We start from the raw sequence: 61,028 nt of genomic DNA, 5'->3' as shown, positions 1-61,028 counted from the left end.
TGCCAGGGAAATCAGGGCTACAGGCAGAGCAGTGGCAGGACACAAGGCTCCCAGCAGCTCTGCATCATAAGCAGCTTCTCCACCTTGATGGGGCTGTGGTCCTCCTATGCACATCCCCAAGCAAGGAGGGGGCCCACCAGCAGCAGGGGTGGTGAGAACTGTGAAGGGTAAAGGAGCTTAAGGTGTTTCCTAAAAGGCTTGGTAGCCCTTAGCTTAACAGCAGTGGAGAATCGCATCGTTAGTGCAGGATGCATCTGTGTTGACAACGCTGGCAGCGGACGCCGAACTATTTCCCATGCTGCAGAGCACCATGCTGCTCTGTGGATGCTGGGGTGACTGCAGGATCGGTGTAAAACCAGCAATGCCTTTTCTCTCAGGCTTGCAGCAGAAGCTGTTTATTGAGCTCTGCTGCTGCTCTCCTGATCTTGCCTTGCGGTTCTCCTGCTGTCCAACCCTCCCAGCCCTATTCTCTGCCATGAAAAACCTGGTGGGTGCCCACAGAATAGAAATAATCCTGTTGCTTTTCTCTCTCTCTCTCTTTTCCCTCTTGACGACTGCACAAAAAGGGCTCGAATGCCAGAGACCGAAGCGCCAGAACTCGAGCGATGACATTGAGGTCCTCTCCACCGGGACCCCTCTCCAACAAGAGAGCCCCGAGTTGTACCGCAAAGGGACCACCCCATCCGACCTGACTCCGGATGACAGCCCGCTGCAGAGCTTCCCTGCCAGCCCCTCCTCCACGCCGCCCCTGGGTCCTTCCTGCAGGAACAAGAGTGCTCACTTCTCCAGGCAGGTCTCGGTGGATGAAGAGAGGGGTGGGGAGATCCAGATGTTGCTGGAGGGCCGCGGCGGGGATTACTTGCGACCCAACAGCTGGAGCGAAGAGAAGGTCGGTGGGACTCGCGGCATGAGAAGCGGGACGCTGCGCAGTGGGCAGATGGGGTCAGCCTCTGTCCCTGAAGACTACAGAGGTCGGAGTGGAGGACACAAACATTCAGCCTCCAACCACAAGCAAAGAGAGAGGTGGACAGATTCCCCAGCCACAGTTTCATGGACTTCCCACCACAGGTCCCACAACCACAGCTCAGGGAGCTCCAAACTGCTTGAGCTAGAAGAGGAGAAGATGAGCAATTACGAGATGGAGATGAAGCCCCTTATGAGGATGGATTCTTATATGCAAGAGATTCACACCCAAAAAAGACACTATAGCAAAGGAGGACCCTGCAGGAGCATGGCTGATGACCACCGTGGGGAAGACCGGGGCTACGGGGTCCAGAGACTGAGGTCTAAGTCCCAGAACAAAGAGAATTTCAGGCCAGCTTCCTCTGCCGAGCCCACGGTGCAGAAACTGGAAAACCTGAGATTCGGGGACAAAGCTGAACCTCGGCTATTAAGGTGGGACTTAACCTTCTCCCCACCACAGAAATCTTTACCTGTTGCACTAGAATCTGAAGAAGACAATGGGGATGCGCTCAAATCCAGTACGGTAAGTAGCTGAAACTGTGTGTTGACATCAACCTGATGCAGAGCTGTTGTGGTGGTGGACCCCAAAGTCGTAGTGGGTTTGTGCCTTGACTCCCTGCTCATCCCTTCTCCCATCCTGCATAATGGTGTGTGCTGGAAGGGTTTTCTCTGCAGAACATCTTGGTGGGAGCTGCAGGAAAGGTGTTGGTGATGCTTCCTGGTGGTTTGGTTATGGCAACAGAACTTCTTGCTGGCCCAAGAGCGTGGCATGACCCTGTTGCCACATCAGTGCTTAAATCCTGGTATCTGGGCATTGTGTGAACCTCCCATGGCTCTCAGTCATTTTGCTGCTACATGATGGCACTGCCTACTGAAGCAGAGGCCTTGTCACTGTGTTGTACTAGAGGCCTGACCCAGGTGAAGAAGAGAGCCATGGCCACAGAGCAGGGGACATTGCAAAGTGGTTGTGCTCCTGAGCTGATGGCTGCTTGCTCTTCCTGTACTGATCTGTGTGGTGCAACACAGCTCAGGGGTTTGTGGTGTGTGGATGTGAGCCAGGAGGAGGGGTGCAATGCAAAAAGGTCTTGGCAAACTGAAGACAAGAGGATGCAATTTAGGAAGGACACCAAGGCAGGTGAAAGCAATGCACAAGCACAGCAAGAGTAGTGAGCTATTAGAGCTCTGCAGATCAGGGTGATAGAGGAGCTTACAGCCAAACATCAGTCTATATTATCTATACCTGTATCTATCTATCTAGCTAGCTCGCTATACTATTTACATCTACACCTCTACAGTCTATATACTATATTATCACTCCACTGTGAGGAGCACAAGCACACTTTCTAAACAGGGGCACAACTTGTGGGACTCAGAGGATAACCTCTGTGAGAAATCCAGTCCTGAGCTCCTTGCTTTGGGATAGACAAGGACATGTTGAAGGACATGTTGGGCATTACCAACTGCCTGCTGGAGGTGTGCAGTGTAGGGAAGAGGAGACAGAGCAATCTTCAAATACATGAAGCAGCTGCTGAAAAGTGGAAGGGAATAAACCATTTTCAATGAACAGTATTGATGGGCTTACATGCAAGCATTAGAGGCAGTGGTTACCCGTTAGCCATTACTAGTGAGCTGAGACCTCACTTGGAGTATTGTGTGCAGTTCTGGTGTCCTCAACATAAAAAGGACACGGAACTGTTGGAGCAAGTCCAGAGGAGGGCCATGAGGATGATCAGGGACTGGAGCACCTCCCATATGGAGACAGGCTGAGAAAGTTGGGGCTGTTCAGCCTGGAGAAGAGAAGGCTGCATGGAAACCTCACAGCAGCCTTCCAGTATCTGAAGGGGGCCTATAGGGATGCTGGGGATGGACTCTACATTAGGGACTGTAGTGACAGGACAAGGGGTAATGGGTTAAAACTTAAACAGGGGAAGTTTAGACTGGATATAAGGAGGAAATTCTTTCCTGTTAGGGTGGTGAGGCACTGGAATGGGTTGCCCAGGGAGGTTGTGAATGCTCCATCCCTGGCAGTGTTCAAGGCTAGGTTAGACGAAGCCTTGGGTGACATGGTTTAGAGTGAGGTGTCCTTGCCCATGGCAGGGGGATTGGAACTTGATGACCTTAAGGTCCTTTTCAACCCTAACTATTCTATGAGTCTATGACAATAAATTGCCAGGGGAGGCCATGGTGGCAGGGAGGGAGGAGGTGGTCTAAGACCTGCTTGGACATCTGCAGCTCAAATATAACTTGGTTATAGCTGAACCTGCCTTGGGAGAAGGCTGAGCTGTGTGATTTTTCAGACCCTTTGCAGGCCTGGTTTTTGATGATTCCTAGACTGACATTGAGAGCACTTGTGCTCCCCATTGGTTTGGTGTTGCTAATTAGGTGATGGGGATCTGATGGGAGCAATGGGGAAGCCACCACCGTACCAAACTGCCTCTTGTTAAGTGTCCAACACAGGAGGGATCCCATGGTGCTGGATTTCCCCCAGCCCAGGCCATACCTACACAGGCAAAAGAGAAAGTCTGTAACTCTCAGATGGTGACATGTCAGGCTCTGGCAGAAGATAGGAGCTAAATCTCCTTGTCAGGGCAGCAGAAGATGATGCTTGGTTGGTTGGGAGACAGGGATCACGAAACTGAAACTACATTTATCAGTTATGCTGAAATTTTGGGGTAGAAAGCATCATGTTCTGTAATGTATCATCACCGCTGACATCCCTAAAGCATCCCTGCTCCTCCAGACGCTGGCAGAGCAAAGGTACCAGCACCTGCAGATGAGGAATGAAAGCAAATGGGTGGGGAAAAGGAGGGAGTGGGAACATCCGCATCCACCAGCAACCAGGATGCAGGAAGGACTAAACTACAGATCCGCTGTGGTTTCCCTGATGTGGCTGTGGATAAATCACCCCCACACAGAGCCCTGTAGCTTTCCAGCTTCCTATTCATCCTGCAGGCTTCAGCGCAGGCTCGGAAGCACCCACACAGCATTAGGGAAGAGCTGAACACGGTGTGTTTGTTGGTGGACTGCACCGTAGGACACACAGTGAAGCCAGCCCTGAGCACACACCACTGAGCAAACCAGCGGGTGCTGAGGCCAGACCAGGCTGTCCTTCCCTGATAGAGCAGATGCCTGTGAAACACTAGAGAAATGACAGGCAGCATTAGGAGCCTGACAGGCTTCCAGAGGGGAAAAGCAGCAGCCGTAATTGCACAGACATCAACCCCGGTGAAGCCTGTGGGACTCACAGATGGTCCAGCACCTCTCATAATGTGACCTTGCGTGGCAGCAGGGAGCTGGGGCAGACACAGGTCCCAGGGGAGGGATGGAGTCACCATTTCTCCTCGCTGAGAGCCACACATCCCTTGGGGAGATCACTGGCATGAGTGGCATTGATGTCTCTCCCCACCCAGCCAAAGGCAAGCAGACCCCAGCCTGCACATACACAAACCTCCCACCCAATGAGGTGGGTTTGAGCTGGAGGTAAATAGCCCCTAATGCAACATAACATTAATGGCTCTTCCAAGTGAATCCCAGGCAGTAATGAAGGGGCACAGCCTGCATGGAAAGGCACACAGAAAAGCCATTAGGATGCACATCATACTTTTAAAGTGCTATAGCTGTGAAGCAGCATGTTCAGTTTTCTCACATTCATAACCGAGGGTGGAACAGATGGCGAAGGTTTGGGAGGAAGCTAATGTAATACAGAGGAAGAGATAATATGTGGATTTAAATAACCTACAATGCCAGCAACAATTTGTTCTAGCAAGAATTGCACTGTGCTAAGGGGGTTTTGTTCCAGTGGCCTGTCAGAGAGGGGTGGTTGGGCAGGAGCAGGGGAAAGAGGTGTAGGAGAGCAATGGGGGATGCAGTGATTTGTGTTCCAACCTCCTGCCTAGCACTGTGAACCTGCCTGCACCCACCAGCAAGGACCTCAAGGCATTTCAAACTTCAATGAGCGTGAGTCCCTAAGGAAGAGGAGGGGAAGGCTAAAGGGAAGGATTTACCCCACAGCCCCCACATCCACCTCCCTTGGTGTGCACTCAGTGACACTGCACACACAGATGCTTAGTCCAGGGACAAAACCACTGGATCCCCATGCTCTGGGTCTTTTCACACAGAATTAAGTCTCTCCAGCTTCCCCAAATCCCTATTTCTTACTCTATCCCCAGACAGCCCTCCTCTTTGGACTGCCTGCAGCTCCCTGGAAGGGCTGGCTGTGTGCACGCGTGTGTGTGCACATGTGTGTGCCCACGCTGCTTCAGCTTGCATGACAGCCTGCTTCCCTGTGATCCACAGCACTGCCATCTGCGACAATGCTCCCTGGAAAGGGCATTTCTCACCTCCCATACAGCTGGGCTGCTTCAGAAAGGTGCTGTCAAAGGAACGGGAAGGATGCTCTTAGCTGGGTAGGGCTGGTTTTGCCCTACCTGGAGTATCCCTACGCAGGGCTGAGGTCACCCTCACAGCTTAAGCTTGGTTTAAAAGTAATCTGCCAAAAACCAGCTCTACACACAGCATCAGTGAGGCCGGTGGGCTGGCTCTGCACTGCAGTGCCAGCTCCATCTCTGAGAGCAAGCATACCTCTGGCACAGCTGGTGGGAGCAGGATGGGGATGCTGGCCTTGCAGAAACACAGTCTTGAAATGGTCACTGGCCTTGATTTGTACCTTAGAAGCAAGGCTGGATGGGCTGCGGGGTCCCTTGGAGCCCAGCCCCTTGTAACATGTGCCCCAGTGGGGATGCAGACCTCTGCAGAGGAGCCAGATGTTGCTCTAGGTTGCTGTATGAGCTATGATGCAACCTCTTGGTTGCTATACAAGCTATGGGAACTTTGTTCTTCTGAGCCATTTTTCACCAGCCCCTTAAAGAGATGCTCCCAGAACCCTTCTTCATCAGGGCTGCACATCAGTAATTGAAAATTGCTCTTATAAAGGTCACTTCGTGAGCCCAGCGCTCAATAGCATTGATGAAATTCCGCACTGCTTGGTGTTCTCTGTCAGGGGACTTTGGGGTTTCAGGGTCATCAAGCTCACACTACAGTCATACAAGCTCTTTAAAATCACATTTAAAGCCACCTGATCTTTCTGTGCCTCTGTGTGCACTGACCCCTGCATCCACAGAACAAACTCACATCAATTGTCACCATTCAGGCAGATGAAAATGGAAGCCAACACACAAGGACCAGCATCGGTGTTGTTGGATTAAAGGACTTACAGGAACATCACCACCCTTTCTGGCCTTGAATGCCCACGAGGTGCAAAGCTCAGCCTGTGCCTGCATGCTTCACAGGTTCCTAGAGCCTTTGAGAAGACCTTTTTAGATTGGGAAAGGAAAAGAGGAATTGTTGAGGCACTGGAAAAGGAAATAGGCTTTCTAAAATGCCAGCAACCCTTTAACCCACAAGCACAAAACACATCACATTCTTGGGGGGGGAAGATATATATATCCTTTCCTGCAGGTGCTGAACATCTGCAGCTTCTAAAAGGGAAAAGACGTGTTTTAGGCACAGAGGTCCTCAGCGTGCCTGCAAGAAGGGCTAGTGTTCAGGCATTCAGGCACGAATGGTTCATCTGCTGTCCTCATTTGGCAGGAGCAATCATGGACATTCAGGTGAAGACTTATAGGGACGCATTGTGGCCTCAATAAAGGCACCCTTGGAGATGTGAGTAGGCTCGAGACTTGGCCCTTTAAAATCCCCATCTCGTCTCATTGAGAAGGCCTGATGGAAGGGCAGTAGGCAGAAAAAACGCACTGCAGCCACCCCTGTCATTTGCTTCCATTGTCACAAGCTGTTGGATAAGATCTCCGTGCTCTCGGCTGTTTGCTAACGGTCCTGCCTCTTACTGCAAACAAACCAGGGCAAACAGTGGTGGCAAATGGAGCTTGCAAGCATCTGCTGGGTTAGGGATGTCGGAGAGAACCCCTTGTCGGTGCCAGCTACCCGTTGGGGAGGCAGGGAGGGATTCCAGCAGCTGCAGCATCCTCCCTGCTCAATCCCTGCGTGAGGGGCGTATTCTCCATCAAGATATTCCGAGCAGGTTTCGCTGTCGCTGGGGAAAGTGAGGAGGAAGCAGCCAATCTGCATCCAGCACAGGCTCTGCTGGAGCGTGCTGTGCAGCCAGAGCCAGGCCAACGGTGGGTGCCCAGGCAGGGGACTCAGTCCAGACATTGATGGAGCAGGGTGGGAGGGATGGAGCGTGGCACTTAGCTCATCCTTACGGATGCAGGTGTGGATGCTGCCTTTTCTAGCAGGTGCGGGGCTATTCTTGAAGAGATTTACCTTAGTGTGGAGTGCTCTCTTCAGAGAAGTTAGGGATCTTTATCTCTGAAGAGTGCAAAATGAGATTAAAAACACAGCTAGCTGTTCCCTCTGTCCTGAACAGGCACCCACTGAACTGTGAAGCTTTGCCTGCATCTCAGACTCGGCTCAATGCTGTGAACAGAGATGCTCCATCTATCTGCCTTTGGACCAGTGTGTTGGGAAAGCAGCCTGGGGTCTTTATTGGTGTCAGCCTCCTTGGGACTAAACCCCGTGTCTTATCTCTGTGGTCCTCTTAGTCTTCCTGCTTCAGGTTTTTCCACCTTTATTTTTCCCCCATCAGAAGGGAGCCTTCCCCAGGTCTCCTCACACAGGCACGACTGGCTTTTTCTTACATCTCTTATCTCAGACAGGTTCAAACCCCAATCCCAAATGGCCATAGCACATACATGTGTCCATGCAAGTATAAATGTATAAATGTAATTACCTGGGAATAAGGAGGAAGATGGTCCTGCAGACACCCATTTGCCATCATACACCTCTAGGGATGAGCCAGGTACAAGCATCACCACAGGGACCGTGGCATGCACAGGAAAAGCTGTGCACAAAGCAAACAGTTCAGGGATTGCCTCTTTTTAAAACGTAATAATCAGAAACTGTTCTTTTCTCTAATCCCTTTCATGTACAGACATCGCAGGCATTACCAGCAAAAACACAAAGTAAACAATGTTCAGAGAGAAGTGCAATGTTTAACTTGATAGGGTCCTTTAACACCCGTTTTAATCATAGGACCCCTTTGATGTACCTAAAGAGAGCACCTCTCTGACTTTGCTCCGGTCATCCTGGATTCATACTAGGTTTTGAGCCCAGCTCCACACCTTCCAGCTTTGAAGAAGTTGGGGTCGGAAACCAGCTTTTGACCACAGCAGAACCAAAAGTCTTAAAACCTGGGTACAGGTCCAAACAGAGAGCTCACTCCGGCACCTGTAATGTGAGGACTGAACCAGGGGTGACACTAAGAGCCCCCAGCTCAGGATAAACCCTCACATTCACTGCAGCCACTTCTTTTCTGCAGAAGCAGGTTTCTCCATGCCTCAGTTGCACACTGCTATCAAGTGCCCATTCCCCTTACATTGGCACATTCAGCATCTCCTGGGCTGCTTTCCTCAAGTCACGGGAGACGCTGTAATACGCTGGAGGAAGCAAGTGAATCCCTTCTGTTTCTTTTACTAAACGCTCTTTAACCGTTTCACAGCAGCCTGTTCCTGGCAATTACGTGACAAATCAGCACAAATGTCATGGAGCTGCTAAGTTTTCAGCACTTTCCGCAGTGCTGAGGCTGGGAAACAATGCATATATATTTTTTGCTGATCCAAATCCTCAGCAATTACACTTAAAGGATCCCAGAGGGATTCCTAGGTAACCTGCACTATGGTTTCCATGGTAAGAAAGGCAGAGCTTGTACCCTGCGATAACAGATAATAATGGATCGTTAATGCTTAAATTAATTATGCTGCAATTGTATTTGTGAACCAGCTGTCCCTTGTATCCCCAGTAAGACTCCTGAGTTGCTACACAACCCAAAAGGATAAAAACAAACAAGAAGGAGGGGCAGGAACCGTGGTGCCCTGCTGCAGCCACCACCGGAGCTGCAGAACTCCGGAAACCACAGACGGGAGGAAACCTTCACTCATTACTTCTATAGCTCCAATTGCTGTTATTACCTCTGTGCCATAACAAAGCTTTATTCACATTTTAGTGTTTACATGGGTGTATGTTCCAACTCTCTAATCTGTGGAGGAAAAGTAGAAAGTCCTTGGAGGCTTATCCCTGCTGATACAGAAGGATGCTTTCACCTCGCTGATACTGGTGTATCATCACTGGGCCCATCTGGGCAGATGTTTTTCTCCTCCCAGGAAGGATCTCATTATAAAAAGCCAAAATAACAAATCTCAGCCCCAGAGCCACCTCGTTTTGCTGATGAAATTTGCCATCACCCACTATGCTGGATGATGTTTCGGCACACCAGAGCTTGATTTAATTTTCCCTTTCCTGGAGCCAGGCTGGTAACCGTTCTGGGTGGAATTCATCTCACGTCACTTGATCTACAGACAGCCTAGATGGTTAGCACAGACTAGATGTCTAACATTTAGACAGCTAAAATTGGGTGAGAGGACGCTGCCAACTGGCGTCTGCTTCCCAGTGGAGCGGGTTCTGGACTTGCGGGCACGGTGCTGGGAGGCAGAGCAGCGTTCCGCAGCGGAGCCCCGTCTCCAGGATGACAGGCAGGGTGGTTTAAACAAATCTCTGCAGCTCCTGACGGCCTGCTTTAGCACCACTATTTTAGGGCTAAAAAAGATATAAAAAAGCAAAGCTTTGCAGGCTGCTCGCTGTGTTTGACACACAAACCCCAGGCTCTGAAAATCAGCTCGACCTCTGGCTTTCTAGCACCGCAGATCCTGAGATACCACTGTCCTCAGGGTTTTCTTTGGGCTTCTCTATGTCTCAAGGAGGCCACAGATGAGATAAAGCACCACTGAACTACTAAAGCGACATGTAAAGTCACAAATGAAGAGTTGTGGTTCTTTCTGCATGGGGGTGGCTCACATTAGAGGACTAGCATGTGGCGTGACGAGTTGTAAAAGCTGCTAGCTCTAAAATGCTGGCTGTAGCTGCAGTAAAAGGGAGTTCACTGACCTAATGCCAGGCTGGGCTCAGCAAAACATCTCTTCCGAAGCACAGACCCAGAAGTGATTCATTTTCCACCTGGGCACTGAGCAGGAATCGCTTCCTAGAAACAGATGACACGTATCTCAGGACATCAGTGCTGCCAAAGGGGAAAAGGACAAGCGTTTCCTCTGGGCAGAGGCTAGGGCACAAAGACCTTACAAGTTAGAAATAAGCCAGCCATAAGCATTCAGGAGTGCAGCAGGATTCATAACTGGAGCTAAACCAGAAGCTTCAGAGTCACAAAGCTGCTTATCTACCAGATGCCACAGGCAGGACTCCAGCCCATGCCAGTATATGCTGGGGGGAGCAGCCATACCTGCAATTGCTGAGTGAAGAGTTAGTGCAGGGAAGAGCAGGTTAAAAAGAGTTAACTGTGAAAAGGAAGCAGAATGTGTAGGTCGTCAGACAGCTGGATTTGAGCTGTTCAGTTTGCAAAGACCAATCCCCTCCCTGGTCATCCTATTTCTGAGATGCTTTTGCTGGCAAATACGGAAAACCCCACGTGTGCAGTGGCAAAGCAAACGTTTTCTCCTGCCTCTGCATTGAACTGGGGGTGTGAGATACAAATAAGTGCAGGCTGGATCAGGGACCTGAGCAAAACATTTGTGCATGGGGATCCAATGGCTGCTGATGCAGGCAGGTTCATATGTGTTGATTCCCCAGCTTTGTTGGATGAGGGCACGACTTTGATGTACTGGTGTATAAAGGAAGGGCACGCTCTCTCCCTGGACACCATCACATCAGTATCCTCTGAACATAGGTACCAAAGGGTTGTGATCTCTGATCCATCCCAAAACATCCATGCCTGTGAGGGCAGAGCGTAAGAGGGAATTAAGAGGCGGCCAGTCCTGCTCTATGCTTTTTGTCATCCCCCAGATTATATATATACAGTTTTATTTGCTCCATGGTATTGAAGTGATCTAGTAACCTGGGCAGAGCAGAGGCAGAACTGGTCAGCACTGCTTTGGCAGGGGACATAAGATGGTGAGTGGACCAAGGCTAATGCCAGCACAAGGGAGAACAGTTAAGTCCTCCCCGGGCTGCGAGGTGGAGAGAACCAAATGCATTGTGTGCTTCTGCGGTGCCCTGCCAACAGAAACAATGACAGTGATGATAATCACTTGCAATCTGTTATTACATTAACACGAGCTCAAAAATGGTAAAACCCAATAATCTTCTGAAACGAAGCTAATCCCCCCCCAGTGTAAATAACACACCGCGTCGCAGTGCTTGGCGGCAGCAAGGCTGGGAGTGTGGGGGGGAAGGTTCTGCTTTTGAAAGCCTTGGCGTGGTGCAGGCGGAGGGATTTGCTGGAAGCAGCCAGGCATGGATACCTGCTTGCCAGGAGAGGCTCTCTGCAATCCTTCCATTTGGTTGGCTTCCTTTGACCCTGTTGCTAAGCTACAAATATGCCTTTCCAGCAAGCTCCAGCATCCTTGCTCCCACCCACTCCCAAACGCAAACTGAATCAGCCTGCTCAGAAGAGAAACCATCTCTGGCCAGCAAAGAGCCTTTTTTAACTCATTTTCCACCCCCCCAGTATCTCTGCAAAGTGGTACTTGGTTATAAAGAACACTCACTCTGCCCCATGCCAACCCAACAGCCTCAGGAGCTTTGTTAGGAGGAGTATGGAGAAAAGCATATTATACCATGCCAGGTGATGAAACCTGGCACTGCTCCGTTGCAGCAAGAATAGATGAGGATACCAGCGACTCAGAGAAATAGCTACCACCTACCTGCACACACGCTTGCTCACCCTGATGCTATCCACGTTAACACTTCAGGACAGCAAACGTTTTATGGCTTGGTGGATGCTTTCTGACTGTGTCCTGGTGTTCTGCAGAACAGTGCGCTGGAGGGTTGTTTGCAGTCCCCATGCTCAGTGGTCTCTTCTGTCATCCCTGGGATGTTAATAGGGTCCAAGTCTCATCCTCACCAGGACCATCACAGGTTGTCAGGGCTGCCTTTTTGGCTCAGTGGAAGGTAGTGGATGCTCCTCGAGTTCACTTCGAGCCAGCCTAGGGAGGGTGTCTGACATGAGCCAGCTGCAGTGCAGGTTGCTGCAAAGGTTTCTGTGTAGTCCTCGGGAGCTTAATTTGGTCCATATAAACCTCAGGAAAGGTTAATAAAGCTTTCCCAAAACGCTGGCTTAATATAGACAACAACATACCAGCCTGACTTTCGCTGTTATCAGGATACCTGTATAAGCAGTCATGTTTACAGGGAAATGTCCTCTGAAGACTCCTCCAAACCATCCCCAAACAACTATATGACCCAGTATAATTGTTTACTTGCTTTTAATTGACTATCAACCAATTCTAGTTATTAAGGCCAGATTTCTGATCTGCACAACATGGGGGAGCCCATAAGCAACTGCTGTCTTAACTGATGGATCTGGTGGTTCTGCATCCAAGTGTTTCCTTGGCAGATACTAAGTCTGAAGCTCGCATTAACACTTACATGTCATATGTGTTAATGTATGACAGTAAACAAAGTGGGCCCCCAGACTTGCAGGTATGCATGTCCATGGAGGCAAATGGATGGAAATAAGTGTTGAAGTGGCTCAGAAAAGCAGGAGTGCAGTAGCTCTGCTGTCACACAGGGATAAGAGGAACAGAGCTGCCAAAGATGATGCAGGCCCCAAGAACACCTTGCGCTATGGGTCAGAGTGAGGAGGGAGCAAAGTGCTCCTGGCAGGGGCTGATTCCTTTCTGCTGAACCGGGAGAGGGATTTGTCTGCCTTTGCAGAAGCAGAGGCTGCCTTAGGAGGATGCTGTCCTTGGATGAAGAAGCTAGATGCAACCTGTTTATTGTCCCAGGATAGGCAATGGAGCTGCGTTCAGTCCCTGATTTTGCTCTTTGCTCACCTCCAAGGGGGAGATCTTTACTCACACCTTCCTAATACAGTAGTTCAGTGGGGGTGCCCATTTAAGGGTATAAATGGGCAGTTTGGGGTCTACCTGCCCTGCAGTATCCAAGACCCAGGTCATCTCCCATCCCTGCTCCAATGCAGCCTTAGACAGACTTTGAACATACCTTCTAACTCCTCTCCTTCTCTTTCTCTTCCAGGGCTCAGCTCCCATCCTGGTAGTCATGGTGATCTTACTTAATATTGGAGTCGCCATTTTGTTTATTAACTTTTTCATCTAATTCAAGACTGTCTTGTTTGCAAAAATAACAGTTCCATGTATGAATGGGGAAAAAAAAAATCTCGAACAACAACGACAAAAGGGGAAAAAAAAATCATAAGTTGAACTGTCCTACGACAATTTCCAAGTCTTTTCACAGAAGAACAACAAATGATCGAGTCTCACTCACAGTTTGCCTTTTTTCCTGGGTAATGTTTTTTGGATTTTAGCCAAAATTCTTTGCTTGTATAACACTATGCTGTGTGGCATGGCAAAATGCTATCAACACTCTGCCCCCCCAACACTGGAAAGGATGAGAAGGAATCCCAACAAAATAAAAACCTCATTTCCCTTCCCCTCACCCCGCAAAAAAATATATTCAGAACAACAGCAATGAACCCCAAAATGGAGACCAGATAATGCAGGGGGGATCATGGGGAGATTTTGTTTGATGTACGGGTCCTGGGATGCTCCAGGCTGAGCTTCCCAGGGAAATCCACAACAGCTTTAATGACAAATGGGAGAGAAAAGCAAAATCAGGCTTTTCTTCCTTCTCCCCTCGCAAATGGAGAAGCGTTGCTGTAAGAAGGAGGAGAGAAGGAACACAGGGAAGGCATGAACCCTGTCTGGATGTGAAAGATGAGAGAAGGGCAATGGGCCCCATTTTATTACTTGTTTTTAAAACAAAGCAGCAATTGGTGTTTTGTTAAATTTCTTGGGGTGGGGGGGGAATAGGGGACACAAGGTGTGAGCAGCAGCCCCACCACCCTCCTGCCTTCACTCCTCCTCCTCCCCAGGCTGCTCCCCACCATGGCAGGGCTGGAAAACCACCCAGTGCTACTTTTAATTCAAGCAGGTTTTACATGGGTAAAACCCAGATTCCCCTCAAAAAACAGAGGCACCTTCAGCAACACAAATTGAGTAGCTGCTGGTCATTGTGCTATGCTCGCCACCACGCGAGGAGCAGCGTTAACTTGAGCATCCCACCCCAAACACAAGCATGAACAGAGATGCTGGGGAGCAGACTGGTGGGGAGGGACTGGGGAAAGAGGGCTTGATTCTGATCCACTTCAGATAACAATAAATCATAATACAGCAAAATAAGGTAAAACTGCTCTTCAAAGGCATCTGGGGAGGAGCACTGGAGCATGCCCCAGAGAGGAGGGCGAGGGTGGTGGGTTTGTCTCTTTACATCTTGCTGTGGACTGTTTCAGACATCATGCTTGGGCTCTAAGCATGTGGTATTTTGCACTTTGTAATGCAGGATGTATATTCCAGCTTCCAACATGTCCCTGTTAAAAAAAAAAAAAAAAAGAAAAAAAAAGAAAAAAAAGAAAAAAAAAAGAAAAACAAAAAACCAAACATCATTGGCAATGGCAGCCTCTAAAGATGTATTATTTTATTTTTTTCTATGTCACTTAATTTGTTCGTTTATACCATCTTTGTAATATGCCTGCCTTGATTTTCTCCCCTCCCCTGTTCCCACTTATAATATGCATACTCATTAAAGATGCCGTATCCCTGTTCTGAGCTGTTATGGTCCCCATCACACAAGTGCAGCCTTAGCTCAATAGCTTGGAAGTGGGCAATGGCCCCTTGCTTCTCAAAACTGACTCTACTGGTACCTTGTCCCCACCATGGAGATCGGCTCTGCCGGTGATCCTCCACCACCACCAGGTATGGTCCAAATGGCTTCAGTTTGGGATTTGGTACGTCCAGGGACCAAATTCCACCCTCAGTTCTACCCACTGCAGCGCCAGTCAGCAGGAGAAGGGGTGCGAGCATAGCAGCAACCCGAGGGTGGGATGAATCCCTTTCCACAGCTACAGTTGGGGGGAGGAAGGAGGGAACAAATCCTCCTCGACATTTCACATACAGAGGTGTTGGGTACAGCCCTGACTTGCGGACTCAGCTTTGCTTTGCTTCTGTTTTAGCTGTTTCTCTGCTACCTTTTCAGCAGATTTCTTATTACATTGCACTGGATTGCTATATTTTTAACCAGAAATAAACTAAGGATTAGAGCATGTGCCAGTTAAATTCAGTTCTTTCCCTTACATGGTCTTACTCCCTCCTGTCGCAGTTTCTCTTCCTCTATTCCTTCCTTTCCCTTTTCAGGCAGAAGGGCTATGGGTGGACAGGGTAAATGAGAACTGAGGGCAGCGAGACCCGCTGTAACTTTGATTTCATTTTCCACAGTAACTGTCATCTTCATACCTTTTTTGTTTACATTTGGTTTGGTTTTAGGTCTTTAGTATAATCTTTTTTACTCTTGAATGGTTGCTGCATACTTGAACCAAATAGCAACATGTTGTGGTTGCAGCCCTAGGAACTCATCCGTGTGTTTTGTAACTCTTTGTAAAGACTGTCAAAGGATTTTTTTTGTACATTCAGGTGCATGACACAAAGGTCCCACCAGGAGCAGGTTCAACAGTTACATACAAACACGGTACTATATTTAGATATATATAAAACAGCAAAAAAATGCCTCTTGTTATTAATCAAATAAAAGTACTAGTGATTTCATGAGTAGCTTTTCCATGCTGGTGACTGACTGATTACTGCTCTTACCCCTGTACCAGCAGTTATGTACAAACACAAGTGCAAATCGCGTTTTTCATTGCTTTGTTCCACAAAATAAAGCTCCACGGAGCTGAGGTTTGTCCAATACGAAAGATAGCCAAAGACTAATATTAATTGGGCCCCAAACCATGTGCTTAAAAATAATGATTTATTAACCATGGGGAGCTGAGCAATCTGTCTTCGTTCTGGGCTTTTCACATTTGCCCAAGGCCAGAAATATTCTTGAGAAATAGCCCAGAAAGAGAGTTAATTCAGTGTATTTCCCTGTCTTATGAGCCCTAGATTCATGCATCTCTACCCAAAGCACATTAAAATGTCTACCATCATGGCATATAAATCTATGTAAATTGTCCATACCTGCTGTTTTATGTCCACACTGACAGATGCATGCGAGCAGTTGAAGGTTTACACCATTTTTTTTTGGCTGCAGTGGTATTTTTATGTTCCTACAGTGGAACACGCAGCACCTGAAACACAAGGAGGGGCTGACGGAACCAGCCCACCTCCTACCATGGCAGTAAAGACATTGGGAAGAGGGTGTCTAGCCCTCCCCAGGGACCCCTGGCTGGACCCTACCTGTGTGAGCACTGTGCTGATTTGATGCAGCATCTTCAGGGAAGGCAAGAAGGAAGGAACACAAAAATCCTCTGCCTGCTCACGCACATCAGCTTCTCATCAGCCCATCTGGTGTCTGGGTTGCTTGTACCCAAGACCTAGATTCTCTGAGCACGCTGGGACTCTCCAGGGCCTGATCTTTCAGAGATCTTGAGTTGTTGCAGCATCTATTTACCTTGTGTGGAGTTACGAAGCACTGCTGGGGAAAAATAATCCAGACTGCAACAGAATGGGAGGGGCAAGAGGAGAAATACTGTCTTATGATGATGAAGGTCTTAATTGAAACCCAAGGACTAACTATTTGTCCTGACAGGCTTTGGCAAGATAAGGGAGGATAGAAAAGCAGCAATTTCTTATACCTGTCACAGGGTGAGGATGGCTGCAGGCATTTGCGCTAAAGCAGAACAGAGCAGAAGCCGGACTGGATCCTGCCTGACAGCACAGCTTCACTGCATGTGAGTAAATTGTCTGCCCAGAAGATGGGCCATGCAGTCTCTTGACATGGTGGTAAGTTTTCCTGATGTAGGGAAACTGGTCAGCTCCTTGCACAGCCCCTAAATTAACTGCATCAGTCCTGTTGTTGCCTATTCCCAACCTTCACAGCAAGGCTTCCTGAGCAGCTCGGCAGCCCAAGGCTTGAACCATTGCTGAAGGCAACCCTGAGCACAGCAAGCACTAGAGATACCATGCCTTTGAGTAGCAGATCCACCAGGACTATGCTTCCCTCAGAGGCATTTTAAGCTCTTGAGTTCCTTTTATAGGTCTGTTTTAACTAATATTAACCCACAGGCACTTAGCTACAGAACTACCACCAACCTGTTTATCCAGGGTATGTGTATCACTTCATTACCATGCCCAGTGAAGGAATTTCAACCCCAAGAGCTACTAATCAGTGCCCAAAGGTCTGAATACAATACTCAGATACTTCATGAGCTCTGTCCCTTCACTCAAAGCATCTAAGGGATCATACTCCATATCGTTAAAGGAAACCTCACTTTGTAGATGTTGGAAGATGCTGAGTGTTGCCCAACAGTCTTCGTAGAATGGATGGCTTAGAACTGCCATGGTGAGTTGCACATTCCCAATTGGAAACGTCAGTGGGAGATAAACATCCGAGAGACTCCCATCCATACATGGGTGTCATTTGCGCAACCACACTGCTACCTAGTAGACTCACATATCATTTGCCTGTTTCCTTTTTATCCCCAATTTCGGAATAACAGCACTGAGCCTAGTAAGGCTCAGGCTTTGTTACAAACACACTTTAACATGGTTAAGAACACCAACATCCAGCCCCTTACCTCCTCTACAATAGCAAACATCCCCACCCCAGCAGCAGCTGCATTTTGGTATAGGTGTTCGGTCCTGTTAGAAGAGAGAGGTGAAGAATTACTCCTGCAAGCAGCAGAAGCACTGCTCCCCAACCCCTTCAGCATGAAGAGTGTTTCAAAGCCCTTTTCATGTTCATCTGCAGCTGTGGGTTAGTGGCTTATCCTGGCTCATCCAACACCCCAGCTCTGGGAAGAACTGAAAGAAGCTGCATGCCCAGGTCAGCTCGACTTCACGGCAGCAGAGCAATGACAGCCCTGGGAAGCCAACATCTCCCAAACCTTCCTCTCCCTTAGCAGTGATGTGCTTCCCACGTGGAGCTGCTGTGATGCATCCTATCCTGACTCAGGTTCCTTGGAAGCATGTCTCTTCTAGTCAATGCTTTCTCCAGTCATCCTTAGCTTGGCACAGAACATAACTAGGACTATGTTCCAGAGCCCTAAAGGAAAAGATAAAAGGAAATACTTCAGATTATCACTGCACACACTAGCTCATCTGATGTATCTAGTTCCCTCATCCAACAGTTTCTTCCAGATAAGGGGGATGGAGAATCTTTTCCTGCAGATGTACAAAACTGTTCTTCATCCTTGGCACTGCTGTAACCTGGCTCTAGCTCAGGGAACAAAATCATTCAAGGTGTACATCTGTATTTGAAAAGGCAAAAAATGATGAAGTGTATCTAAGTGTGGTTTCCAGTGTCTGGAATAGGCCTTTGCAATGGAGTCCTTTGCAGAGATGTTGTGATTTTAAACCCACTGTTTTTCAGACAAAAACATAATAATCATCACCATAATCTTGAAAATGCAACTCAGCAACAGATACCCCAATTTTTGCACAGAAAGTTATGGACATCATACACAAAGGATCAGAATTCAATGAGATCAAGGTATAAACTAACCCAAGTGACAGGACAAGGATGTCCTTAGCCAAGCAAACACTACGGGTTCTTTCCTAGGCTATGAATAAATGGTATGTTTTCACCTCTCATCTGTTATTCTACATGGAAGGTACCTCCCTATCAAACATGTTTTTACCTTGACAATTGGCAGCCTGCTGTATTTAATCTTTGTTACCTTTCAATTAGCCCTGAACCTAGCACTGCTCTCTCGAGAGCTGGCTCCCCTGTAATGCCTCTGCCAATACCCATAGCACCCTTGATCTCCCTGCACAAGGACAGCCTTCTGGTGTCAACTCAAGCCATCACTTGTTTGCTGCAACAGACACACTTTGATCCATCTGTTGTCCCTGTGGATCACAGTGCTGCTCCATCACTGCTGGAAAGTGATGACTTGAGGAGAAGGGCTGAGTCAGGAAGCAGGGGTGAAAAAAAAACACCACCCTTTGAGAGTGCCAGCTCATTCCCTCCCATCCTCAACATGCCAGCAGCTACCAAGGTAGGACATTTCACTGGTCATAAATACAAATAAATAGTTCATAAAAATAAACAGTTCACACAAATAAACAGCTCACTTTTAAGACAACTGCTTTCTTGTCAAACAAGTGAGAAACAGAACTGGGGGATTCCACAAGCAAAGGCAAAATCTGCTACAGCTGATTAAAAAGGAAGATATTTCTACTGTTATGTGTATCAGGGGTTACAGTGGATCTCAAACAGGTAAGGTATGAGAGGATTCCCAGGATTCTCCAGGCAGCGCAGCCGTATCTCAGGGGTGCTGGTGCATCTTACAACCACTAGCTATGTATTTCACATTGGGAACAGTGATTCCTCTTCCACAGCAGGAGAAAAAGAAGTAGAAAAGCTATGAAAGGATGGAGAAAAACAGAATGATGTAACCAAATAGATTTATTGTAGAAACCCTCGGAGACACGTTCTGGCCCCTGTCAGGGTAGGGCTTTTGGGACCAGTGAACCATTGTGATGTACAGTTTGTCTTGACAGATTCAAACCAATTTTGAACAAAAATATAGCAGTATTGTAGAGGCTAGCCTCAGCAGAACAAGTGCTCAAACAGCAATCCTGTTCCTCAAGACCCTTCCACAACCTGCCCAAGAACAACAGCACATCCAGAGCATTAACCAAAGAGGCATATTGAGACTGGTCAGCCCAAAGGCACCCAGGGGAGGCAAAAGCTAGAGTACGCCTTCCGACATGCTGACTACCTGGTACATCAGGATGAGTTCCATGGGGCTAACCACTGCTCCCAGCATGTGTTTTCACTCATAGAACAGTCTCAAGAACATCTAGACTGAATCTTCATAAATAGTCTTTGCCATGGCATGTGCCACTTTTACCACCTTCTTCTCCTTGGCATCCGGGCCCATGTTGCTGCGAGCTAGTTTAATCCAATACTGCTCTGTCCTGGACAGGTAGTCTGCATAGCTCTCATCAAGCTCAACAGATGGGTGCTGCTCCTCTTCTAGTACACAGCGGGAAGAAGAGAAAAAGAGAGGTGACAAACAGTGAATGAAGGTATTGCTTTTCAACTCAGCCAAGACTACTCTTCAGCTAATGTGTTTATACGTAACAGCCTAAAATCCTATCAGTAACCAGTAGACTTTCTCTTCTAACCAGAGAGCAGTGTACTATGAAAACTGCTTTTGCTACAAAACTCACCTGGATGCCAAAGCCCTCCATGCTGGCAGCAGAACCAGCATGTACTGTATTTTATATCAGTATGAAGAAAACATTCATCTTAGTTATTACCTCCCTCATCTTCACTCTCCTCTTCAGAGCTCTCCTCTTCCTCTTCTCCTCCCTCTGCACCTTCCTTATCATCCTCTTCTTCATCTGACTCAGACTCCTCCAGCCATTCTTGTGCTTCTTTGATGAGAAAGAAAATAAAATAAATAAGTAACAAGCTGTTTCCCACTCCTACACCCAGAACTATCATGGAAGATCTGGGCAAGGTCAGAAAAATGTGCTTCTTAAAACCCCTGCTCTATTCACTGCCTCAAAGATCCATTCACTGTACAGTGCCTGTATCTGATGGGAACAATGGGAAGAGACGAAACAGGAAGAAGTGAGCAGCACAGAACAGACGTGGAAGAGAAGCTGGTTAGTGTCAATGCTGACAACAGTCAGCTCTCCTCCCTAGCACTTCACAGTTCAATGATCATGAGCAAGACACCTTCCTTTATGCCTTTTGCCAATTACCACATGTAGACTGTGAGCTTCCAGGGCAAGGTCACCTTCTTTCGTGATCACAAAGCTCTGGACCAGACTGGTTTCCATAGTGATTGTGACCATAAGACACTGCATAGCACATAATTCCAAACTTTCTCCTGTCCAGGAAAAAACACTACTCAAAGGCTCACCACCACCCTTGAGGAAGCTCCACAGTTGCTGTTTTGTTGGTTAGTTTTCTTCTTCCCTAGTGTAGTGCTGCTACACTAAAAGCAGAGAGAGCAATCCCACCATCAGAACTTACTTGGATCCATCTCCACCAGCACCTTCCATTCTTCCATCTTGTGTAGGTCGATGCTGTAGAGGTCACTGAGGGTGAACTGGCGATCACCCACCTCAAACATTCCCCCATACACGTAGAGAACCCCATGTTTCACTGCCAACATGGCATTCGAACGTGGGCATGGCTCCACTTGATGGCCCAAGGCTCCGTCTTCCTCCTCCTCCGATTCAGACCTCTCCTTTTCTTCTGCGGGTCCAGAGATCACCTGCTTGATTGTCATGACAGTCCCATCTTCTGCCACCACCTCTTTGACTATTTCCACTGGGCCTTGTGGAGGTTGCTTCTCCATCTCCTCATCTCCAGCACCCTCTGCCTCAGCTTTTCTGCCACGTCTCCGCTTCCTCTTCTCTGATTTTGGTCCCTGTTAACAGGAAAAAGGAACAGAAAGAGACTGCGTGTGAACTGCCTGCACCTAATAGCATGTACAGCAGTTAATCTAAGTACTATGGATGCTGCTGGGAGGGAGGAGAGGGAGAATTCAATCGCTTTTCACTACAAGTCTCAAGTAATAGGTGCAGCCTCCCACTCAGCATGAACTTCTACCAGCCATAAAACAATGAACAGTGAAACTCCTGGAGTACCCACAGCATGAAGTTGCTTCCTCTATTAATGGCAGCATGTGCTGAAGAAGCAGAAAGCAGCTCTTTTGCTCTCTGTCTTGTAGGTACACACAGACATGCAAGCAGTCCAATAGTCTGATGGGAGCAAGAGAAAGTAACCCACATTTTGTGAAATCACAACAATTACTGGGTGCTAAATTACAGTGCATGACCAGGAAGCACTCCAGGTCTTCAAAGAACTGTGTGAAAAAGCTGGGAAACAGCGAGGAAAGCAGAAGCAAAGATATAAGTGCCTGTTTGCCTGTTATTATGTGATTGACTTCTGTTTGACAGCAAAGCCAGAAACAGTGGGGAAGAAGGAACTTCTTTGCTTGCACCTCATTTGCCCTTGAGAGTGGTTCAAACAAAATCACAGATCAGAGGGCCACGTCTGTGAAGTTTTTATGAGCCAAGGTTAATATTTCATCTCTTTAGTAACTCATCAACACTGGGGAAAAGAGAGGAGTTTTTTTGATCCCAATGCAACACAAGATCTTTTCACAGTAGCTTTTACTGAACTGTCTGATGTCAGATTTATACATCTGACCTAGAGCCAGCCTCCAGTAAAACACCGTAATGATGTTTTCATGCTGCTTTGTTTCATTTTGCATTACACAACAATGGGGCACATTCAGCCTGACTCCTGAGAAGGGAGACTGCTCCCGAACCACTCTCACTTTGTGCCCAACCATCAGGGCTCACAGGCTTCCTGCCTCCACAGAAGGGTCCAGTCTACATCCCACTGTGGAAGCAGGGCATGGAGAGCACAAGGAGCTATGTGGCAGAGAAGGAGAGGGGCAGCATGAAGTAAGAGAATTCAATTCATCTGGTACCAAAAATCTGCTAGAGTTGCACATCACCAGCTTCATTTGTACAGCCTCACCACCTCGTCAAAATCAGTGGGTCACAGATCAGTGCAGCAGCCACACCTAATGGATCACCTCTTGGAGCACCCCAAGTTATTACAAATAGAGGCTTGCTCCACACTACAAGAACACTCTTTCAGGCCAAAAAAGGCCCAAAGAACACGCATCACCATCAGGGAGAATGAACTGAATGTATCTGTGTTAATTTTAAAATCAAACCTTCAGCTGTCCAGGAAACCAGCGATTTTTCCCGAGGTCATAGAAATAAATATCATTGAAGAAGTCCCCTTCAATGCTTTCTTCCTCTTCTTCATCATGCACACCTCCGAACAGAAGGGAACGGTTATTGGGACCAATTGCCACAGAGAAGCCAGATCTGGGAGTGGGTTTCACTCCAGAAGGGTTGAGCCGACTCCATGCCCACTTGTCTGGTAATGGATAAAAGCAAATACAAGCATCAGGAAAGGAGAATCCTGGTTGCTTTTATATCTCCTATGCCCTTCAGTACTCCAGTGAGTAAGTCTATGACCCATTTTGGATTTCTCAGAACTGCACAGTACAATGTTAATCAGAACCACTTATATTTCCACTTTATGCACACAGCTAATAGCACATCCATTCTACCCTTAGAAAACTATTGTGTCTCCAGTAAAAGCAATTGCAGAGGGCTGTCTTCACGGCATACTTTCTGGGGTAAGGAGCTTCTTGAAACATGCATACACATTTATAAGAGGGTGGAGTTCAAGCAAGGATTACATATATATAGCCTTCACGTACCAAGGAAATGTGCCTCAGTTAACCCAGGAATCCCACTCCATATTCATTCCTCTACAGCACTCTTCTACTACAGTACTTTACCTGCCGGTTTGAATCACTGCCTTAACTCCCAAAATAATTACAGTTCTTTGTAAGGAGACCCAACCACACTCAAAAAAAAAAGGCTCAGGAGCAGGAGAAGGCTTGTGCTCTAAACCCTTTGCTTTTGCTCCAATCCTTTCTACTCTGGATTTAGAGCAAATCCTTAAAACATAGGCTGGGAGAAGCACATGCACTGGCTAGGCACTCTTGTTTCTGAAGAAACCACGATTTCAGTAAGATAAACTATAAATAGTGCATAATGGAAACAGGGTCTGGAATCCAGGCAACATATGTGACCCAAACCTCCTTCCCAAATCCTACTTTAAGACAATCAGGTTTAAAGAAATCAATCACAATTTTCAGATTTTAGAAATTCAGCTCAAAGAAGCTTGTCCCATTCCCTGAACCAAGGACTCTCTTCTAAGGAAAGCGATGGAATTCCTATTTCAGAGACATTCACAGATAAAACAACCAAACTAACCTATAATATCTAGGTTACGTTTGGGTTTTTTTGTAATATCCCTGCTCCAGGTAATCTAATGAGATCACAACCCAATCTTCTCTCTTAAGAGTCTGTAAGACACCACTATCAAACAGTTTGTTAAAACAGGAATTTCCTGTGTGGAGATGTACTGGGTTTGCATAGTGAGGTTTTGGTAGCAGGGAGGCTATTGGGATGGCTTCGAAGAGAAGATGCTAGAAGCAGTGCCTGACAGAGCCAATGCAGCTGGATCCAAGACGGACCTGCCACTGGCCAAGGCTGAGCCCATCACTGACGGTGGAAGCAGTTCTGGGATAACATAGTTAAGAGACGGAAAAAAGCAAACCAAACTGCACAACTGCAGCCAGAGAGAGGAGTGAGACTGTGTGAGAGCAACAGCTCTGCAGACATCAAGGTCAGTGATGAAGGAAGGAGGAGGTACTCCAGACACCAGAGCAGAGGTTCCCCTGCAGCCCATGATGCAGACCATGGTGGTCCTATGGAGGCCCACAGTGGAGCAAATATCCACCTGCACCCTGTGCAGGACCCCACACTGGAGCAAGTTTGATGGCAGGACTTGTGACCCTCTGAGGAGCCCATGCTGGAGCAGCCTGCTCCTGAAAGAGTGCAGCCTGAGGAAAGAACCTACGCTGGAGCAGTTCGTAAAGAACTGCAGCCTGTGGGAGTGACTCACACTGGAGCAGGAGAACAGTGTGAGGAGTCAGTCCTCTGCCTGCAGAGGAAGAGGTGGCAGAGGTGTGTGGTGACCTGACCACAACCCCCACAAGCCACTGAGGGGGAGGAGGTAGAGAAATAGGGAGCGAAGTTGAAGGTAGGAAGAAGGGAGGGGTGGGGGGGGAAAGTGTTTGTAAGATTGAGTTGTTATTTCTCATTAACCTTCTCTGATTTGATTGGTAATAAATTAGGCTAGTTTTTCCAAGACAAGCCTGTTTTGCCCATGATGGTAACTGATCTCTCCCTGTCCTTATCTTGACCCACAAGCCTTCAGTTATATTTTCTCTCCCCTGTCCAAATGAAGTGATAGAGCAGCTTTGGTGGGCACCTGGTGTCCAGCCAGGGCCAACCCACCACCTGAGAATTCCAAAACCGCAAAGATTTTCTGTTGTGAAACAGAAGAGCAGTGATCAAAATGTCCCACAGACCAGGAACTTTCAACATGTTGCTTTAATTCCCTCCCACATACAAACCAAAAAAATTCCTAAAATATCTTTCCTTGTAGTTTTTCCTGAAGCTGCCTGTGCAGGCCAGAGCTTGTCACATAGTTATGCAAGGAGCCTGGAGACCCTCCACTCCATCTCAGACTATTCCAGGACCAGCTGGGAGGTGTCAACATAAATGATGCTGTGAGCTAGAAATGATTCTCTGACAAAAAGTATATCCCAACCTTCCTCCAGAGCTCTGCCAGTTTCTCAACCAGCTCCAATTCCCCCAGGGTTTTGCTGTGTCAGAGCTACCATTTACATCAGCTTTGAAATCAAGTCACCTAAAGCTGAGAACTATGACTCCTTAAAGCCTTCAGCTGAGAGCTTTGCTCAGTCAACCCTACTCCCCATTTCCCTTTGCAGAGCTCAGCAGTGAGGAATTCTGCCCATCTTCATTCTCCAGCACACAGAAGCAAAGAGAACACAATTCCTCCAATATCCCCCTGTAATTGCTGTTTCCTTCACCTTAGCCCCCTTTGCTTTTAAGCTAGTCACAGTATACAAATGCACTTCGCTACTTCTGGGAGTAAGAAGAAATACTTAAGCCACCTCATCTTCTGTGTTTAGCCCCAGAGCAAACACCGGGGCATAGTGCTTTCAAAAGGGAAATTTTGTTCTAAGCTTGGTTTTTTTTTGCCTGTTATTCAAAGGAAAAGAAAGGATGTGCATTTACAGTCCTGCAGCATCACTTCCAGCACAGCCTTCCTAGCTGCAGCAGTAGCTTACCTTCCTCCTTGCCTGCACCTTCAAACTTCAGCAGGAACATATCTGTATGCAGGGTGCCTTTGTCAACATCTTTCTTAATTCTCTGCAGAGAAAGGAAAGACAGGGATGCTCAGCAAAACAATTTCAGTGGCCCAACTCTTCAAAGCATAGGAAGTGATCCATGCCAGAACAGCAGTATGTGCCAATCTGATCTCCTCCCATCCCCCCAGAAAACCCTGATCACAGCCCAAACCTGTATATTCCCATGCTGGAAATGTAAACACTGTGACTGGGCAAGGAGAAGCCATGCTATATTCTCTGTAATCACACTGTAGCTCTGGAACATCAGGCAGCTCACAACCATAGCATTCAAATCAGGGCTACATCCTGTGATGAGCCACAACAAACTTATGCCTGTGACAACTGGGAAGAGAACAGGAGACTCAAGGTCCTGTCTTTTACTCTGCCACAGACAGTATCAGGTGCTCTCAATGGTCTAATTTAATATCTGTGACTCTGCTTTTCTAGCTGTAGAAGAGAACAGATACCTACTACACTCAAGTGGTACAAAACTTTCCACGGGATTTGCAAGATGCACTGGGATTTTCATCCTTTAATGTTGAGCAGAAGCTCAAAGCATCTGTGTTCTATCATTTGGAAGGCCTAAGTTTAAGTACAGATCTGTGACTAGCACACAGACTCTCAGTCCCTGCCACCCGCTCATCTCCATCCCACTACAGGAGCAGCAGAGGTGACATCTCACTCTCTGCACCACAGCCCAACTGCAGCTGTCAGTTTTTGGATCTGGGGCCCCATAGCGCCTTGAGCAACAGTCTTTTCTCCTAAACAGAAGCTCCATGACCACTCCTGCTAAAGGAAACAGCAGGAGCAGAAATCAAGCCTCAGCTGAGGCAGTTAAAAGCATCATTTTAAATGTGATTTTCTCTTGTTCCTTGCACTGTAAGCCCCTGTACTCCAGTGCTCATAGCAACATACAGTATTGTAAAGCAGCACTATGCAACACCACTGTAGGAGGTCTTCTAATAATGTCATTATCCACCCATCCTTCATGCAGAGTTCCTACTTCCTTGTAATTCCCTTTCTCCTGGGGATGATGTCATTGCTATGCTGTGTAACTGCTTCTAGGTACTGGACCCCAACAAAGCTGAGAGGGTTGGATCCAGTTCTCAGGAAGATAAGCAGGTCTTGTATGCACCTGAGAGCACAACAGCATGGTGCCATCATGTTCTTGCTGCATAGCTGTACCCAAGCTTGTGCTCTGCACTTAACAACAGGTTTTGTTACTGCAGAGTATGCTACATTCTTACTGCAGGGCCCATTATCCAATTTGTAGGAAAGGTCTTCAATTCTTAGAAAGGTGGAAGAGAGGAAAATCCGTTAAAAGCATTGCAAAACACCACTGAAACTTGGATGATGCTGAGAAGCCCTAGGGAAGCCTGATAATGAAGTGCTGGAGGAAACAGAACTCTGCTTGCAGTGCAGCAAAAGAGAAGCTTCAGTTAAGGGCCAGGGTCTGCCTCAAGAGTTGTCCTGGGAAATATGTTAGTTTGGGGCTGTGACTCATGTGTTTTCTTGCTCTCCACATGCATGTAAGCATGCCCATCAGTGAACTAGAAAGACACACACTCTTAAAGACAGGATGTCTACACTAGAGAGATATTCTGTGCAATCAGTTCTATGAAGCCAACAACTGCACTATTCCACTTACTGCCCTTGAGCAACACAAGTCAGGCATACAGGGACAGGAAGCCTGTAGGAACAGGCAGTCCCATTTTCTGGGTAAGAAGTTATATAGTGATGACTTCTTCAGCTACTGCCAGTTCTCCAGCACACAGAAAGCAAGTAAGACAAGTTTTTGCATAGGTGTGTGGTTCTGAGGCATAGCTAGAGGACCTGTGGTGTGAAGACATGGTTGGAGAGGCTCAAAGTTACCTACTTTGAACAGATCCTTGACTGAGAGCTACCATGGTAGAAAGGAAAATAAACACCTTGTAGGAAAGGTGCTGTAAGTATTGACTACCTGAGTATTCAGTTCATTGCCTGGTACTGCCATGTACTGTGGCATTTACAGCAGAGGCTCTCAAGTTCAATGGGCTGTGAGTCACCATGCTGAGCAAGTGCCATGCTCTGACAACATCACGCTTTGCTGTCTCTGTCACACAGGTCTAGAGAAGCAGAAGCCACCAATAAGCTGCAGGCTCTGGACAGTACAGGTACAGCAGCCTTTTTAACCTGCCCTTCACCTTAAACACCCTTTCAAGCCTCACCTGAGCTCTCAGGGATGGACAGGCAGAGTAGAGGGAGGAAGGGAGAGAGATATGGACAGGGGGTCCACACCTTACAGCACTGAAGTGTACTCCAGTGACTGCAAAGTGCCTGACTGCTAATGATAACAGAAATGGTGGTAATTTCCACCCCAGTCGCAGGTAGGCTGCAGTTTGACCTTCAGTGCTAGACAGAGCACACAGGCTGAAGCGTGCAGGAGCACAGCAAGATGTGCACTAAAGAAGGGGACATCACAAATACTGAGAGCAGCTGGCTTCACTATCGTAAAAGCTGCGTAGAATAACTGCATTATTTTTCTCCTGAAAACCACAGAGCTCCCTGTAGTAAACACACTGCATATGCAACATGACAAAGCTTCTCAGGCTGAGAAAACCCCAATGAGGTGGAGTGGGAGTTAGTTATTTGTTGTCAAAGACATGCCTGTTTTCCCCAACTCACACTGGCTCAAAAGCAGACACTTCAACAGCAAGCAGTACACTGCATCAGGAGACATCAATCCCTTCACACCCAGGACACCCTCCTTGCCTGAGGAAACTGCTCTGTCAGTCACAAGAGGCTCCTGTTCTCCCTCACTGTGCTCCTTGCCATGAAGTTCCAGGCACTTACTTTCAAGCACAAAAAACTGGCTTGGATATCCACAGCTTATTGTTTGCACATGCAGGTACATTAGCAAGTTAGAAGAATCTTACGGGCATGAGCTGAAAGATCCCTAGCTCCACTGATAGACAGCTAGATGCCTGTTTATCCCCCTTCAAAGGGCAAGGAAACTGAGGCACAGAAAAGTGTTCTTGAGACAAAGGGTATCAGGGTTCCCCATGTATAATGTGCTAAACATGTCTTGTAAGAGATCAGCAGTGGCAAAATACATCCAATTAGCAGAAGCCCTTAGCAGGCAGAACTACAGAGGGAACCAGACCCACCAGATGCTGCAATTCAGCCCTGCCACAAGCAATCTCCTAGCAGAATCCAATCCAGCTTTGCAAAACTTGCCACAACCTTTGTTCAAAAAAAAACCCACCACAAAACCAAAAGAAACACCCACATGCTAGTCATCTTTGGCATCCAAAAGCCTTGCACACATGTAACGCCAGCCCTCCCCTGGGTTGGAGGCTGCTTGCACCTGCAAGGTAGAGCAGTGTTAGCCTCCAACACTTCCTGGCTGCGTCTGCTGTGCCAGTCAGGCACAGTGTGCTCACGTTGCCTAGCAATAGAGAGCTATAAGCATTGCTTTATACAGCCAAAAATGCAGCTTGATGCTGCAAGCCCCATCCCAAGCATGAGAAATGGATAAGGACATCTTCAAGATCAGCAGGAGAGCAAGTCTGAGATCCTTGTGGGATTCTGAGGTACATTTTAGGCAGAGCTTATAACACTCGCAACATTCCCCTCCTGGTCTAGTGGAAGGTGTCCCTGCCCATGGCAGGGGCTGGAATTGAATGAGCTTTAAAGAGCACTTCTAACCCAATCCATTCTATGATTCTGTAAGGGATCACAGAAGTTACCTTTATCATTTCTAGGCTGAAGATGAGAGAGATGAACACAGGGACACTATTGTAATCACGCATTTCATAGTATCAGGCATGCTCTTATCAATTTGTGCATCCACATCCCAAATTAAGTCACACTCAAGGTTGTAAAAATCCTTTTTCACCATTGGCATCCTGGCTGTTCACCAGCTGGTCAGGTCAGCAAAATCTATTGGATGGCATAGACAAAGGCATGTCTCGGTACTAAGGTTCTTGTCCCAACTCTGTAGACGAGTATTGGAGTGCCTCAGACAAATCACTTGACTTGTTTTACCTGTATTTCTGCAGCCATGAAGAAGACTTTTTTATTCAGGGCACATGAAGGGAATACAGCCACATGGCCTGGACTGATGGACATCACTGAAAACTGACCCTGCATGCTCAGTTCTGCATTCAAGTCCAAAAAATCAAAGTGGGGACCAAATCTCTGTTTCTGCCTTGCCAGCTCATGATGCCTGCCAACGAGATTGAAGATGGGGAGATTGATCACCCAATCAGAAGAACACCCCTGGCAGCAAGCGGATAGTGTTGCTCAGGCATTACAGAGCCCCAGCAGCCAGATGGGTACAAAGATCCCTACATTTCCACACGTAACCATGAATCTACTGGGCTTACCACTCTTTTTCTGCCCTAGGCAAAATATATGCATTATACCACAGGTACTTTGGTAGAGTACTTGAAAGCAGGCTTGCAAGGGCTAAGGGAACCACAGTACATAATGTATCAGAACTGCCCACTGCATGATAGCAGACTTGCCACATCACAACTCTCCTCCAGCAATGTGACAGCCATATCATGCCCATACTAAAACAGAGGAGCTATTATGATTTCCACTCCCCTCCAAACCAATTCACATCATATACATGCTTGGTAGGAACTCTGGCCTCAGAGGCCTCCATGCAAATCTGCACCATTTTTCACAGCCCCTGTGCAGCTTAGTCTTGCCTTTTACAAAGAGAGAAGTCTTTATATGACTTGGTGAATGGCACTTTGCTTGGACACTTGCCTGGTTTCATATGCAAAAAGACCCAGTCTTCATACAACAAAAATGTCTTCACAGCACACCTGAAAGTAGCATCTGCCTGTCTAATTGGAGACAGGAATAGCTCTACTCCTGCTCCCGCCCAGCTCCAATTAAGTAATGTTTCCTCCACTGTCTATCTCTTATTTTTTCAAGAGTATCCCAGTCAATGACTCTGGAGGAATACACAAGCCAAACACGCCTTCTTCATTTCAAAGTAAACTCAGAGAGACTTAGCTCCACAATAGGCTGTAAGCAAAGATACAATGAGAATTAAATAGCCACACATTACTGAAGTTGTGCTCTCCAAAAGAGCTAAATCTTGCTGAATTAAATTTTGAGAAGCGTGCTAAATGTTTGTTGCCTCTGCATGTCAGGAAAGCTGCAGAGAAAATTCTGTCCAGTGCTTTGGTCAGTTTATAGCTTGGCTGCGCCATTCCTGCCTGACAGTTCACTTGTGCTACAGAATACACAAGCAAAGTCTCTGTTCAGAATGGCACAGAAGGAAGCAGACTTAGCTCTTCATACTACAAAGGAAGTAAATTTGTAACAGGAGTGGCTGTTCTATCTCAAAGCTGTTCTCCAAGCTGGAGAGAATCTGCACACAGCTCTTATCAGTTCTGTGCCCTGCATGAAAGCTGAGGGCAGCTTTGCCTTCCCCTATACTTTCCACTTCTTGTTTATTAGCTTGACACAACCCAGCAGTGCAACAGAGCTCATCTTGTTGAGTGGAACAGAACCAAATGCAAACATGCATCAACTTCATATTTCCATGGGGCTCGATGTGCACTTGAAACCCAGCTGCTTTCAGTAGCCATAAGAAATCCACATCTAGTAATGCAGGCAGGCTCATGCTTCCTGCCCACCCTCAACAGTGAGAAAACAGGACAGCGAAAGGAAGAGGACAAAGCCCTTTTGGGTAGAAAACGCTTCTGTATTGTTACTGCTATTTAATCAAATGCACATCTGACGAGACGGAGCCCCAAGCGCAGGGCATGAGGAGGCACAAATGCTTCTAAATATATAGACAGACTACCTTCTCTTCCCTTTCCCTGCTTTTCTTTGTTCATTTACTCACATCAGAAGAACAACATGTCTTCCTCCCCCAGCAACAAGCTGCTGGAAGCAATGCCTTTCCACTGAGACAGTAGCAGCGGGATCTGGGTCTTCTGTCTGCATTTGCAACATTAAAGCTTTTGCAGAAGCCTTTTGCTCAATGAAATATTTACTTCCTCCCACCCAGCATGGAGACAGGGATACTTGGTCAATGAGGACATACAGTCTAAAGGGCTACCCAGTATAAATTACCATGATTAACAAAGCAAGAAGCAGAGGAGAGGAAGCCTGGTGCTTATCAAAAGTCTTCTTTGGCTTACTGAGTTTGCTAACTAGTGCTTCTCCAGTAACCCTTTAACTGATGTAAGAAAATACGAGCTTTCTGGCAACTGCTGTTTAAAACCTGCAAGTGCTGGAATACAGATGATTTCTACCTGGGAATGCTTTAAGTTGGCAGTAACCACCACTACTGACAAAAAATGTAATTTCTCCCAGTTTCTAGCTCTATGATATCACCTCCTTATATTGGATTAGATTAGCAGGGAAAATGCTGAATCCATTTTTAATGAAGATAAGGTCTTCAATCAGCACACAGCTGCCTGAAAGAAGGCAAAATTAGAAGACAAGATGCCTCTTTTTGTGGCAGTACTGGTTCACAGCAACCTTAACCATTGTGTACAAACAATCCAAGGGCATAACTGCATATTTGCTTAGTTCTTCCATCAACTCTTCAGTTTAGAATCCAGGAAATACTGCACCATCTTACCACAAAATCTCTCTACCTGTTTGGAGTAGCCTCCATAGATGATTATGCTGCCCTCAGGATTGGTAGCCATCTGACACCCAGATCTTGGAGTAGGGCCGATCCCCGATGGAGCCAGCTTGCTCCAGGTGAAGGAGTCAAGGTTGAAAGCATACACGTCATTGTAATAGATGTAATCCCTAGGGAGAGCAAATTGGCATATCACAGGTTTTTGTAATGGTCACTCATTTAGTACAGGATAAAGTACCACTGAAATAGCACCAGGAATCTCTGAAGAGATGCAACACCTTACTCAACTTCTTGCATTTATGGCTTTTCTCCTTCCGTAGCAACCTACACATTACTATTTCGGTGCAACAATTTGCATTTGACAAAGCTCCTTTAAGCAAGACCTCCCTAGGTTCTTTTTTACCTACCATCGTTCCTTACTACAGAAACAGAGGTTTCATCAACTCTTTCCAGTTAACATGGTCAAAGGTAACTTAAACCAGAATACAAAAGATCAAAAGACCAGAGCCATGTCTGTCATGGGGGTGGGAAAAAATACACATATGCCCTGTTCCCCTTCTACTAGCCAGCTCACATACTGCTAGTGGAAAATGCTCTACACAGGTTAAAATCCCAAGGACACAGTCAAGTCTAGATTGGGCTTATTCAACTTGCACTGTCCTCCCAGGGACTGTGCTTATTGCTGCTTACTGTCTCCGAGACACGACATAGCACAGCTCTCTTCACAGTCCCCATGATAGTGTAGCTGTGACCTCACACAGAATATGAGAGCTACTGAAGATGTTTTGGGAAGACAAGGCTCTTTGACAAGATGCAGAGGCCAAAAGTGATCTATTGAGCTTTAGCTACAAGGATAAGCAGCTACTTGAGTGATTAGCTAAGTGGTACAATGATTTCTCAAACACTTGAAGACTTTAAATCAAGATCACTTGAATTTCTAAAATAAAAGTCTAGCTTGGTAAGAGTATTGCTGAGGATAATCCCTCCATCAAAGCCCAGTTTTCTGTTACTGGAGGAATTCTGTTGTCTTTTTTAGAGAGGATTCAATACCATCAGCCATCCTGCAATAACCCACCTTGCGCTCTCATGGAAACCTCCAAAGATGATCAGCTGTCTTTTGCAAGCAACCATTCGATGTCCACTCCGTCCAGATGGACCTCCTGATGCCCTGAAACAAAAAGAAATTCCACATTATCAGCAAATTCCCTTTCCTGTTAGTGTGTCAGTTAATTTTTATTAAAGTTTTCAGCAGCTGGGCTGGTTGAGTTCACCTTCTGTTCTTCAGGAATGGGAAACCATGAGGAACCTCACTGCCTTAATACATATGTATGATTTTCTCCAGAACAGTACGTGTGCTCTTCCTGTAACTCCTGGTATTTGCAACACAGGCATTCTGCAGTAATAATTTTATTCCTAGTGATAAGCCAACATGTCTCTAACAGCACCCAAAGTCTTGAAGTCTTTTCTGCTATGACTCAGAAGCTAATTTGTCAGGAGAGTTTAATGATTAACAGTTAACCCTCCATATTGCAAGAAACAAATTCCACACAAATAAGTTTTCTCTTTGTTCCCCCCCCTGAACAGGAGAAGTTCAAGTTAGATATAAGGAAGAAGTTCTTTACTGAGAGGGTGGTGAGGCACTGGAATAGGCTGACCAAAGAAGTGGTAAATGCTCCATTGCTGGTGGTGTTTAAGGTCAGCTTGGACAGAGAAGTGGGTGACATGGTCCAGTGTGAGGTGTCCCTGCCCACGGCAGGGGGGTTGGAACTAGATGACCTTACAGTCCTTTCCAACCTAACTATTCTATGATTTCTTCAACAACAAAGGCATTGCCATAAAACAAATCATTGTTATTATCTTGTACACTAAAAGGCAGCTACTCTGTTCTGCTCTTTCAAGCCTTCCTGACCTTTCAGTTAAATGTGCTACTTCCATTTCCAGGAACAAGGAACAATACCCCAGTTGTCACATCTAAAGGCTTCATGCGAAGCTAGGCAGCTGGCAATGACATTCCCAAGAGGCAATGAAGATGCACCCTCCTTCAAGTTCACCTACAAACTGCACATTACATGAGAGAGAACAAAAACAACTTCAAGAACTCTCAAAACAAAGGCAACTTTAAGCCAAACTGCAGCTAAAACAGGGTTTGCTTTGTGTGTTCTCTGCCCCCGTCGATCAATCTATCATATTTTCACTCTGGCTGAGGAGCCTCACAAAGCGCACACAGCAAGACTGCTCAAATAGGCAGTGTTAACGTGTGTTAAGTGGTTGAAGAATCAGAGCCTAAATAAGTAAGAAACCTGCTCACCACTGAAAACAACAGCAAAACCTAAATCCACAAACATACTGGTACACTTTAAGTGGCAGCAGGTAGCTGTAAAGTGCAGAGACACACTTTTGTGGAGAGGGAAAATGGGAGCCCTTATTCATCATGAAAAATGACAATCTCACACCAGTCATAATGAAAAACTTCAAGCAGAACAGCAGCATTTGGGTAAGAATGAATTAATATTGACTGCCTGGACTTTTTATTCTAACAGAGAGTAAGGTTTTCTAGGCATTTACTGGACTTTTAAGTATCACCCTGCGCAACAGCACCTTAGTATTAATTTCATCAAGATGTGAAATCGTTATTTTCTTTTCTGTAAAAAGTTCCCCAATACTATTCCAAACAATAGTACCTTTCAAAAAAAAATTTTTTTTAAGGAAAGAAGGAATTAAAAATCAACACTAACATCAAAAAATCAACATTAAAAATAAAATCCTTTTCTCAGAGAATGCCTTCTGCCTTTCCTCACAAACAGGTTCCCTCCAAGTCAAAAATTAATCCTGAATAATAAAAAGTTTATTCATCAATGTGTGTGTTTTAATAAATGGGTTCCCACAAGCGTACAATTACCTCAAAGTCACAAAGAAAAACATCCAGTATAGAGCCTGATCTGAATTCAGAGAAGTCCCACTGACACCTGCACCCCTTGCTCTCAGTCATAAGACTGTTCTCTCCTTTCTTGAGACTAGCAATATAACCTACAAGAACAGATGCTGAAAACCAGTTCACGGAAGCACACTGTAGCCTCTCAGTTTCCTTGGCCTTAGGGTTACACATTGCAGAAAAGACCTATAGAGGAATGTCTACAGCCTCTAATGTAAGGATGTGCCCTCCTACACTTGCAGCAATTACTCTTAGAAAGTATTGTTTATATAGAGCTATTCACAAACCCAAGGTCCTTTGACCCCGGTCTCCAAACATGACACTGGAAAAACCAAATGGCACAGTCAAGGAAGACAGGCAGGAACATGTAACCACGCTGCCACTCAAAAAAAGCACTTGCTGCAAGCTTGAAGACTCATTTCCCAAATGCAAACTGTCTCTTTTTACCTGTATCATTGCTCATGGTCCAAAACAAGCACTCTGGAAATGATTTCACAGACTTTATGATTAATACTCTACTTCCTGGGGTTGACACCAGAAAGCAGACATGTGGGAGGGAGCTGTAAATTCTCCAGACTTTTTTTAAAAATAGATTAAAAGATAAGTCTGGATAAGGACTGGCTCTACACATGTACAGCATGAGTCTGATCAGAACTGCTCTATAAGGAATTTGATTTGCTTCTGGAGTTACCCGGGGACTTACAGTAAGATAACAGACCTGAATTCGGCCCCCTAGATTCAAGACTTACATGTCACAGTGGCTACAGTCTGCCTAAGTGAGTTACCTTTTCATTCATTCCTTCATCCAGAGGATGCCCAGATGAAGCTTGGAATCTTTCCATAATAATAAAAGTGATGATGCATAGAACAACCCATCAAAGGGGCACTTCAGGATAAAGCACTTTTATTCTTCAGTACTCAAGGCCACTGAAGGCCAGGACTTCAGTTCTGTATCTTGTATTTGTGAATGCTCAATGGCATACACACAGAGCATAACCCCCTGTCTGCACACTCAGGAAATACATGAGTGAATATGCAATTGCCACAAGGCACAAAATCCTCAAATCAAATCCCTTGCAAAGTCAATCAACAGTTGCACATTTGGATCCTGATCTATCAAAGCTCATAAGGCTCCCTTGTGGCCTGAGGAGGTCTACTCAATGGTACACAAAAATACTTAAGCACCAATGCACCTTTCTACTTTGTGTCACAGGATCCAACCTTTCTGGTGACATAACATATGAGCAAGAAAAGCCATCAATCAGAAAACAAACCTATGCTGAAAGGCATCCTGCAGCATAGTGACTGTTCCAGTTCTCTCTTGTAAACAGCATTAAACATGAACTTGCGAAATGCTACCCTGAAGTATTTATAGCACATCTCACAAAACTGTTATGGAAGTATCATTAACATTCCAGTATTAAAGAGAAGGGAGCTATACAGACTCAAAAGCAAGATAAAGATCCACAGAGAAGAGGGATCTGCCAGTTCCCAAGCATATCTCCAAAGCATGATGCTCCCCGTCTCTCTTTGAGGAAGTGCATAGGGCAACAGAGCTGAAAAGGAACCTTCTAAGAAGAAATAAGGCAATTAGGTTAAAACATTGCTTAGCTCTAAGGCAGAGTTTGTGCACTGAGGCAACCTTACGTATCACACACGATAAGGTGCTTTCTGTAAGTTGAAGTCAGGTGCTGGCAAGTCCTCTAATGGGCTAGGATTTGTTGTATTTGCATGTGTGTGCATGCAAAATACAAGTAAATACAGCTAAATGTTGCTAAATATAACAAAGTTTAACTCTGTCGAGCAGGCTGGCAGCACTGTGAGATAATGTAGCACTACATTATCTCTGTGCTGAGATAATGGACATCGACTTCCCCAGCAGCCTTTGCATGCACAACACGGGGATGCTGCATACAGGGATGAGTTTTTTAAGGTCTTCTCTTTAACAGTGCTTTACAGCCAAGCCTCTTATGGCACCAGAATGATCTGTGATGCTCCAGGGCAGCCTTGGATGCAGCAATCACGAGATGGTTGAATTTGAGATCCTCAGGACAGTGAGAAGAGCGTGCAGCAAGCTCACTGCCCTGGACTTCAAGAGAACAGACTTTGGCCTCTTCAGGAACCTGCTTAGTAAGGTTCCATGGGATACAGCCCTGGAGGGCAGGGGAGCCCAAGACTGTTGGCTGATATTCAAGGATCACCTGCTACAAGCTCAGGAGTGTTGCATCCCAACTGGAAGGAAGTGCAGCAGGAGGGCCAGGAGACCTCCTTGGGTGGATAAGGAGCTTCTGAGGAAAATTCAAAGGAAAAAGGGGGCTTATAAGGGTTGAAGCAAGGACAGGCGGCCTGGGGAGAATACAGGGATGTTGTCCAGGAAGCTAGGGACCAGGTCAGGAAAGTTAAGGCCCAGTTAGAATTAAACTTGGCTAGGGATGTTAAGGATAACAGGAAGGAATTCTATAGGTACATAGCAAATCAAAAACAGACTATCCGGAAGCTCTCAGGAGAACTGGCTACCCTGGACTTGGAGAAGGCTGAGGTTCTGAATGACTTCTTTGCTTTGGTCTTCACTGGCAAATGCTCTGACCGCACCACCCAAGACTTGGAAGGCAGATGCAGGGACTGTGAGAATGAAGACCTTGGGCCCACTGTAGGAGAGGATCTGGCTTGAGACCATCTTAAAAACCTGAATGTGCACAAGTCCATGGGTCCTGATGAAATCCATCAGCGGGTCCTGAAGGAGCTGGCAAATGAAGTTGCTAAGCCACTGGCCATCATATTTGAAAAATCACGGCAGTCAGGTGAAGTTCCCGACGACTGGAAAAGGGAAATATAACCCCCATTTTCAAGAAGGGGAAAGTGGATGACCCAGGGAATTACAGACCAGTCAGTCTCACCTCTGTGCCTGGCAAAATCTTGGAGCAGATTCTCCTGGAAGGCATGCTAAGGCACATGGAAATCAACAAGGTGCTTGGTGACAGCCAGCATGGCTTCACTAAGGGGAAATCCTGCCTGACCAATTTGGTGGTCTGCTATGATGGGGCTACAGAACTGATGGACAGGGGTAGAGCAGCTGACGTTCGACACTGTCCCACACGACATCCTTGTCTCTAAAGTGGAGAGACATCAATTTGATGGATGGACCACTCGGTGGATAAAGAACTGGCTGGATGGCCGCACACAAAGAGTTGTGGTCAATGGCTCAATGTCCAGCTGGAGACCAGTAACGAGTGGTGTCCCTCAGGGATCGGTGTTGGGACCGGTCTTGTTCAACATCTTCATCGCTGACATGGACAGGGGGATTGAGTGCGCCCTCAGCAAGTTTGCCGATGGCACCAAGCTGTGTGGTTCGGTTGCTACGCTGGAGGGAAGGAATGCCATCCAGAGCAACCTTGACACGCTTGTGAGGTGGGCTGATGCCAACCTCATGGAGTTTAACCATGCCAAGTGCAAGGTCCTACACCTGGGTCAGAGCAATCCCAGGCACAGCTACAGGCTGCGCAGAGAAGAGATTCAGAGCAGCCCTGTGGAGAAGGTCTTGGGGGTGGTAGTAGACGAGAAACTGAACATGAGCCAGCTTCACTATTCACTTGCAGCCCAGAAAGCCAACCATATCCTGGGCTGCATCAAAAGGAGCGTGACCAGCAGGTCGAAGGAGGTGATCCTGCCCCTCTACTCTGCTCTCATGAGACTCCACTTGGAGTACTGTGTGCAGTTCTGGTGTCCTCAACATAAAAAGGACACGGAACTGTTGGAACAAGTCCAGAGGAGGCCATGAGGATGATCAGGGGACTGGAGCACCTCCCATATGAAGACAGGCTGAGAAAGTTGGGGCTGTTCAGCCTGGAGAAGAGAAGGCTGCGTGGAAACCTCATAGCAGCCTTCCAGTATCTGAAGGGGGCCTATAGGAATGCTGGGGCGGGACTCTTCATTAGGAACGGTAGTGACAGGACAGGGGGTAATGGGTTAAAACTTACACAAGGGCAGTTTAGATTGGATATAAGGAGGAAATTCTTTCCTGTTAGGGTGGTGAGGCACTGGAATAGGTTGCCCAGGGAGGCTGTGAATGCTCCATCCCTGGCGGTGTTCAAGGCCAGGCTGGACAGAGCCTTGGGTGACATGGTCCAGTGTGAGGCGTCCCTGCCCATGGCAGGGGGCCTGGAACTAGATGACGTTAAGGTCCTTTCCAACCCTAACTATTCTATGATTCTATGAACTGCAGGCCAGGAAGGACAACATAATTGTCTGAAATCTACGCTGTAGGGCTGAAATAACTAGACTGCCTAAAACTGCAAGTTTGGATTGCAGCAGGGCCATCTTAGCTGTTCAATCCATACAAACCAGCACACTCAAACCCACCTGAAAAAGGGCACATGTGATTCTTTCCATGTGGAACAGAAACTGTCTCTCTTGTCCAAACAATTCTTAATGAACAATTATGGTATCCTATTATTTGCACTAAAATGATGTCTTCCAAATCCAACTGAGTTTACTCAATACCAGTCTGTACCCCAAATGTCTATCACCAGGCATTTATTCAGGTAACACTCCTACCACACTGGAAACATGGAATTACTGCTTGGTCTACTGTGTGAGGGCTTGTTGTACCATGAACCAACAAACCTATGCAATCTTCCCTTGCCATTTAGTTTTCCCAGATACATTCACTCTTCCAACATCACAAGCCCCGAAGCTGATCCCCCATTGTCACCAGTCATCCCAGCTGGTTAATGGCAATTTGAAAAGTGCTAGACTTCAGACAGACATGAGAAATCTATGTGGAAAAATGACAGCAGCAATGGGATTCCCTGGCAAGAAAAGCAAAATGCTGAAAGAAGTGAAATGCAGCACGTGTTACGATCAGTTTTAAAAGAAGCAGGAAAAAAGAATCCCTCATACAACTCAGTGATCATCTCTGCATTTTTCTATTCCTCTTTCCAAGCAGACTGTAATCAAGATGCCACATGGAAAAGCAAAGAGGCAGCAGAAACCTGATTTTCACACTCAGTCAGGTTAGCATTAAAACAAAGACATCCCCTCCCAGCCTTCTCTGCCAGATGCTTCATTAATGCAGTTCCTGTAGCTCTGCCCAAGGATGGGGAGGACATACACTTTGTTTTATCCAAACACTGGGCCCAGGCCACAGGCATTTTCAGAATACCAGCACGGCTGAAAGACAGACATCCACCCAAACACATCAAGAAGCTCAAATGGAGTAGACCCTGCACGGGGCAGAGCGAGAGAAAAGATCATCTCTTCAGGGCATCAAAATTATGATGCTCACTTAGAAAATGTCTGTATTTTTTCCTACCAAGAAACAATGAAGCATCAATGTCTCCAAATGCACCCTCCCTCTGTGGCATGGCAGCCAAAGGGGCATTCAACAAGCAATACATGGCGATGGAGTTGAACAGCATGGTACATAACATTTGCTCCATAGGAGGGACCAGGAGCTCACCTTGCCAAACTGTCTCCTTCCTCACTAGCTGCAACAAGCCATCACAACAAAATCTCTTGCCATGATTTTAGTCCACTTGGGTCCTGGGATTCCCGGAGGCCTGCTGCAACTCACAGCACATGCAAGCTTCATGCTCAGCTCCAGGGAGGGAACAGCTGCTTTTGCAGTGTAAGTTACACTCAGCATCCCTCAGGCTGCTCTCCCATGTGGGATAAGATGCAGGACAAGCTCACAACCACCTCAGGTCCTACTCCCAGGCAGGCCAGGTACTGCAGCATTTGTTTTTGGAGTGGAAAACCTTAAATCAGCTCGACAGCAACACATCTGCAAACCCATGAGAGAACAGTTTGCGCCATCGGTGGTGGAGCTAATGAAGCCTCAGCTGGATTCTCTGATGGCTCACAAAAACCAATCTCTTGCCCTTGCTCTCCCTGCAGCTGGGTATTAACACTGCTCTCCTGTGAGAATTTCTTCCACCAGGAGTTTGGTTGAAATGTCAACACTTTCTCTTAGTAGGAACTCTATGGTGAGCATCACTTCCTCCCCCCGGCTCATATGAAACTCGTAGGGATATAAAGCATTTGGAATTCATCCCCTTCACTTAGCTGAGATGAAGGAAGGGATTCAGCAGTTATTTTGGGGAGCTGGGAGGGGTGCACTCACATTTACAGTTATTACGTCAGCTTCTCCTAAAAACAATAGTCAGATCAGCCCGCACAGTGACAGGTCTTTTTAATCCTTGCACCTCTTAAAGAGCCCTCCCTTGTTTGGGAGGGTTTCTCTCACCCCCACTTCTCAAAGACAGGCAGGGCTTACTAGAGGAAACCTGGCTTCCTGTAACATGGCAAATTACAGCTGTTACCAGATTAACACTGCCAGCTCTGGAGCCAAGAACCACAGTGCTGGACAGGAACCAGCTGCCTACGAATCAAACAGCTTTTCCTCAGCCTCCCAGAGCATGCAAAAGGACTACCCTGGATTCTTGCAGAGCAGTCAGCTGCCAAGATCCTGTGCTCCAAAGCATCCTCTAACACAGCCTGTTTTGGACTCTTCGAGATTTTAGCACTTTGGCTCTATCTGCCCTCCTGCACCTTCCACACCAGATTCCCTTCAGTGCTACATTAACATTAGTAAAATTAAACCTCTAATTTTTCCCCTTATGAGGCAATATCAATCCTCCCATTTTGCTAGGAGGGGGGGAAAGGAAGACAGGCAAGATGATTCACTGTGTGGCCTCAGGCATGTGCCAAGGCAGAGCCAGGGTATCCGTCTCTGCACAGCTCAGTCTTAAACTGCCCTCTCAACTACTGTGCAAGAAGAGAGAGACATAGACAAACAGGCACCTGTACTCTGTAAGCAGGGTGAAAAGTAATCAACCTAGGCAGATCTAGAGCTTTCCATCTAAAGGAAGTACACAGAGCTCATAACCAGGAGCCTGACAGGTTGAACAGCAGACAAGCAAGTGTTCAAAACCTGCTGCTTACCCCATGCCACCTCAAGGATCAGCTGCACCAGAGTTTCACTCGAAGCTGGACTCTGACCAATCCCACAGTCAAGATAATCCCAATGTCCAAGGGAAACAAAGCCACATCTCCAGCCTCTCAGTCTACTGGATGATCCATCAGACCTTCTCTCAAACAAAAGCAACATAACCAAAGAAGCCAAAAGTTACAGAAACATTAGCAGAGAACTTCAGGCCAGATCCACAGAAGATATTGGACACCTTAACTTCTGTTAAAAATTACCAGGGCTTTTGGCACCTATTTACTTAGACAAGGAATACTGAGGCAGCAAAAGCCAGTTATCAGGAGTGAAGTTGGCCCTGTGGATAGATACAAGCTGTCTTCTCGAGCAGCGGTAAAACTGGGAGATCCTTGTACTGGTCTTGTACAGCCCAGCCAGTAAGAACCCACAAAATGGAACAACAAGTACTGCTTTGAAACAGGCAAAGTGCTATTCACGATACTGTTTTCTTCAGTTAAGTAACACCCAAGCACACCCATACTCCAAAAAATCATGTATTAAACAAAATCATTTTGGCCTCAACAGACTTGGAACACAACTCTCATTTCCATTTCTCAGTGGAGGCTGTCCTCTCCACCATTTATTTCTAGGATGGGCATCACTGTACTGAATGGAGATGAGCAGACAGCTGGGAAACCACAGCACTATAACAGTAATCAAACTCAGATCATGCTGGTACAGTTTGTCATGAGGTCAACACCACTGACTTCAGAGCACACCGCAGAATCATAGAATCACAGGCTGGAAGGGACCTCAAGGATCATCTGCTCCAACCTTTATTGGCAAAAGCATGGTCTAGGCAAGATGGCCCATTACTTACTTGATCTGCTCCCAGGTCTTGGTAGCCAAATGCAGTACCCAGAGATCCTTGTAATGATAGAACTGCTCCCCACTGGGAGATGCAAACTCCCCGCCAAATACCCACAGCTGCCCGCCGGCTGTGGGCACCACTGCTGCCTGTCAGGAGAAGAATGAAGAGCTGGATCAGACAAGGGTTCAGAAACCAGAGACAGAAGTACTTTTATCAGTCAAATGTGCAGCTGCCTCCAAATACCAGGGAGCAGACAAGTGGCAGCGGCTGCTGCTGCCTTGGTTGACAGAAGCAGCTTCCTAGGGTTGAAGGAAGAGGAATATTAAATGCAAGTTATTCTATGATTCTATGATTGTTATTGCCCCTACAGCAAAAGAAAGTTGGCCAAGGAGCTGGGCTCTTCCCACCTTCTAGCATTTTGAATTTCAGTTACACAAATTAAAAGTTCCCTGGGAAGCTTCTTGGGATTTAGTTTAAACTAAACAATTTAGTTTAACAATTGTTCGAATCTCTCTGCTCACCAGAAGAAAACCTCTCCACAGCTAAGGCTCAGCAACATTTCACCCATCCTTTAGTCACATACTGTGGGTGATGAGTCCTGAGGCATGGGATGAACAGGGGCACTTCCCTCCTCCAAGACACATCTAACATCCCAGCACCAGGCAGGCATAGCAATGCAGGGAAAAGTCTTCTGGAAAAGGCCATAAACAGTGCACAATTGCCCTTTACAGATTTGTAGATGATAAAACAACAAACAGTAAAGAAGTCAAAGTGCAGCACAAGTCCAAACCTGACACTTCCCAAGACCTGAAAAGCATTACTGTTTCCTCTGAAGAAACAGAAACAAAACCACCACCACCCCACCCTCCCCCCAGAAAAAAAGAACCACCCCCAAAAGCCCCCCCAAAAACAAACATGGAAATGTGCATCATTTGGACAAGAGAAGACTGTTAGTTCTTTGATTAGGGCAAGCAGCAGAGAGAAGAGTATCAAAGTGGTTTTTAGTATGTTTTTTTCATAGAGCAGCACCAAAACACTGCTGCAATGCAAGCTGACAGTTAAAAGCAGGGAGGGAAGAGCAAGACACTAATTCAGTATAATTATCTGCGTAAGCACTAAGGAAGAAGGAAGGAATCCCAAAAAGGAAACTATGTGACTGTGCAAATTTCTTCCTTGATGAGGATCTCTTGGGCTGTTTACACTATAAACAAATCCTTCCACATGTGTTTTTTCCAGGTACCCATCAGAGATCAACACTGGGATAACGATCTCTTTCTTCAGAAGAGCTCCACTAGCCACCTACCTTTCCCAGCAAACAGCAAAGATTATTAGCATCAGACATATGAACATACCCTGACAAACCAGCCTATACATGCAGAGACTAAACACAAGAGAAAATATGGGTGTGCCTCTGAACAGGATTTGTGGAAAGTTGCCTAAACAAAGGGGATACAAGCCTGGTCTTTACAGGCATCTAGAACTTAAAAGCTGAACAGAAAGGCAGATGCAACAGCCCACTCATGCTTGTGTGTGACCTTCTGAAGAGCTGGCTCAAAATTCATTACACAGCTAAACCTTCTCCTCAAACAACTGACAACTCCCATCTACAGGGGTTCTCGCCTCGGCTCTGTTACATTGACTTCATTACATCAGTTCGACTCAGAACTGTGTGTCTGAGGCCAGAGATGACAAATAAGACTGAAAACATGCTCCTACAAACCCACAGACACACTTCTGTTTGCTTAATGCACAATACACATTAAACATTAAGTCACATGAAAGATAACACACCAGTCAACTAATGAGGCTGAACTGTCTCCTGTACAAGTATAATTATCAGACAGAAACTCACTGTTGAAGCAAGACTCCCATTTGATTTTTGTGGTAATCCAGCTGCAGCTCCCTCATGCACAGCCTCCCTGGTTAGCTCATATTCAGCTGCTAGACAGCCACCTGTTGGCTACCAACACCAGCCAAACATCTCTCAACTAAACACCCACAAAGCAACCTCCTTATCCCCTAGGGACTGTTTGAATTTAGAGTCTCCTTTTGGAATCTGGCCTCTAAAATCAAGGTTGGTTGTGGTTTTTTTTTTACGCACCACAAGACACCCTCAAAAATCAAGTCAGAATCTTTCAGGACACACAGCTCAGAGCAAGACTGGCATTTAAGTGTAGCATAACAAGGGTATATGAACCTAACCGGCATGTTGGATCTTACCAGGAAGCTCTAAAGAGCCTTGGCCATGGGTAGCAAAATAACATTCACATCCTGTATGGCAGCTTTTGAAGTGTACCAGTCACCCAGGCACTTGCTGCAACAGGTAAGATAATCTACCAGACAGCTGGAGAGGGCCAAAGACCTGCAAAAAATACAAGTCTTTGGTCCAGTTTCTAATGTGGTGTTCACATAAAGCAAACAAACACAAATCCTTCATCATCACAATCAGACAGTGACCTTAATAACACAGGTACAAGAGGTGAATTCTAGGGGAGTATCATGATATCCCAGAGAAAATTTAAGCAACTTTGTGTCTTGCCTTTGCAGACTAAAGAGAAACAGCTCATCTGACAAGGAACTAAAAAATGTCACAAGCCAAAGGCAGGACACACACAGTCAGTGCTAGTGGTCTGTTGTGTTATACAGCTGGGATACTTTGTAGAGGCCAACTGCTGTATTCTTGCAGGGACACCCTATGGCAATGGGTCTTTCACACTGCTGGAGCAGCAGTATCTGTAATGCCCACAGATAAGACCTATAGGCATTAAGGAAACAATAATGCACAGTAACTCTGCCATTCATAGCACTTTGGTTGAATTTGAAGTTATAACCTGACCACCATTTTTGAAAATACAGAATTATGGTTGAGCTGGTCCCTACATGATGCAGCAAAGAGAGCTCATCTTCAACAGAAGCTTCCCCCCGGGTTCTGCCAACCCAACAACAACACCAGTCTTCACACTAAACATTTACAGAAGACACCCAATGATGCTTCCAGAGAGCACAAGCACTGCAGATGGACTTGTACAGGCCCCCCCCTCAGCAGAAGAGGTGAAGTTACACCATTAGAAGGGGAATGAAGAGAAGCCAGAAACCCTGGGCAGGGGGGAAATCACCTACCCATCTTTAGTGCCATGTTAGAACAATTCCAGAACCCAGTACCTTACCTGGTGTGCACATCGCCTTGGTGGTGGGTTGGGGATCTCTACTTTAGACCAGCTGTTCTTCCGGATGTTGTAAACATACAGGTCGTTATACAGGTATGTCTGTTAGGAAGAGAAAATAGACATCACCACAGCTCTCCATTTGACAGGGCCAGTCTATCCAAGCACAGGCATGCCTGACGGTTACCTGTGAATGCAGGGGAGAAAGAGCCCAGCACCAGCTTTGCAAAGCAACAGCCCTCCTGCCTGATCAGGCAGGGAAGGACAACAACCTCCTCCACAAGACTGGGAGTCCAAGTGATTCACTGGACTGGACTGTTCTTTCCCAAGCCCTTGGTAAAACCTTGAGATACAAAGACTTAAGAAGCTGGAAGTTTAACACAGATGTGCAGGTTACAGTTGCCCAAACTGCTACTCAACCCCAGAGACAGGAATAAGTTAAGGTAGTGAAGCAAGCAGAATTAAACACATCACACTGGGTGACCCTAGGGCAGCCAAATACCACTGGCAGGCTTGAGTTTTCAAGCTACAGTATGTTCAATTTCTTAGTGTCATAAGGACCAGTTTGCCTCCAGGAACAAAATAAACACTTGCAGTGTGCAGAAATGCAGTAACAAGAGTGTCCTCTTGCAAGTATTTGCTACTGTACACATCTCCAAGCCAGGCAATGCCTTGCCAGCAGCAAAGCTACAGATGTATCTTGTTTTGGAAGCTGGAAGTTAGAAATTCTTCAGTAGTTATCAAAAAATGAGGGGCAGATGACTACAATTAAGTCTGGAGAAATTATGAAGCCCTGAAATATTGATGCCAAGACAATTACTCTGACTTCTTAATGGGTTCTAGCATGTCTCCTTCCTGCCAACTGCTCAGGCATGAGACAATATCACAGAAGAATTAAAAGGCTATTTTGCTCTCATTCAGGGAAAAATACATATTTTATGAGTGCTGCCTTGAATTTCACTTCAAATGAGACTCATGCAAATTACAGTAAAAGGCAAGGAGAGGGTGGAATAAAGAAGAAAAAATTGAAGTATACATTACTTTTTGGCCATTGAAATATTCACCTCCAAAAAGGATCAACTCGTCTTTCTCAGGGTGAGCAGAGAGGGAGCCATTCAGCCTGCAGAAGAAAGAGGGATGGCCAAACCAGTAATGTGTAGGAGTCTTGTAAAAGAACCTTGCAGTCTTAAACTCAGCTAGCACTAGCACCTCTGCCCTCCAGCCACAAAGGTCTCTCCATCATCTGCCAAATTACACGACTGTGATATTCACCCCAGGGCTAAAAACTTCTCAAAGAAATTAACTTCTTAAAAACTTCAAGCAAGATTAATTTGACACTGTCTGAAGTCTTCTCCTATTTTAGGAGCACACGTTATAATGTCATTTAACACCCCTTTTGACGTGAGCTCTTGAATTTTAATGCTGGTGTGTCAAGAACAAAAATTAGTTTTGCGAGGGCACATAACTATGGGTAGAACTGGGCTGTCTCAGATCAACTTATCTACATCACTATTCTGCAGCCTGCACTGGTCATTGCTTTACACATCACCAGAGTGTTTTGTAACATGTGGAGACAGGTCTCTACCACTACCAAGAAGGAACTGACCACTGTAACACCCTTGTGAGACCAACAGTAGGGTACTGACATATCCCACTACACAGCCAGGAAAAGTTATCTTGGAGAAAGGCATTTATTTAACAAGCCACAAAAACCAGAAATATGGAACCTAGAAGTATGCAGACCCCAAGCTACACTTGATGAAGTGTCTTGTACCTCACAATGCATCCTTTGGTCTCTTAAGTCCTTTCAGCTTTCTAGTCCAAATACAAAACTTCCCCTTAACCTTTATTTTTCCCCAAAGCCCTGTAATCTACCACTGCTTTGCCTCTTTTGTGTTGATGAGATGACTAAAAGTAGATTTTAAGGCCAAAAACAAACAAGCTTTTGGTCCTTTTTTGAAACAGGTATTCAACATACCAGATATTTTGGAACTCCAGATATCAGCTATGCCAGATATTTCCACTCTCAGGAAATAACTTTACATATATAAATTTCATTAAAAGTACCAAAAGAAGTGACAGCCAAAGCCTCATACACTCTCTTACCTGGGTGAGGGTGGTGGGCAGGATGACTCAATTACTTGGGTCTTTTTAGCATCTAAACTCTGGAATTCTGCTATCAGGGCTTCAAGATCCTCCTGAAAATAAAAGTCAGACGTGAGCTCCTTGACATGCACAGGGCCACTGCACACCACATGAAAACTGCAAGAAATGGATGCTGCACATTTCCTCATACAGTTTAAAGACTGGTCTCCCCTAAAACACTAACAAGTTGCTCAAAAGAGCCCTTAAAAGGATGACATTCTAAGTGCACTCAACACAAACCTGCTATTCCTGCAGGAGAAACACGGCACAAATCTGCAAGTAAATGCAAATCATTCAGGACCTGACGAAGTGATGAGCAACTACAGTGCTACAACCCAGCCAGTCCTCTTCTCTGCAATGCAAAGATGCTCAAATGGAACTGAAAACTCTTTTCAATTCCCACCTCACGCTGTAGCTGGAGAGAAACCTGCACGTTATTTTTATCCCCTTTCAACTTCTGTTAACCTGCATCCAAAACTGCAGATACACAGAGCTGCGAGGGCAGAAGCAGGGCTGCAGCTAGGGGGAGTTTCTGATCCGTGGTCTCTCTTGCAACCCCCATTGCTCACTACCTCCCTTCAGTTAACCTTTCTGAAGGTGTAGTTAAAGATGAGATTTCCAGAATCTGGGGATTTCACCTCTGCAGCATGGCATAAGCTCTTCCCGCAGCCAGGAAATACATACACTGGCTCCCTCCATGTCTTCAGTTGTGCATTATGCTAGTAACAGGTAACACTGTGTTTTGACCAGGGGAAAATAGCTGTTTTGAGACCTAAATACAAACACCTACTCTATGAGTGACAGAAACAAACAGAAGAAAGGGATGAGGGAGCTGGAAAGCAAAAAGGACCCTTAAACTGGGGTTTCTTCTCCTCTTCTACCCCCTGCTGTCACACACTGCTCCAGCTTGTCAGTCACATGGAAGCCTTGCTGGAAGCAGTTCCTTTTTCACCCCTTATGATGTTTTTTCCTGCTTCAGCTCCGCAGGCTGACCCACAAAGCATGAGGACAAGCTCTGCTTTTTCACCAGGTCCGCGCTAACACTAACCCTAAATCTCACACAAGACGCGAGTTTTTGTGATCCCAGAACCCCTTCACCTGCACATCACGTACCCGGTGCTGATCGGCAGGCTCTTACGTGACTTACCCAAGTTACAGCCGCTTGCACCTGGATACGCTCATGTGCTTTCAACGTGAAATACCCGTTTCCAACCTCCTCCACCGACCTCCCACGCCTCCACCTTCACCGCCTGCTTTCCCTTCGAGCCCCACTTCATAAAACACCCCGAGACCCAAGAGAACGCCGCAATGCCACTGCGGAGGCCCAGCGGGCCGGGGCTTCCAAAGCCCCCGTTCTAGCCCCTCACCTCCTCCTTCTTGGCTCTGCGGGACACCTTCTTCTCCATCTTCGCCGCCGTCTTCTCGGCCCCCTTCCCCTTCTTCTCCCGCTTCCCCTTCTTCCCCATGGCGGAAAGGCCGCGCTAGGCCGCTCAGGCAGCACCGCCCTCGCCGCGCCGCTCTGGCCGCCCCGGGCACACCAAGAAGCGGCCAGCGACGCCCGCTAAGGCCCGGCGCTTCCAGGCCGCGGCCCGCCTCCTCCCCGAGCGGCGTGGCCGCGGGAGCCCTCTGCAGGCCCGGCGGACTTGGCCCGCCGTCAGCTCTCGTGGGACTGCCGTATCCCGGCCCTGCGAGCCCCCGTGGGGCCGGGAGAGGCATTAATGCCTCAGAGTCCAGCGCGTATTTAATGCATGTTGCTTTTTATTCCAGCCCTGAGGAGTATGTTAAACCCTTAAAATGGCCCCGCTTCCCTCACAAAATGGCCCCTCCTGGCGAAGAGAAGGGCTCAGTGGTCACCTGAAGGAGTAAGTCGGCAGAAATAACCATTAACCATGTGCTGAACACCTCAGGGATTTGGGGGGGGCCGTGCAGCGTTTTCATTTCCAGCTGCAAAATTTGGAAATGGGGTTTATCCGGGTCAGTCTCAGAGACCCGTGTTGCAAAGCTGAAGGAAATACCATGTGCTGTGAGGCAATGCCAGGCAGCTGCTGCTTCTGCATCTGATGGGGGAAAGGAATAATGCTGGTTTGGTTTTCATGTGGTATTTCATGTAGATGCTGAGCCCAGGTAAGATTTCTGAGGGGATACCTACTTTGAACACCTAACCAGCACGTACACTGTAAATATGAGCTGAAAGGCGTCTTTTAGCTGTGAGTTCCCTTTCATCATCATCCTGTGGTTCAAAATTACCTTCGTGGTTTTTTTTCACTCCCAGCGAAGGAGTACAATCACAGCATTTTTCACTGAATTCCCTTAACCTGGATTGTCTGAAAGCAGGGTGACTTTCAGCACTGTCCAACCTAACGCCTGCCCAAAACCAAGTGAGGATATCCACTGAAGGTCTGGTTCAGTTCCCACCAAGCTAACCCAAACACCCAGTACGTGCCATGGAAACTGCAGGACAGATCCTACGCTTTGAATATCCACCTACACTTGAACCTCAGGTCTTGGAAACGGAGCCCCAAAGAGCAAAGGGAAGAGCTGGGAACAGACTTTGAGGCTGCAGACAGTGTACATCCCCACCAGGAATCTGTTAGTCTGGTTGTTCTGAAAACATTGTGGTTACAACTAAAGCCACAGCGTGTCAATGTTTATGCACAGGAAGGGAACGGAAAGCTCCGGAGAGACCAGGTCAAGTGAAAGGGGCAGTTTCTCAGCCGACAAGATGCAGGAGCTCTGCTGAGATCCCTGGCGCTACACATAGGGTAGGAAGTCTCCCTGCTGCTTCTTAGTCTTTAACTTCACAAAGGCACCAGTGTGTGAAAACCCTGATATCTACAGGAATTTGGTCACCGATTCCTCTGGGGCCACTTTTTCTTCTGACTCTTTTTAGGGGGACTTTGACATGAAAAATGCTGCATCCTTGTGAAACTCACTCTGGAAGCATCACTTTACTGGGGGAGCAAGGAGTCTTTCACCTCCTGCACACCCTCCTCCACCTGACCCACTATTTGCATTGGCCTTTTCAGCGCTGCATCATTCATGGTGATTTCCATAACTGAGTTTGCAGAGATTTTCAGCTCTGTGAGCTCAAATTGCATTCTCAGAACTTCATTTTCCATAGTTCTGAGTGTAGTGTCAGATGTTCTGGGTCATTCGGAGCTAGCTACCACATGGGGGACTACGTGGGTTGAACATTCTTGGTGTGAGTTCTCTGATCTTTTGAACTATATAGTCTAGTTTTGCATGGTTTATGTGGGAAAAAAAGAAAAAAGAGAATGAAAGGACAAAGAAAACTTTGCGCTGCACTTTGAAAATACAAAGCACAATATAAGCATGAAACGGCATGAACTTCTCAGGGATAAACATACCCCTGCTCCACCATGGTGAGAAATCCTGTTATAGCAATGACAGTTACTGTTAAGAGATGCATCTTCTGTGAAAGGATCCAGTGGATACCTTGACTGTAGATGAGACTAAAGATTGTGACATGAGAGCACCAACACCCCAAGAATTTAAGACTCCAAAACTGACTCAGGTGAGCTCTCTTCACAGGTTTCCCATCACCCTGAATGGGAACTCCACATTCCCACACAACATCACAACATGCACGGATGTGTTCCTACATGTTCACACAAACATCTTCACCCAGCTGGCAGACAGATGTGTGCTCTCAAACACATGGCCGAGTTCAGGCACACGCACACATGCTCCCACGCACAGATGTCCTCACACTCTCATTTCTGTTATGTCTCCGGTTTTGTTTCCACTTCATTTTGGGGAACATAGCATAAGCTCCACTTTGTCTGTGTTTGCACATTTCCTTCTACTGCTGTGAAGTTGTCCTATGCTGTTACATCTGGCAGCCTGTCCTGACCTATACAAAGAGCACGTGGTTTTACTTTGTTGTTTTTTTATAGTCTGGAATATGCTCATTCAACAGGATGGTAAATCCAGCTGTATCAGCAAAGTAAAGAATAACAGGCATGAAAGCTTCAGAAAAGACTCAAAAGCTTTTTCCCACAAGTCTTCTTTGTGCTCTAACACTTGATTTATTTTTCCCGTGTTAATGCTTTCTGAAGCCAGTAGCAATGAAGGAATTAATGTCCACAGATTAAGCAGGAGGACATGCTGACAGCACAGTAACTAAATCAACCAAAAATGCATTGCAATTGTGGGAAGAGCTGGTGTACAGAGGGATGAGACTGAAGATAAGCCCTTGCAAACAGAGAGAAACGTGGAGCTGCTATGTGGGACCGCTTCGACCGTGCTGGTAGGATCCACTGCAGCTGGATTTTGGTGAGGGCCTGCGAAGTGAGGAGGAGACTGCTGCAAGGGAACACAAAATCATCCCAGTGTGACACCAGGGAACACCAGTATGTTGGAGATGAGCAGACTCAGGGCTCTGAGTGCTGCCTTTGCCCTGGGACATGTCAGGATACCCAGAAAAAATTATGTTCTTTAACTGCTGTGTGGTATATAACTCATGCAGGAGAGCAGCAGAATACAAGTCAAAATACAGGTCCTTCAGTCACCACCAGGCTCCTCAGGCTGCTATTTTCCTCCACACATGTAAAAGGGAGGAGAAAACCACAAGAATCTGACCCCCAGGCTCTGGTGACAGGTTTTCAAAGTCATCCATCCTGAAAAGCAAATACAGCTGAGGGTCAAGGACATATCCATAATCAAGGCTCACTTTGTAAAAGGTCCCTCAAGAAAGTCTGGGTTTTTATCTTGGCTGTGCTTCCAGCCTGGCAGAGGCCCCTCAGCCTCTGCTTATGCATGCAGCACCTGAAACTGGATTCAGACCAGGCAGGAGGCTGCTGCAAGTCAGCAACAGTATTTTGCTCCATTCAAGACTTACTTATAACCAGAAGCTGATAATATCTCATGGCCATTCAATTGTCTTCCTGAATTTTCTGTTTTGAAATTGGTACTTTAATATCTTGAAAACAGAGGAAGGCAGAGGCTTCCCTGGAAGGGAGTACAAAGTGTGGCTTTATTCAGATACACATCCCAAGGGACATCAATCTAAATCCATCAGCAAACTGTCACACTTGTAGCAAGTTCGCATAGAATCTGTGAAAGCCCTTACTTGTGCCATTCCAGTGGGACTTCACTGGCTTTTCTGTGCTTCTGAGAAGAAAACTGCAGAAATAGTAATAAAAAGCAAGACAGAGGAGAACAGTGGCTTAGAAATTCACATTTCTGGTCATTAATAGTGATGCATCAATCTCAGTATCCTGGATGTTGTAGCACTCTGGTGTTACAGCACTGATTACTAGCATCAGGACTGGTAATAAGGAAGGTGGCAGCTCCAGTTAATACACAGAAGACAGCTGGAAAAAAGTCCACAGACATGGCAAGATAAATTTTCACCCGAGTCCACCCCCAGTCTACAGCAAATAAGTAAAAATGTCTCCACAGTCAGCCAGAGCAAATGAGCATGCCTCTCCCTGCTTTTCAATGTACATACTTCCATTTCAGCACTAAAATGAACAGCTGATGCCTAAAATAGTAAGTTTGGGTGTAATATCAAACTGAGCCCTTCTACACCATATTTCTTCACATGCAAAGCTTGCCCAGCCTGGCTGTGCTTGCTTTGTTTTTCATTAATTTACTTGCAGTCAAAATGCCAGGATGAGAAGTGTAGCAGGAAACATTAATATGTATTTCCTGCATGCCAGACTCATTTGTGGGAGATAGCTCTAGGTCTGAAAACAAGCTCATTTTGCACAAACACCAGTTCTGGCCTTGAAGATGAAATAGAGGAACCTTCTCAGGGTGGTAAAACACTCAGCTCAGCAATAAGGTTGATCAGCATTTTAAGGGTGGCCATGTGCTGGGATACATACTTCCTGATTTGTGTAAAACAGCTGAAACTGCCTACAAGGGTGATGAGTGAATGCTGATTGCCTTCTGCTGCCAAGGGATCCTGTTCCTGGGGCAAGCACCTTCTTTCCCAGCAAGCAGAACAGGACTGCTGAATTATTTCAGCTGTTCACCACGAACAGCTGCCACATGAGAAAGGTCTGCTTGCACTGTTTACTGAGTATGTCCTTCCAATTCACCACCATGCTCATAAGCACCAGGATCCAGAAGTTCTTTCCAAAGAAAAGTTTTGCTGACTTAGTACAAGCACACGTGCATGCACACGTATGTAAGTACAGGAGGACAGGACTCTTGGAGGGGATAATGGTTTCATGCTTGAAGTCAGCCTCTGCAAACTTCCTTGTAGAGCAGTCAAATTCTGCATGTGTCACTGCCTTCCTATGCTTGTCCTTTTTCAGACATCACAGGTTGCTGGTCTTTGTGTCTGCTGTTTCATCAGAGCAGCTTTGACGGTGGTATTTCAAGTGTACAGTGTGTCTGCAGTGTCACTGTGCCATGGCAGTATTTACCAGCTCAGCCTTGAAGCTGCTCCTGACTAAAATGCTCCAGCAGCTGCACAGAAAATCTCTGTCCAGCTATTGTCACCTCTTTCTGTGACATTGGCCCCCATCAATCTGCTGCAGTCAATGTGCCAGTTCCCAGAATGGTGATGAGAAAGCAAAAATCCTAGACTGTCTTTGTGTCTGTCCTGGATCTTCATTAATTAGGGTAGTGAACCATTAATTAGGCTACCTAAGCTTCTTTAGAGCTGCTTAATCTCCACTGTGGGTTCAGAGTATCAGGGATGGAGTCTGGCTGATACCAGCTGAAACTCCTTACCTTTCAATCAGGCTTGTTTTGCTTTATTCCCATTTTATGAACATGTTTTGATATTTTTGCCACTCATTTAAGTACCAAGGGGCCACAGAGGCACTGTTAAATTCCAATTTCACTGCACAGGTCCCTGGCTTGCCTCATCCCGGGGTCAGGGATCTGTAGAGAGATTGCTTTCACAGGCAGAATATGGAGCTTAGCCCCATTCACAACACCCCAGGTATCTTTGAATCCACTTTGTTGTTTCTGAAGAGAAGTATAAGTAGTTAGGTGAACCCAGTATAAAGGAAGTCAGTGAAAGGAAAGCTCAGGAAGCTTGGGATGAGAAGTGACAGTTTCCTTTCTGGACAGGAAAGGTCATATTGCTCATAAGGGCAATACAGCCAAAAATACCTTAAGATCACCCGCCCTTATGTACACAGCACATTCCCCCCCACCATTATTCATATTCTAAGTCTGATGCAACCCAGCCTGGAATGTAGTAAGACTTGTAATGACTTTTGTGTCCCACCAGATGTCAGCTCCTCTGCACAGAAGGGCCCTGAGCCAGCTCCTACCGCACCATGGTGCAAGAATTGCTGAGACGTTGCATCATCTGCGGAGGTGCAGAGCTCTTGCTGTTGGGAAAGGGATAACCAAGCCCAGGGCCAGGCTTCAGAATGCGAGGGGGAAAACAACACAATGTACTCAAGTGAGCAGAGGTTGGTTAGGTGAAGAAATCCTCTGTATCTCAATTTCTCCAGCTTTCACTGACTCAGGTAGTGCCTTGCTCTTAAACCCTCAGGAACGAGGCGACAGTGGGAACTCAGTATTAATCCAAACAACAAGTCCAAGCACATTCATTTCCCTCAGGGAGACTTACTGTGCCACGAGGTGCCTGAACAGCCCATGCTTGGGTATTGAGACACACCATTTACAGAGCCAGGGCTCACGGTGGGTTTGCAGGGCTTCTTTCGCTTGGATGCAAAGGACTGGCCACTGCATACAGTCATTAGTCCTATTTTCCCTTGGTAAGTAGCTACAAGTTCGATTTAAAACAATCATTGATATATTAACACCTCGACAACACTCAATTCCCATTAAGAAGCCCTTCATCACATGATGTCAGAATATTTTAGAGGAGCATTTCACTTTAATGGGGAACGACATAGTGGGGGCAGTAATACAATTGCAGGGTTTTGTATGTCCTGGCTTTTGTTGCAATCACCAGGCTAGATACAATGCTCACCATTCAAGTGCTTTCAAGCTCCCTTTTCCCTCCCTCAGTTCTAAGGGAACACTTCAACCTGGTCTTGGTGGCTCACCCAGCTTCCTCTCATGGAAGAAGACTTAGTGGTAACCTCATGGTCAGTAGTGTGAGGAGGCTGGCAGGGGAAAGTTTAATTTACACATTAGAGAAAAGTGAGAGAGTCGTGAGAAGAGATTGGGGTGGCTGTGAAACTTCCAAAGACTTGTCTAAGACTGTGAGGCCAATATCAGCCAGAGATGGTTGGAGTGAGTCAACCTGCCTTGTGGCAGGAGTGGACATGGGTCATCGCTCACTCTTCTCCCATGCCCAACTTTTACATATTTTCACAGCTGAAGAAGTAAAAGACAGGTTTGATTTCTACCTACCTTGAAATAGTGACATTGCGCTTATAATAGTGACATTGATTAAATTATTTCTGTTTTATCTTCACAAAAAGCCACCAACCCCAGCCTGATGGGCGAGTGGGTTTTTCCACAGCTGGTTGGCATTTGTTTTTCCTGGTAGTGCTGTGTCAGCTATTTGGATCAGATTATCTACTTACTGCTGTACCTGCTGCTGTCACCTTGATTTGACATGGCTTTACCAGTCTGAGCAATGCATTGTGGAGGGATTTGGGATGTTCTCCTGCTCCAGTTCAGTCTGGTTTTGTTAGCCCCTCAGTAAAGATAATTCCATACATCCCTTATCATGCTAAACATTTACCCTCAAGAAACGATGACCTGGCAAGATTCCTTGTGGTTTTGCAAAAGAAAAGAAAATATTTGCTCATTCTCAGTGGCTTAGAAAGGTACACTTGGGTATATTAACCACTCTCATAAGCAGAAATACTCTAAAGCATTAGCCTTTAGGAGAAGGAGCTGCTGTTGTGGAGTGTGTGCTTTGGTGTGATCGTGCTGTTTGTGATGTGTTTGACAAGCCATGCATGGAGTAGGAGACATGAGAGACACATGCTCTATGCTTGTAATTATATTGAACTGTCTCTTTCTTATTCTCCCTGTGAAGCCCCCAAAACCCAGCAGACCCCCTAGGGATGGTCAGCAATTTAGGAACCATGAGAGTTAAATAAAACTTTCTTTTGTCCTTCCAGCAGAACACAGTGTGTCATCTACAAAGCCCACCATCTTACCACGGTACTGTTCTCCTGCAATGACTGTTGGGATAGATTCATACTCCAACAATTAATATGATTTAGTTATTAAAAGATGACATCACATCCACTTCTGAACATGTTTCAGGGTGTTTTTACAGACATAATGTAATAGGTGATTGTCCCAAGTCTGTCCATCACTGACTTGTTTTTTAAAGAAAAGGTTTAATTATAATCTCAAGCTGCAATTCCAGTAAAAATAGTAATTTGTTGACTGATTTTCTATCACTCTAACCTGTACTGTTTTCTCTAGGAAATAACCATCTTGGTTTCCTGACCTGTGATGTCATTTCTCTTACTGAGAAAAGAGTCACACAGGAAGGCAAAACCCAGATCTTGGTGATAAATCACATCAGGCTATTTTCTGTCTGGTTTGAATGGAAAATACAGCTTTATTATAAAGATAACCACATGAAAACCAATATGACACACCACACATGATCCATTCTGCTGATGAAGCAGATGGGAATTAGGTCCCATTTGAAAACCCAATATTTACTCTGATATCTGCTGCTTGCTCTGCAGCGCTGTCTGGCAAGCATCAGGAGTGTCAACTGGGTTTCTATGGTGGCTGTTGACACTCGGGCCAGCTTGATGCTTTCCTGCAAGATAAACTGTCACATTATGGGACTGAGGTGAGAAGCAGCCCAGCCACACAAAGGAGGGAGCAGGGTCATGGCCGGGTGCCTGGGTGCCCATTCTCATGCTATTCTTCTTGTGCAAGGTGTGCACACAACAGCCACTGCTGGGTTATATTCCTGTTCAAAGGGCCAGCTCTGATTTAATACAAACACTCTTCCCTGCTCTCCAGGTATAAAGTGAGAGACCACGACAGGCACCAGGAAAAGGAGGACACAGGGTTTATTGTGCAATGCCAGCTGCAAAAGCTGCCCATTCCTCTTCGCTGCCTTCATGGACAAGTTCCTCCTGCTCACTCGTGCCGCTGGAGGGTGTTGGTCCATGAAAAAGAGTACAAATATTTCAAGACACTATGAAATAAAGATTCTGTGCAGCTCACACAGGGCAATGAGTCCTTCTGAGCAACACTGTTGTCATGGGACATCCAATAGAGAGGTCTGCCAGGAAGGTCTTCTGCACAGAGCTGTTAGCTCACTGTTGGCTGCAGTGAAGTTTTGTACCAGTGGGTATCGGTACATATCAGACAAACATAGCAAAGCAATGTGGTGATGCTCTGAACTGCAGAGCAGCTACTAGGAGAGGCTGACGGCTCTTTCCAGGCACAGACTTGCCTGCTGAAGGGCTCAGTTGGAGGCAGGCATGGGCCGGTGCTGGGTTTCCTCATTCCTACCAAATCCCTCACCTTTATCCACTGCACCTGAAGGCCAGTGGGGTTTGAACCAGCCAGGGAATGTTTGTTGGGGACAGGCAGTGAGCCGAGAAGTGCTTGCATCCAAGGCTGTGAGGAGAAGTTACGAAACCCAGCTGGGGAAAATCCTTTAGCTGTAAGTCGTAACTCCATTGGTCTAAAACCATGGGGAACTTCACCCCATGTTGGTTCCTCAGGGGTTGGCTGTTAAGTAGCAATATCCACAGCCCTTCACTTTCCAAGGGGCTGCAATCCAAACTGAAAGGTTGTGTTCCAATTCCTCCTGCCATCCCTTTGGGGTTATTTGTACAGGGGAGGATTGCCAGCACCTTCACTCCCCCACCCCCCCCCCCAACCTTGTACCCAGCAGGGAAACTTCTCCTGACCTGCGTTTTGCTCTTTGATCTAATGCAGGATCAAGATCCCTTTTTCATACCAGGTCAATTTTCCTCTTTGTCTCCAGTTCCACATCTTTTCCCAAGCCCTGTTTCTTTCACACCTGGCTGCAGTCAACCAGCCTTGAGATTAATATTGTCCTTTCATCTCCATGCTATTTTCTCAGAGATGGGTGGGAGAGGAGTTTCCCCTATGTCTGTGGTTTCTTTTCAACACAGGCCCCAGGAGGGTATGAACATCCAGCTGCTGTGGTTGCTAGTTGCAGCTCCCCATCCTGGCAGTGTTTGGGGGGTAAGGATGCTGCAAGTCAAACCTCACAGGACTTGCATCAATGCTCAGAGCAAACCGTACCAAAACACCAGCACAGCACCGGCCCCACTAAGATTTGCATCAGGACTGGGACTGGTGCCTGGGAGACCATGGCACACAAAGCAGGGTGTGCAGCTCTGCAGAAAGGCTGGAATTCATTTAAGAAGGGCAAGGAAAATCAAATGAAAGCTGAAAGCATCCTTTCCCGCCTAACCCCCTGCATGAATCAACAGAGCTGGCTTCAGCATCCAAAAGCTTTCAGGCTGAAGCTTTTTCCCCAGCACATGGGTGGAGAACAGGCCACAACAAGGAGGTGGTTAAATCATGGGTGCTATAAACTGTGTTTCTGCTGGGGATCTTGCTCTGTAGCAAAACAGGCCATTTCTGAGACACCACTACAGCTCTGTGCAGAGCAGCCTTGTTTAGTATAGGGCTTCTTTCCTACAAAACAGAGAGCAGAGCCCACAGTTTCAGGGGAAGACAGGACAGATTTGTGCCTCTGCAGGCATTTTCCAACACAGTAAGGTGTGAAATGGCTCTGCTGTTTTCTTCTGATGTTGGCCCTTGGTGGGGTCTTGCATCAGACACTGGAGAAGCTGCAAGCCCATGGCCAGAGTTAGGCGGGTGTAAAAGTGGTTTTGCAGGCTTATTTTTCTGTGCTGAGGGCAGGGAAGAAATCCAGATGGTATTTGGCCCACACAGCAAGAAGAAAATCCCATAGGGAATATTTTGCAAGACTTTGGGGTTTATCTCATTTGACTTGGGTGCAGGAGGTTCTCTCCAAACCAAACCTAAATTTGATTTAAGGAGTCAGACAGACAAAACCTGTTTAACCTTTGCTCAGCAGTGATAGCACCTGCTTAAAACTCCACAGGGTACTAGAAAAAAGAGAGACTAATTTTGCATAAGGTTTCTATGCTTTAATTTAAAGTATTAATTGTAATTAAACATGGAAACTGAAGGAAAGCTGGGGAGGTTTGAGGCTTGTAGCCTTTGTAGCTAGATAATGCCAGGCTTCTGGCTTTTTCTGGAAAATACTAGTGATATATGAAGAAAACAGACAAGAGCAAGTGACAAAAGGATATTCCCACCCCCAAATGTTCCTTCTAAAGACAAAAAAAGTGACCAGCAACAGTAATTTTTGGTTACTCAGAGGGTCTGATTTATGCTGGGATTATTGTGGCTTTAACTGGTTTTGTTCTAGGAACTGGCATTTTTAATTTGAAGCAATTAGTTTCTCTACCTGAGGAAGATCTGTCCAATTAGCAGCTCATCAGGCCAGACCTTTCCGTTTGGCTGCTTTCTCAGGTTCCTGCTCTCCCCCTGTGACCACACTGTCTACAGCCAGCGCTGATTTCTGCAGTAATTGCACAAGCCATTGTGTCATGTGAGAGCTTGAACTCTTTACATTGTGGAAAGC

At 46.4% G+C, this 61,028-nt stretch overlaps 2 protein-coding genes and 1 long non-coding RNA gene across 3 annotated transcripts; 1 reads left to right on the top strand and 2 right to left on the bottom strand.

Annotated features, from left to right (window-relative positions):
- The first annotated feature begins 320 nt into the window (after positions 1-320).
- LOC133206927 (junctophilin-3-like) lies at positions 321-13,434 on the top strand. The gene is made up of 2 exons (XM_061343260.1): positions 321-1,486; positions 13,021-13,434. Exons 1-2 carry the CDS (start codon positions 362-364, stop codon positions 13,099-13,101), a joined length of 1,206 nt encoding a protein of 401 aa, XP_061199244.1. The 5' UTR covers positions 321-361; the 3' UTR covers positions 13,102-13,434.
- An 800-nt stretch (positions 13,435-14,234) lies between these two features.
- LOC133206931 (uncharacterized) lies at positions 14,235-19,049 on the bottom strand. The gene is made up of 3 exons (XR_009723900.1): positions 16,236-19,049; positions 16,017-16,126; positions 14,235-14,371 (listed from the first exon to the last, which is right to left on the bottom strand). It is a non-coding gene; the product is annotated as an uncharacterized LOC133206931 (long non-coding RNA).
- A 340-nt stretch (positions 19,050-19,389) lies between these two features.
- On the bottom strand, positions 19,390-50,074 carry KLHDC4 (kelch domain containing 4). Its single transcript, XM_061343265.1, has 12 exons — positions 49,846-50,074; positions 48,440-48,531; positions 47,375-47,453; positions 46,337-46,435; positions 43,179-43,315; positions 33,520-33,612; positions 32,455-32,614; positions 25,784-25,865; positions 22,715-22,923; positions 20,992-21,391; positions 20,268-20,384; positions 19,390-19,980 (listed from the first exon to the last, which is right to left on the bottom strand). Exons 1-12 carry the CDS (start codon positions 49,942-49,944, stop codon positions 19,805-19,807), a joined length of 1,743 nt encoding a protein of 580 aa, XP_061199249.1. The 5' UTR covers positions 49,945-50,074; the 3' UTR covers positions 19,390-19,804.
- Positions 50,075-61,028: the final 10,954 nt, after the last annotated feature.

Source organism: Neopsephotus bourkii, unplaced genomic scaffold (genome assembly GCF_033783945.1).
Source record: "Neopsephotus bourkii isolate Nb327-2 ecotype Australia unplaced genomic scaffold, CSIRO-AGI_Nbou_v1 NB_1824, whole genome shotgun sequence".
NCBI classification, from domain to species: Eukaryota; Metazoa; Chordata; class Aves; order Psittaciformes; family Psittacidae; genus Neopsephotus; species Neopsephotus bourkii.
Note: the sequence above shows the minus strand (reverse complement) of the source record. Positions and strands in the feature narration are given on the sequence as shown.

Coding starts and splice junctions, on each gene's coding strand:
- KLHDC4 (XM_061343265.1), bottom strand. CDS start 49,944: ATGGGGAAGAAGGGGAAGCGGGAGAAGAAGGGGAAGGGGGCCGAGAAG. Junction 32,615..33,519: donor GGTTTCCATGAGAGCGCAAG/GTGGGTTATTGC, acceptor TGCTCTCCCTAG/GGATTACATCTATTACAATG. Junction 21,392..22,714: donor GGTTTCCTGGACAGCTGAAG/GTTTGATTTTAA, acceptor TCCTGTTAACAG/GGACCAAAATCAGAGAAGAG.
- LOC133206927 (XM_061343260.1), top strand. CDS start 362: ATGCCTTTTCTCTCAGGCTTGCAGCAGAAGCTGTTTATTGAGCTCTGC. Junction 1,487..13,020: donor ATGCGCTCAAATCCAGTACG/GTAAGTAGCTGA, acceptor TTTCTCTTCCAG/GGCTCAGCTCCCATCCTGGT.